Source organism: Columba livia, chromosome 2, assembly GCF_036013475.1.
Source record: "Columba livia isolate bColLiv1 breed racing homer chromosome 2, bColLiv1.pat.W.v2, whole genome shotgun sequence".
Lineage (NCBI taxonomy): Eukaryota > Metazoa > Chordata > Aves > Columbiformes > Columbidae > Columba > Columba livia.
Window position 1 is genome coordinate 4,708,794 of NC_088603.1, and position 62,008 is coordinate 4,770,801.

The 62,008-nt window shown below is 37.8% G+C and overlaps 1 protein-coding gene across 2 annotated transcripts; it reads right to left on the bottom strand.

The window, feature by feature from the left end:
- Positions 1 to 32,253: 32,253 nt before the first annotated feature.
- On the bottom strand, positions 32,254 to 55,088 carry GHRHR (growth hormone releasing hormone receptor). 2 transcript variants are annotated; one of them, XM_005510635.3, is made up of 13 exons: positions 54,860 to 55,088; positions 48,800 to 48,905; positions 48,116 to 48,223; positions 46,791 to 46,891; positions 43,524 to 43,621; positions 41,606 to 41,738; positions 40,554 to 40,707; positions 39,451 to 39,511; positions 39,276 to 39,345; positions 37,838 to 37,929; positions 36,949 to 37,078; positions 35,506 to 35,547; positions 32,254 to 33,223 (listed from the first exon to the last, which is right to left on the bottom strand). In XM_005510635.3, the coding sequence occupies exons 1-13, from the start codon at positions 54,914 to 54,916 to the stop codon at positions 33,101 to 33,103; spliced, it is 1,275 nt and encodes a 424-aa protein (XP_005510692.2). In that variant the 5' UTR covers positions 54,917 to 55,088; the 3' UTR covers positions 32,254 to 33,100. The 2 variants fall into 2 exon arrangements, with proteins under 2 accessions (XP_005510692.2, XP_021154250.2); XM_021298575.2 differs by having other exon boundaries at positions 32,867 to 33,276.
- Between the last annotated feature and the right edge of the window lie 6,920 nt (positions 55,089 to 62,008).

Here is a 62,008-nt window from a genome sequence, read left to right on the forward strand (position 1 = left end):
CATGTTTTTAACTTATATGCAGACTGGAATTCACTGTCACCTCCGTGTCCTCTTGTGTGTACTTGTGATTAATCGGTTACTTGTACTTAAAATTCTGCATTCTGTTTTATTTAGAAGTTATCCTTACTTGTTCTATTTTTTTTTTTACAATGATTGCTGCATTATGTTTTAATTCTATTTGACATGGTAGCAAATTTCAATTTTAATTAGATCCAGACAAATCTATTATTATAATCCAATTGCTATGTATGTGTACTCACCTATGTAAATACACACACACCCCCATGCATGAAGATTCAGAAGAACAGATCTATTTTATGTATCAACACACACAAAATCAATTTGTATATGTGCAAAGACATGTAGCCTGAACAACTAAACTAGAAATTTATTTTTCTATTTCTTTATGAATTTATTCAATTGAAAGCTTAAAAATTAAGCTGGTATAGAAGACATCAAATATAATGAGTTATGCCTAGCAACACGTCAATGTAAATTGTACTGTAAGCCCTGTCTTTTTGCTTACACCGCCAACTTGGAAAATACTTTTTGTTTTGATTCAAATGTCTGTTAATTTTGAAAATGACAAATGAGTAGGGAAACATTTGCACTGACATAGGGACATTCATTTCTTAGAACCCACTTCAACAAAAGCACTGAGTGGTCAAAATTATAAAAAATTGTATTCCATTTTCCCTGGGAGACATGTCTTAGACTGCCCGTTTCTTTTCATGCACTGCAACCTTTATTACTATAGTAACAACATACAGCTCTTGAATTTGCTTGATTGCAGCCTGAGAATCAGAGGAAAAAGCAGATTGGTGAAATTTTCAGAACGATATGAATCTTTCCACTTAAAAAAATGTCCAAGAAGGAACACTCAGTTCTCTGTTGTTGCTATACAAAAATGAAGCTGGTTTATTTTTCATCCTCAGCAACACCTAATGGAAGAGAAAAAACAAACTCAGATTTCTTTTAGCTTTTATTCATTCTAGTTTTGCCACTCTGAGTATGGCACTTTCCAAAAAAACTTAGTACTTCAATATTTCCTGATATATCAGATTTTCAGAGGAACTACTCCTTTCCCAGTATCTTTGCCTTTGATCCACTGTTCTTTATTTTATTTCCATTGAAAAATTATGAGCTCCAAAATTCAAGGTGCCATTTATATTTGTTTTCTCTTCAAACTCAACATATAAGGATCCAGAAATTTTCTCGCTATTACTAGGCAATGATTTGGGGTTAACAAAAGTGGATTTACCAAGTTTTTGCCACATACTTTGCTCTATTTTAACCTTATGCAGAATAAGTATCATTTGAATATTTATTCTTCTGTGCTTTCAAAAAGCTTCAAAGATCAAGCTTGTGCCAGCCAATTCGAACAGCCTGAATGCCTAGCACTTAATCTATATTTGCTGATGGGGTCAGCAATGGCAAATCTTTCATTTCAGATTTCTATTGCTGGAGAGAGTCCAGCGGAGGCTACAAAGATGCTGAGGGGTCTGGAGCATCTTTGTGATGAGGAGACTGAGAGAGCTGGGGCTGTTCAGCTGGAGAAGAGAAGCTGAGAGGGGATCTCATCAATGTTTATAAACATCTCAGGGTGGGTGTCAAAGAGGATGGACCAGACTCTGTTCAGTGGTGCCCAATGACAGGATGAGGGGCAACGGGCACAGACTGAAACACAGGAGGTTCCATCTGAATATGAGAAGAAACTTCTTTACTCTGAGGTGCCAGACCCTGGAGCAGGCTGTCCAGAGAGGTTGTGGAGTCTCCTTTTTTGGAGACATTCAAACCCACCTGGACACCTTCCTGTGTGATCTGCTCTGGTGAACCTGCATTAGCAGGTGGGTTGGACTGGATGATCTCCAGAGGTCCCTTCAACCCCAACCACTCTGTGACACTCAAATAAATGTCCTCCCTCTTTTTCTTTATATATATTTATTTGGAGAGCCTGTAGCATAACTGCGGAAGCAGCATAAACAGGTTCTTGTTTTAGCTGCTTGAAGGGACTGATGTGGTGACACGAAAGTGTTTTGGCAATCTGTGAACCCAGTTTATCTCTGCAAGGGGAATCCTAACCGTGCATGAGCTGGTTCTCATTAATACTGGTGGAAATTGCAGAGAAAGCAATTAAAATAAAGACAGAGAGGACTTTCTTCTAGTTGCTCTGTATACCAGGTTGCAGATGCTACACATTTTCAAACTGTCAAATGAATGTATTTTTTATTATTTCCAGCTTACACTTATTTTCAGGCAAAATTAACTTTTTACGTCTACAAAGTTCTTGGTTAAAATACAGCTACTTCCCCCCTCATTTTAAAGCACAGAGACCATTCTTGCCCTACTAAAGCACAAATTGACAAATCTCTTTTGGTAAATCTGTAGTATTCAGACTTCTTGAAAGCAATTTTATATGTTATTTTTCACTTGAATATAATGTGAGATACTGTTATTCTGGGAATGGAAAGCAGGAAATGGAATTATATTTTACTTGAGAAGAAAGCACTTTGATAGAAAAAGAAGTCGCTTGCCTAGAGGTGTTATTATGTCTGCTGAAACCAAAGTGCTATTCAGTTACCCATAAAGCAGCATAATATGCACACAACAAAAATTATAAAGCAGAAACTCTGTCACTTACTCTCTAGTGTAATTCATTCGCAGTATCCACCTCCTCCAAAGTCATTACACACTTGATAATAGAATGTTCAGAACCAAACACATGATATTTTTTTCCTGCTGCCTATTACGGCTGACATCAAAAGAGTTAGGAAAGCAGAAATCACATACAATTCCGGTGAACTAATATGAATGCACTGCATCTGTTCAATGATCAAAACAGTGCGTGGGATTGATGAGGCTTTATTTTTTTTTTCTTTCCTTCCCCCCTCCTTTTTAGTTTTCCTTCTCACACTTACAAGGATGATTTATTTTATGATTTCCATACTGATGGTCACGGTTTGTACTTTTTGACTGAACTCATAAGAGATAAAGTGAAAAACAAGGAGAGAAATAACAACGTTTACATGAAAGTGCAGAGGTCATATAACTTCATGCTGATCAATAAATAAACTGATACTCCACCACACAAAATGGCAACACCCTCCAGCAAACTCCTAGAGATGTAACGGCAGAGTGTCATGGAGAACAAGATCAGAGCTGCTAATGTATCAGATCCAGAAAAAACAGACTTCCTCACCATTTTCTCCAGTTTTTAAATTGCCTGGTGACAATGAACTGAGGAAGTTACTCAAAAACTGAGTTTCAATGGCCACCTGCTGTCTAATTTGAAGGGTTGGGTTGTGGTTTTAGGAAACAGAACAAGTTACATGTATATATATATCCCTTTGTCCCACTCTGAAATTGATACACAAGACACTCAGGATGAAACAGAATCTGTTACCACCCTGTGCTATATTATAAGATTGTAATATACTATGTGCTATACTATATGGCTATAGGATTCTACCATTTATATGGATAAGGCCACAAAGACCTAAGGATATAAGGAGAGGAGGTGAAATCAAGACTTTGTTTAGCAGTAGGGAAAATAAGATCTCCATCTTTAACCAAGTTTTAGTTTTGTTTCTTCAGGGGGGAGATTTTCTTTTTAAGAACACAAGACATGCTCATTACCAAAAAAACCTAAAAGAATACTGGTTTTCATGTGCAAAGACATGATGAAATTGTGAAGATTAAAGGATGCTCTGAGGTTTATGCTCCCCTTGATTTGTAACACAAGAGAAAAGGAATAGTTCAGGATATGATGCATGTGTCCTAATTTAACCCTTTAAAAGGCAGATGTCTAATTTTAAGAAAGTTGCTGCCTTTCACATCCACGGAAGGAAAGAAATACCTCCAGGGAACCATACAAAAAATCATGCAGATGTACAGTCTATGGAGAAACCTGCTGCCAATGATCAGAGAACAGAGGGTGATCAGCTGTCTCAGAGGCAGACATGTAGTTCCTTGGACTCTACATCTTTGACAGAGAGAACACACGGGGGAAGAAAGGAAGAAGCTCAATGTCTGTTCCATACCTCTTCCAAAAGAGTCACTTTCACCAGGATTTTATATACTGTCTTAAATTAATAGCAAAATGCCAGAGAGTTTTGTGCATGAAGGCACAACCTAAAGCTTAGTAAAGCTCATGAAAATGTTCCCATACATTAATTTTTTCTTCCAAAACCCTGGACATGCATTTTTTTTATTTTCTTTTGTACAATTACATCAAATATGAATGGATTAGGTGCAGAAACAAGTGTGAACCACTTGAAGTGCTGCTCTTCTATTTTTAATTAGTTTCACATAGGTAACTGTAAATTCCTTAGTAAATGGAATAATTTTATTGTAGAAACGAAAATAGAGAGAAAGAGTAAACATCTATACTATATTCTTTAGCTGAGAGGAAAGGAAAAGCACTTTTACTGTATGCAGAACAGCAAGTTAAAAATAAGCTGTATGCTAGCTATTACCCCTTCGTAGTTGCTTTGGATACCGAGGATCATTACTTTGTCCGTTAATGTAATGTTAGGAATGGAATTAAGATTTCATGAACATAGTTTAATACTCAGGGGAGGCTAATAAATATGCATAAGTTAGGAGCAGTGGTTTTAATAGCAAAATTAATTAGATTACCTAGAAGCATTTTAACGCATCTTTTAAAATCCAAGTGGTATTCAGTTACCCTTAAAGTAGTGTTGGCTGATAAAGACAAAATTATTTAACTATATATTACTTTGTTGTTTAACGCAATGAGAATGTGCTGCTGCTTCACTGTTTTACTGAAATGGTGACTGTTAACAAATCCTATTTTGCTCAGCTTTCTCTTCAAGGAGATATTTAAAATACTTGTATTCAACTAATTTTATGGGAGAGACAGACCATTAGCTGGACATCACTGCCTTTTTTTCTACTGAGGACCCAGAGCTACGCTAATTTATTTGAGGTGAAAATTTCAAATGTTCTAAAACAATTAAGTCTCTGAAACAAAACTGTATCCTAAAAAAGCACTGAAGGCTTCCTCTGCAGTGTCTAAACCTCCATGTTCAAGGAATTATCTATATAGTCTCTTACACAGTTTCCCATATGAATTTAATCTGAAAATTGTAAGATTCCTAAAGAACAGAGCAGAGAGTTTCTGGAATACTCAGTCTTGTTGAGAGAATCTGAAAATAGGATCTCAGAAAGTGTTCATGAATCTCCGGTGTAGAAACTCTCTTCTTGATCTCAAAAAAATATAGGTACCCAAATTCCCTATACATAACTTTTTCAATTTTGCTTCTTTGCACAGCAGATGTAAAACATCTGAGATAAGAGATCACGGAAATTTACTGTGAGATTCATGTTATCTACCCACATCATGTATCCAGTCCAAGCTTCCTCAGTAACTGCAAAGGGAAGGGGATCTCCAGAGGACGGCTTATCCCACACACTTTGGGGGTTCATAGAATACTAGAGTAACTTAGGTTAGAAAGGACCTTTAAGATCATCAAGTCCAACCACTAACCTAACACTGCCAAGTCCACCACTAAACTATGTCCCTAAGCACCACATCTATGGTTCTTTTAAACGCCTCCAGGGATGGTGACTCCACCACTGCCCTGGGCAGCCTGTTCCAATGTCCAACAGCCCTTTCTGGGAATAAATTTTTCCCAATATTCAACCTAAACTTCTTTTGGCGCAACTTGAGGCCATTTCCTCTCACCCTATTGCTTGTTACTTTGGAGAAGAGACCAACCCCCTCCATGCTCCAAGCTCCTTTCAGGCAGTTCAGAGATCAGAAGGTCTCCCCTCAGCTCCTGTTCTCCAGCTGAACCCCCCAGGTCCCTCAGCCGCTCCCATCACACTTGTGCTCCACTCCCTTCCCCAGCTCCATTCCTTTCTCTCAACTCGCTCCAGTACCTCAAGGTCTTTCTTACACTGAGGGGCACAAAACTGACCCCAGGATTCGAGATGCGGCCTCACCAGTGCCCAGTACAGGGGGATGATCACTGCCCTAAATGCCTCAGTTGTTCACACAAGTGTCTAATGCCATCTGAGATGCCCTAAAGGATCTTGCCTAGACTTTCAGAGACAACAGATTGCATATAGGTTGGTTGTTACATCTGCCAACTCCACATGGATGTTTTGGATATCCTGTGACAACTTATCCTGCAATAGGTATCTGGAGAGGGGCTCAGGCACCTGCCTCATGTATGGAGGGAGGTCCAGACTGCAACACCTTAACTTACGTGTCTGAGTCTGGAGCCTTTAAAGTCAGAGGACATGAATTTCATACCTAAAAATAGACACCACAGTTCCCGAAATTAGTGATCCATCCCCTTTTTGCAGGAAGATAGTTCCTTTCTGTCAGTAAAAGGTCTTAACATTTTAGAGCCTGTAAATTCAATCATAGCTTTTAAGACTAAAAGAAGAAAGATGAAATTGTGGACTGGGGGATTTCCTCTAAAACTCTATTACATTCAATAACATCTGAGGGAAAATAACTCAAATGAACAGCTGCTGAAAACAAATGGTCTGCATATTGTATTAATTTAATAAATAATGTGACTTTTTTAGCCACACAGCATCTTCCACTACAGTTTTTGTCTGTGAAGATTGCTTGAAACCAGACAGCTAAACATCTTCTATTCACTCAGAATCAAACAGCAAGGTGTCTTTTTTTAAAAACAGGCAAATGGATGTGGATGGACATGCTGGTGACAGACTGTGTGAAAAGGAGTAGGAATATAGCAAGGTCTTTAATTGAGCTCCATCACTCTTAAAATGAATAACATTTAATAGCTCTTTGGCAGTAGTACCTGGGCTATTTTAAAGAGCTGTCTGACAGTAACCATGAGGCTCTATTAATTCTCCTGACACCTGAAAGCATTGGACCATCACATGATGTCTTAATACTCATTACATTCTCTTCTAAACCACCTTTGATATGCTACAGGACTGTATAACAAAGAAGAAATAGACTTAGCTAATTTAATGTTCCTAATTTCAAACACAGATGTCTAAATTCTGTCCTCCTGATCCTTTATGAAGCTTTTTTTTCCTGACTGCAACATGAAGATGAGTAAGCATATGGTTTTGCCCTTTAGCTAAGAAGTGGTGGTTGACCATGCATAAGGTGCTTATCAGTTGTGGTGTGAAGTGACACAAGTAAGTTATTAAGGCTTCAGAGTCCCTTGCAGCTTTACCCTGAGAAGCAGCAGTCCCTTGCCAAGTGGTCTATACCAAAACCTGGTAGCAGCAAACAAATGATGATTCTATAACATACCAACAAGTTTGAACCAAAATGTTATGCAAATTCTTTGTGCAGATGTGAATGATAGCATCACATGCCAAAATATGGAGCAGAACTTGCTAGGAACTGGTGGCCAGAGCTGACGTGAAAATTGTATTTTATTTTTTTTTGTATTGTATTTGTATTTATTTTTTTAAATATCTTTTTGGCTTTCTCAGCAGTTAATAGAGAGAAAGAGAGGGTTATTGTTTTTTGTAAGCTATTTTAGATGTTTATTTGGCAAGGGATGAGTTGGTCGTACAATCCACTGACTAGATGAACTAAATCTCCACTGCCTACAGATAGTCATGGATATGGTCGTATATCGGTATCTATGCCACAAGCATCCACACTTTGTTATATAAAACCCACACTTCACAATTGAAAATTAGGCAGTCATCTGATTCCCAGTCAGGCGTTACAGCAGCAAGAAAACAGCAGACACATTAAGAGAAACCATTCCTAAAGTGATTGCACCTCCACCAGTCAACTGCCATGAGCAAATGTTTCTTTGAAGACATGCCCAGAACCACGTACATTTTGATGGCACCAAGCAGCTAAGTGTGTAATTCATATTTATGTGATGTCAGGATTTAAAAAACAGTGATTTCTCCAAAACCAGTTAAGTGACTGTGGTGGATGCACTCAACCCTCCTTAACCAAACCAGAAGCAGTTTGGTCTGGGCTCCAAAGGAGGCAAAGGCCTAATCTGTACCCTGGCCAAGAACTCCTTTTAGGAAACACAGAAAGGAGCAGAACAACACAGTGAACACCAATAGGCTGTTGGTGCAAGAAGTCTCGTGTAGACCTTTCCCACGAGCCACTTTATTCCATAAATATGACAGCCCAGGTGAACCTATTTTAAGTTCCCCCAATAGACAAGTGTGGCTGTATGGTAAGGATCTCTTAATAATCACAGATCAGCCGATGAGCCCAATTTAAGTTTGATATTAATCATTTAGCTTAAATAAGTATCTTTTAAATAGAATGAATCACTTAGAATTACAGGGTCATGTGATTTTTAGTGCACTGTCTGCTTCGCATTACTTAGTAGATAAATTTGCTGAAGTTTTGAACTACATGCTGTAAAGTTACCAAACTTGCATCTATTTGAGCAAAACAAGGTGGAAGCAAACTATCAATAATACCTACAAGATAAGGCCTTTTTTGTATCTTACTGGACATGAAAAGATCCACTTGAGCAAAATAACACATTCAAGGCTAGCATGAAGATGCTACAATCAGCATCTGTAGCTAAACAAGATGAGGGTCCATCTGAAGACAGTGAAACGATTCAATGAGAAGCAAGAAGACCCCAAACTCAGATATTACAATTGGACTGAATCATCGTGTGAGCGGTGGGTAAATAGTCCATAAAGGTATAATTACCTGGGGATTTCTATGCTCGGCTCAACACCTCTTTGAAGGCACCCAGCTTGAGCCAACTGCTGCTGCTGCTGTTGTACTCCTTCATATTATTTATTTCTACAAATTTTGATGCTTGTGATTTTGCTTCCTTCATACAGTAAGCCACAGAAGTGAACCTTGCCCTTGAACTCTGTTAAGTCACACTTTTCTTTCAGTGATCTGAACATTGCTCTGCGGCAAGCAGGACCCTAAATCACCCATCTGTGACAGAGACACACAGAAAGTTTCTGCACCAATTGCAGGTTCAGCAAATTGAAGCATTTTGGTTTTCTACTTTTTATGTAGTAACTTGTGGTCAAAGATTTTAAGTCTGTCTCTTGGCCAAGGAGAGCCAGACCCACATAAACCTGTTGTAACCATTATGCTGCAGTTTGTTGGGGTTATATAATCCTCCTGCCATTTTTTTTTTTTCTGTCATGCATGGTAATTTTCAGTTACTTGAGCTTGAGAAAGGAAAAGGATTTGCAGTTAACTGATGCATCCAGGAAACAGGGAGCTGCATTTTCACCATGCTCCAATGAGTGCATACATTACTTATATTAATTGGAGATGGGACTGAAGTCTAGCTCCCTTCCCTCCAGTAACTCACTAGCCTCTGGGGTTCAAAATTACATTTACTAATCTCTCTCAGTGGTCCAATTCATACTGAATTATTTCATGCAAAGTGGAGCAGTTTAGGGAGAGAGGGAAAACATCTGCTCCCCCTTACCAGACAAGTTCACAGCAGCCGATAGCCTTTCGGTGGGTCTACCCTGTGCACACACATAGGCTTAATCTCTGGAAGTACATCAATGTTTCTCACCATTGAGGAGGAGGTTTTGCTCCCAGGAAAAGGGTGACAGCACTTTCTTCATGGAAGAGAAGACTCCTCTGTATTTTGGGCTTTTTGTTTATTTGTTTTAAAGCAAGCAAGATACTAAGTTATTTAATTCCAGGCGTGTGTATAAAGGTGTGAATTCCCCTCAGCAGGTCCCCTCAGTTCAGAATAAAATACTCAGTCTTCCAGAGCTGCAGAATTCAAGACACAACCTCCTCTTTTATATTACTTATTGTCCAGCCTGCACAGTTCCCTATGGACAGAACTGGCTCTTTCAGCTTCTGCAGCTCTGTCTTGGATGCCTATGAATTCTGCTCTCAGCTTGGCACCTGAAGGTACGGTAACAAGTAGCACTGTGACACACTATCCCCCTTCACAAATGTGACCCAAAGTCACACATCAGAAGTGTGTAGTGGATGGCAAGGTTGAACTTGCCTCCTGAATCTTAATGTAATATCTTATTTACTGGATTATCCTTTCTCTGAAGATTTAAATTCTGAAAATCTTGGCAACCAGATGCTCTTCAGTCACATTTTAATGTCTCAGGGTTCAGTCATGCATATGTTGCCCAGGTCAGATTCTGATTTGTGAGATGATAGACAATTATTTTTCATTTTATCCTTCATGGGTAGGCATTCTGTAAAGTGAAATGTAACTAAACTCTACTGTTTGATGCACTGATGGTTTACTATTTTGACTTGAAAGATTATTTTCCTAAAACATTTTTCATATGCAATAAAACGGAAGTGTTTTTGTTTGTTTGTGGTTTGTTGTTGTTGTTGTTGCTGTTTAGTTGTTTGTTTGTTTTTAAAGCATAACATGCAAGGGAAGTGTCATTCTGGTTACTGAGGCTTGAAAGTGAAGAACAGTACCTGCTGCAAGGCTCAATAGAAAGTAGATTTTAATAGCAGTAGTGCTTTACTGGATCTCAATGGAAATACAGGTCACTAAGCTGGACTGTTTGGAATGCCTAAAAAAATAATTTATTTGCATTTCATGTTTTATTATATGTGGGAGAGTTTAGTCCTTGAAACGCAGGGGCACGATACACTGATTATCACTATAAATCTGCACGAACAAAGTAGCCCTGCATGGATCTTATCAAACTAACTGAATTACGTAGCTTACAACCTTAAGGTACCAAAATCCTAAATCAGAGGCAGGGGAAAGGGAGATACTGTTCTAAGGTATATAGTCTGATGTATTTCTGCTGAGCAGAAAATATGAATGGCAGAGGACAGCACTTGGTAGCTACTCAGAAAGCTTACAGAGAGGAATGTTTAGCTGCCATGGGTTTGCAGGCAGCTCTACCTACACGGTCAGATGGAGATCAACAAGGCTCTGATCATCTGCAGACCAGCGAGAGACCTGTAGAATTCGGCACAACAACCTAAAGGTGTTATTAAAGAGGTGGAGGTTAGTCAGTTCCTCTTCTAGTCACCTCATCAAAAAATTAAAGAGAGTTTTGAATTATTGTTGCTGTATTCTGGGAAAAGGCTATTTTTTTTCCCCTGTATGCTCTTCTTTTCTCCCTTCTCATTCTTTTGTCTCATGTCTCTCAAATAAGTGTTGTTTTGTCAAGACAGTTGATTCATGATTTGAGAGCGGAGCTCTTTAAGTACTCAGGGAGTTGGACTTACCTTCCAGATTTCTGGGGAGCATCTCAATTTGATATTTACAGAAAGCCCCTCTAAAATTGTCTCAGTCATGCTACTGCCAGGGAAAAATGGACGTACAGAAGGAGAGCCTGTTTACACCCAAATCCAGATACATGATTTACAATTGCTTAAGGATAGGAAGGATCCTAAGTTAGTCTCATTTGTGTACTCCCACTTAGTCCCATAATTTCATTCAATCACTTTTCTAAGAGGCCGAAGAGCAATTTGTGTCTTGAAATGGGCTCTTCTTTGAAGAGTCTCTCTTCAAAACTTGTGAGGAACCACTGCTGTGTTCAGAGGGTAATGGGATGAGGAAAGGTAATAGTTAACTCACGGTTTATTTGCCCTCATTATTAAAACTTAACTTTATGTGAATTTATCTTCGCCTTCCTACTGTTGGGCAATGTGTACTAATACCTCTCCAGATTCTCACATAGTCCTAAATCCTAAGAGGTGCAATTTCCATATCAAAAAATCTAAACAACAATGCAAAGCTGACTCAACAGAAATATCTGCAAGGAAGTATAAACATTTATTTTAGAATAAAAAACAGCCTTGGGATAAATTTGAAGGAGTTTTTAAATTGAGTTGCCCTCTCCTTACTCAATATGCAAAAAGCAGCAGTTGAATTCCTAATGTGCCCCAGTTCTTCAGAAAATGAAATCAGTCTTTGTCATTCCTAAAGCAAGCTAAATTCTTCCTATGTCACCATTATTCCCCCTCTATCTATCAGATCATCAGCAGGTGTTGGTGCCATTCCCTGTGTAAGCTGGGATCTCGCGCTCTTACGTGCTGCTCAAGAACTGCCAACACGAAGAGAATATTAAAGCCCTGCAGCTGCTGAACAAAAGGGATGCCAATGATTCAGTATCTATTTTTAAGAACAGCAAGCAGGTTCTCAGTTTCCTTTATGCAGTTGTCACACTAATAATAAGTAAAGTCTATGGGTCTTTACCTGTAGAAATGCAGAAAGAAATTTGCCAATGTGAATATATACATATATATATATTTAAAAACAAAAAAAAGTCAAGTTCTCAGATCTGATAAGGCAGAAATACATAAAACCATGTTGCAGTGATGCCACTGGGTACAGTGATCCATCCTAACAAGCCACCCTACACAGGAGAGTCCCTTGCAACCCTCACTCCTCCAGAGCTGTGCTATGATCATGACATGAAACTGCTGCTGAGATTCTAGTTTTATGCTTACAAACACTACTCAACAACTTATATATTAAATGATACAATGAGTGATATCATCATTGAATCTTCTTAAGTTACTTGAGTTATTACAGATTTCCCAGAATTTAATGTATATGTAGAAATTCAAAAGTGTTAATTGAAGTGAGAGTGAACCTTGACTAATTTAAAGTAAAAGCTTCCTGTCATGGAAGTTTTATAGTTACTTCTATTTATCTTACGATCTCCAGCTCTCAAATAATCATTAATTAGTGGGAGGAAACTTGCTGGAATTCTTTCTATCCAATGGATTAAATCCTTGAATAATTTCAAGGAACATCTATGCTCTTTTACAGATTAAGAGACTAGATCCTGACATGCTCGCTTAGACAGAAACAAACCCAAAACCAAAAAACAAACAAACCACAAATGCCCCTTTTCCAGAAGAAGCAGGAAATAAATGTTAAATAAAATTTATGTGTGCATTTCCTTATATCTCTTTTTCTACTGAAGTGAGAAACTGTTGGTGGATATTCAGTGTGGACTATCTCTGTGACCTCTCAGATATTTCACAAACTGCTTCACAGAGGAATCAGCTGAGGTTGGGTGGTAGTTAAATAATCTGGTCAGTGATTGACAACAATCCAGCTGCCAAAAGATTACGTGAATGCTATTTGTAGTGAGCCTTGTTTTAAAAAGCTAATCTTGGGCAAGTAGAGATCTGTGTCTTTCTTTCAAACAATTGGAAACGTTCTTGTTAAAAACATCTATGTTTGTTCATCCTTTCTTGTTAAGCATCCTATGCACTTTCTCTCTACTTACAAGTTATTCCTCCTTTGAGGTGAAACTTTTTTTTACTAAAACACATCAATTTGTCTAAACACACATATCTACATGTGTGCTAAGTATCCAAGGGTTCATCAAGGTCAATGAAGGTCTGATCAACACTGCAGACCCTAAAGAGCTGTTCCACTTACCAGATGGAGGATGGTACATTAGGATGTACCTTCTAGAAACCACCATAGGTTTGGTTTTCTGGTGATTCCTTAGGGCTACCAGTGAGCCACAACACAGATGACTCAGACATCCTGGGGCATCTCATCTGTGTTACCACAACTGAATCAAGCTGTCCATTGAAGGTATAATGGGCCTGCACACAGTGTACACATGTAGACAAGATGCTGGTTTTGTATATAGAGTTCAGAAATACAGCCTGTCTGCTTTCAGCTGGGAAAATATTTGCAGACCATTAGCCTCTTTGCAGTTGAAATGAACAATTTCCTTCTCAAACAGAACACCAAGAAAAGGTCACTCTGATTTTGAGATAATGGCTGCTTTTACCTACAAGAGGGATAGGATGTGAATACTGAAGGTCTTGGTTTGTGTATTCCAGACCATAACTTTTGTACATTATCCTGAAAATCTGTTACAGTTATGGCTACAAGATTTCTCTCCTCTAATGACAAGAAAGGAAGATGTGCCATGAAAAAATATTTGAGACAAATAAGATGCTTAGAGAACATCTATCCTACTGTCACTTTCTGGTTTACACTTTTCAGTGAGTTTCTTTATGGCAACTGCTCCTGAAATGCTAGACTTAGTAGTAGCATCTAATTCTCATCTGTACTTTGTCCTGCATCACATTTTTACTCTGGAGAAACAATCATACTGTCATGGATTTATGATTTATTATGTCTCTGTAATACAACAGGATGACTCTCTGGAGAACAGGGTTTGATTCTTGCCTCTGACATTGAACTGCAGCATATTTTGGGGTAAATCCCCTTTTGATTCTATATTGTTTGGTTGAAAAGCCTCTGTTGTGAAAGCAACCTAAAAATTAATTTAGGCAGGTGATAAGTTCCAAACATACTGAATTTGAACTGGAACTGTTCAATGTTGTTTATCCAAAACAATTCAGATATTGGTTAGGAGTTGAATTACTACACAGTTGATTCAGACTCAAGGGATCCCAAAACTCTAGAGTGATGATTCAAAATGTACATCTTCCCACTCTTACAAAGTGAGGACTCTCAAGGGTACCCGGAAGATATAATCACTTACCAGCAAGGAAAGAAGACTCAATTCTTGAAGAAGTTTCCTTAGACAGCTTCCTGGATATGAAGAGGGAAAGTCTCCACATGTGGACACACAGCTCCAAGAAAGACCAAGCCATGTCTCCAGCAACTCTATTTATAGCCTAGTTGAATCTGGGCTGTGGTCATTTATGTTAGTGATCCAGAAACTTCTCTCAACTGAGGTGTTTCATTGGTCAATGGCCTTGTCTGTCAACCAAGGGGTGTGTGCATGACCATGGTGGTCCATTAGCAGAGAAGTTTCTGAGCTTCTGGTTCTCTTAGGGGGTTGCGGGAGGGCAGGAAAGAATGTGCACCTGCCACAGTCTCATCAAATTTAATCTACTCTGTGTTTTGTACTCTTAGGTGAGATTTATTTATGCAAGATAGGCAGGTTACCTGTCAAAGCCTGAACTAGTCATCCTCAAATGCACTGGAGACAAATAAAAATGGCAATAGGATGATTTGTCTAAGATAAAAATCACCTCCTTACATGCCTATTTCTCTTCAGTGACTATAAAAAATGGCACACTAGCATAAACTGAGAGATGTAACATTTAAATATTTCCAGTTGGGTGAGGTGAATTGAATGCTTTGTAACTAGGACCTCAGGCAAAATTACTTGAAGTATGTTGTTTATTTAAGTGGCCTGCATGGAGAGCTCTTGTGATAAAATTAATTGTGATCAATTAACGTATCAACCTAAATTAATTGTGGTCGACTAACATATCAAACTAAATCATTCTGTAGAGCTTCAGGAAGCATAATAAATTGTTGATTGTATTTAGCAGTAAAACTGAGAAGAAATACTGATGTGACACTCTTGTTTTGTGTCAGCTTTATTTTCCATCATCTATGTAGTCAATTAAAAGAACAAAACCCCAGCATAATATAGACAAATTTTTATTAGGCTGCTGGGGGTTTTTTTGGGTGTGTTTGTTGTTGTTGTTGGTTTGGTTTGGTTTGTGTGTATGTGTGTCTCAGCTTTTCTTCTGTCTCTGGCATTTGGTATCATAATCTGTAGGATTTTCCAAATCTATTTGTTACATTTTGAGTCAGAAGCCCATATAAAACGAAAGAAAGAATACTCACTCCCTTGCAGTTACAATCCCCACATAATAGTCTCTAAAGATATAAAGTGTGTCTGCCAAAAGGAAAGTTATACATTCATGTTTGCATCTGCTGTAGCTAAAACAACAACAAAAAGGCTTAAATCTCAGCAAGAGATGTTTCAGGTAATTATAAAGGCATTACTTACAAAGTATTATATAGCAAGAAGTGTCTCCAGCCAAATTGCAATATTCTCATTTCTGGATTTTGTTAGCAGCAGATTGTATAAATATCTAAAATAATTTGCTAGGGAAGCAGGGCCTCCCTTCGAAAAAGAATATAGGCTACGCAATCTCTTGAGGCCTTTTCAGCTGTATTTTCAATGATCTTTTGGTTTTGTGCTTATCTGCAATGAAAAACTGGAGATCATGTCTATCAGGACACAAATTTCATTGAGGGAAAATTGAAGAAAATCAGGACATGGGCTGCACAGAGATATTCAAAACAGAGCCAGCTGAATTACGTATTATTACATATTATACATGACTCAAAATGCACAATAGTAATTTTGGAAGATCATTGCAACTTGAAATTTCATGTTTATATGAGCTACCAAACTCGTGTTACTATTCCCCCATTAGTTTCTTCAATTAATTAACAGCACAGAACAAACAAATTCATTCTTTTTAGATCACTTGGAAGGTGCTTGACAGAGAAATGCTTGATCTACAGGAGCAATACGTGCTATGGATAAACATAAATGCCCCCTTTCTTTCATTAATTATATATCACAGGGAAAAGCTTTGCTGGTGCTCCAGAATGTGAATAATCATTGAGTTTTTCTCTCTGCTCTTTGGCCACCCTGACCCTGAGGACCTATTCTACAAAAGTCATCTTGAAGATAACAGTTCAAACAGGGTTGGCAGAAGAGAGGGGTAGAGACATGATTTATGCAATATATTAACAGAAACAGTTGTTGGCAATGGTATTTATTAGTAACTGCATCTGTAATTAAGTTCTGATCACAATGAAAAATAAAGTGCTTCTCTTTAATATGTGAAATCTTCTGGAGATGGAAAGAGAGAGAGAACCTCTGCTATGCTGGGTTTCTGTTTTGCTTCTTTGATTCAGCTGACCCTGATTCAGCTCATCTGAATGCTAATTGCTTTTGTTTTCATTCAACTTTAACTCTACAGAAAGGAAATAATACCAGGATGACCCACCAAGGAAAGGAAACTGCTGGCACTCAACTAATTTGAACAGTTCTACATTGCTACCAGCTGAGAACATGTCTTACAAAGTGATGATTATTAGGCAATCGATAGATAGATATTGTTATCTAGAAGATATGAATAGGTAGAAAAATAGACAAGCAGGCAGATGAAAAGATCTGCTGCTCCTTGATTATTTCAGATGCCACGATTACAAGTCTAACAGACTGATTGATTGATTATCTTCCTCCTAGACACTTAATGGCTGTAATAATAGCTGGGCTCCATCTGCCAGTGGTTGCTCATGAAAAGTAATTAATCTGGTTCATACCCTTACCCAAGGGAAAATAAATTATGTATATATCTTCCTTTGACTGCCCTTCACAGTCAGAATTTCATGGCTTCTAAAGAACTCTCCAATCTAGATAGATAGTAAGGGTTTCTTTAGTAAGGGAAGTAGAAATTTAATCTCTATGAAAGCTCAGAAGCAAAGTGTCAATCAACTGAAGGTGAAAGCAATTAATACACTTGAAGTCATCTGTTCCTCTCTGCATTCATACTCTCTCGTACATAGAAGGAATCAGATTGTCTGTGTGTGCTACTCTTATACATTGCAAACTGGACATAATGATGACCAATAACTTTTGGAAAATAAACCTTCTTGTTTTGGAGAGACAGATGAAGCTGCGTTCATCTCATCTGAAGGCTAAGAGTCTTTTGTCCTGAAGTAGTCAGCCAGTTGGACTAGATGATCTTTTCAGGTTACTTCCAACTGAAAATATTCTACTTTATTGTGGTTTTCAAGCTAAATTTGCAGGCAGTCAGTGGAGACACACAGACACTTCCAAATATCAATTCAGTCTCCCTTAAGGTGTGACTAACGTAGGTCGGTTGAATTAGAGGTGTAAAATTCTGTATTTCATTTCACTGGATTTCATTTTATCTACTATAGAGATGTTCTACACCAAAAGCTTAGGTTTGATTTCTAACTTCTTAATAGCTGATAGAAGGTAAAATAACTTCACTTGCTTACTTGTTTAGTTTGGACTAATTTATTTTCATCACTCACTGTGTCTTTTATCTTTTCTAAGGTTTCCTGCATATACTCCTCCTGTCCCCATTTCCCACAGCCGCCCCTGAACCAATGGCTAAAAGTTACAATGCAATCTAACTTTAGGATTTTAAGCTTGCCCACAGCAATTAGCCATGTAGGTTTAATTGTCACGTAGTCAGATTTATACATCAAAATCTGTTACGCGCCTTTGAAAATAACTCTCCCTCCGCCCATGCAGTGATATACATGAAGGCTATCAGGCTTTCAGGCCTTCTGTCATCAAGAGGAATAAACACTTCAGTGATGCTCTATGGGGCCATGAATTTTTATTAATTCTTCCACAATTTGCATCTATAACTAAACAACTTGCCTTCATTGTCTGAGCACTGCCATCGGTGTTTGGGTTTATGTTCATCTCCCTTTACAAAGCTTCATCTTCTTTGCCTAAATTTTGAAAGAAAAATGTCATGAAGGAAGATGCTGCTTCTTCAGCTTCTGCTGTTATCATTGTTTAAGTCTTTGTTTTTCCTGACACTTTGGAATTCTTGAAGTCTTCCTGCTTTCATTTCCATTCCCTTGAGAAGACTCTACAGTGAGAAACCACAATGAAGTCTTGCCTGTGGCTTCTAACCTTCAGACAGGCATTAAAAATAAAGTCATGTTTTTTCTTAGCTAAAACAACAGAACACATGCTGCTGTGGTAGCAACAATGTAATTGGATAAATACTATGATAATTTTCATGGATCCCATTCAGCTTGGTTGAGAGAACTTTGCCTTGGAAAAATTTAGCATGGTTGGAGGTTGAAAACATCTACTTTGTCATACAGCAATGGTCAGAAGTCCCAGTCAGTAATCTCAGTCTCTCTCAGGGTACTGTCTTCTAAAATATCCAGGACACCATGTAAAACCTAACACCTAAATTAGTGAACAATAATGATAATTATACCTAAGCTTCAAGCTGAAGTCAGTATGATCCACAGAGTTATCACACAATCCAGCAGCTCAAGAAATCCTTCATCTTACACCAAATTCTTACCCCACTAGACCTCTAGTAGATGATTCAGAAGGACACAGGTGTCCTGTAGGACCTCAGTCATCTCTGCCACCTTGAGTAAACCAGAGCATCTCAGATGACACAAGAGGGCTGTGTACGGACAGCCCTTAATATTGAATCACGTCCTTAATATTAATAGTCTCACTTTTAGTGGTGGGACCCTGTTTCCCTGAAAATAAGACAGGGTCTTATATTAATTTTTGCTCCAAAACTTATTACTTTTTATATTTATAGCTACCTGGACACTATTTAAATTGACTTAAATGAACTGTTAAATGAACTGTTAAATGAACTGTAACTAGGGCTTATTTTTGGAGTAGGGCTTATATTTCAAGTGTCCTCAAAAATCCTGAAAAATCGTGCTAGAGCTTATATTCAGGGTAAGTCTTATTTTTGGTAAAACAGGGGATTTAGCTTTAAATACAGGCACTTAAATATAAGCATTAGTTGTAAGGCTTAGTTGTAAGTTGTAAGCCTTAGTTGTAAGGCTTGAGTCAGCTGGTTGTACAAGTGAAGAATTTTTTAGATCTGTTTTAAGATGTCAGTTTTCTGACCTGGATCCCATCTGTCAGTGCCATACAACTGTTTTGGAAACCCTAAAGTAACTCATAATGTGAATGTCTCATTTAAATTTCATCATAATAGACAACTACAGACAACTGAATAACATCTTAAGAAACTATCTAATTATCTCCCCCTATGAGATATGCCTCCACTTGCCCTTCTTGTCAGAAAGCCATAGATTTAATGCAACTCCTACGTTGTATTTTTCTGCCTCATGTAGGTGTAAAAGATATTTCAGGACTCCTCAGACAGCTGTAGGCATTTGTGAACAATTAAATCTAGTTGCTTATGCTTGTTTTTTACAAGGTTAGGTTTAGCAGATACCAGCATCTCTTGGTGATATCTAACACCTACACTCTTTCGTGAAGACAGATATAAGTGCTAATGACAAAATACTTTTATTTATTAATTAGTAAGAATAAAATTCTCTGCAGCTCTATAATGCAGAGAGAATTTGTCTCCTGTAACATAATACTGAAAGGCTGCTCCCTCAGTCTGACACAGGTGTCTTGTTGGCTACCTTCATGAGTTTAAAGAGAAAGACACATCATCAGAGGACAGTTTATCTCATTTCAGGATACTGCACTGCTCTCTGAAAGGTGCTGGCTTCCCCCCATCATATATCCAGGCAACCTTCTTTGTGTTGTGGAGATTTAAAACTGTGGTGTTAAAGTTAAGTCCTACTCAAAGTATTTGAATGGCATATGGTAATTACTCGACTATGGGTCAATATAGCTCGTATTTGAAATATATAGGAAAGCTAGCAGGAGAAAAGCTTGCCCTAAGGAAGATTCAGTGTGGAGCGTAACAGAAACCACAGAGCAGCAAATCTGACATTTTTTCATGTCTTATTCTGAAATTGAACTCCTAAAGAAATAATAAAGCAGATTATAAAGTTTTGTCTGCCTGTCATTTTGTTTCTTTGTTTGTTTGATGTAAAATTTAATTTTATTAACACTGTCCAAACGGAGTTGTCTAGAAGAGCAGCAAGGAAAAATTAGTTCTACAGACCATATTCCAGATCTATTTGATATTTTTAGTTTTCTGTCTGGAAAAAAAAAAATGAGAGCATGCAGCAGCAGGGTTCTCTTCTTCAAAGCCCTAACATCTGAGGAGTGATGGGAAAAACCTCAATATTTTACCTGTTCAAAGTGTCCAGGGGTGTCTCCTGGACCTCCTACAGAGGACTGTGAAGTTGGTAGCACAGCAAACAAGAGGGACAATTGAAAAGGATTTGACACATTTCAGTGAGTTCGCTTTGTTTCACCAGCTACAGAGAGGCTGCTCTGTCTAATGTGTAGGATCTGTCTCTTCTGCTTTTCTTTTGTGGGAAGCTCCACTTACCATCTTTCCACTGAGGTGTTGAGTTTTTTTTTCCCTTCTGTATCTGCAATGTCCCACAGAGCACCGCTGCTCTTCATTCTGTTTCTTCTTTAACTTTCCTTCTCACTCTTAGTATCCTACACACTTTATTTCTTTAGAAAGCAAGGTGATATTTAAAAATATTTGACCCACTTTCAGCTGAAATTCAGTTAAAAACCAAAACAAAACAATGTGCTTATATGCAGAAGAGACAGAATTCAACTTTGTTTCTTGAATTGGGTTTCAAATGCTGTAATTTAGACACTTAGATACCTAAAAATTTGACATAGAACCATTTTAAAGCCACTGGTGAGGGATATAATGTCTGTAGTAGAGATCTCCTCATGTCTTATATGTTTTGCTCAGGAAAAAGTAACCAGCTCTGGAGGTGTCTGTATAACCTGTTGTCTACACAGGAAGCCTGTGACACACATCTTGGTTTGGATCAGAAGAAACTCAACCATATGGAACAATATTTCTGATCCAAGACATTTTTTTTTAATAATTATTATTAAAGATTATCAAAGTTTAGCATTTGCAGTTTATTTTTGCCAAAATATTGATGAGAGAATCAGAAAAAGGAACGCATCGGTCAGGAGGCCTTGGATGATAACTTTTAAAATGTGTACGCCTACAAAAGGAAGAGTAGGATGTGTTTTGAAGCTACCTTATCGGGCTGACTTTTATTAGCAAGAGGGCAAGTTGCACTCTGCTTCTTAGGTTTGATCTCATTTATATTTCATACATCATCTCAAGGCTCAAACCTGAACCTTGGAGCTTAATTTGTGTGGTTTCTGATGCACTTGTATTGAAACTGTGAAAGAATTTTCCTTCAGATTTGGATTTTTCCTTGAGGTTTTGGTGACTTATATCTTGAACAGGATTTAACTTGCTATAAGCACCCCTCACCAGCACTAACCATTTCCCTTAGGCTGAGCCTAGCCCATGCACCTCCCCTGCCCAAATCCCTCTTGCTCCAGCTGAGCATTTACAGAAAAAGAGCTCATGACTGCTCACGGTGTTTGGTTATTTGGGCTGCCCTATTGCACATACCCCTTGCAATAGGCTCTCACAATTTTTATTTTTGCCTGACAGATACCGATTCCTGTGATTCCTTCACTTACAAAGTAAACACAGACGGGCCACAAAGGCCAAGTGCTCCCCTGCTGCCTTTTTCTCTGCATGTTTGCCCCCTGTGAAACCACCTACTTGGTGTTTGTCCAGTTTTGCTGATAAAACCCTTGCTTTTCTCATCAAAAAAAGCTTTTCAGCACTCCAAATCCCAAACGCCTGTTAGAGGGGACACATTTCTTATAAGAATCTTTTGTCAGGCTATATTGCAATGTTGCCTGTATCACCTCTTGCTGATGCCACAAACTGGCACAGACTCTGGTTACAATCTCTTTATCAGGATATTTCCAGTGGTTACACTTCTTGGAGCTATTTTATAAGTGTCCAGGTAAACAGAGATGCACGAGAACAGTAATTTGGAGGAGGTGGAGCTGTATGAATATACAGGAAAAAAGAACCCTCTATATTGGAGAAAAGCAGCACAAGTACTGAGCAAGACAGTTCTGGAAAAAGTTTCTGTGTGCGTGTGTCCATCTGTGTGTGTTCTGGAATATTTTTACATACTGCTAAGAAACAAAAAAAATGAAGCCCCATTTGTTTTTTTTCAGTTGAGGAAAAGGAAATTAACATTTTCTCCCTGAAATTACACTGTAGATAAATGTTTTCAAACAGTTTCAATAGTTTAAGAATAGCCTGCCTTCATGAATTGTCATTATGTCATGAGCAAGATGAAGCAAATGTCTATTCTAACAGCTTGTAGGAGCCCTAAGGAAAACGCAAAAGTAAAACATTCAAAATTATTTAATGTAATTAAATTGTATCGAAATGGTCAGATCTGATATTTGAGTCCGACTTTCACTTTTTCAGGTAGCTCAAACATTTCAGTGTGAGCCTGATAATCCTTCAAAACCAATAATCTATGCAAAACATCTTATTTTCATTGAGGAAGGATTTTTGACACACATAGTGACCTCCAAAACCAATCAAGAAATCATTAAAAGAATGTTCCAGCCAGCTCTAATGGAAGCATCCTTCCTTTTTCTTTCTGTAACTTTCATATTTCATTGTTCAAATATGTAGCTATAAAGAAAGACAAGTTGAGTACTAATAGAAACGTAGTACATGACCAAATGCTGAGCAGTCACCTGTGAAGTGAAAGAGCAGAAAAATTAGAGGAATTTCACTTCCTTTTGTCTCAGTGCGTCATTATATGACTCACCAAATGTTCCTCTCCATCACATATCAGAAGTCGAGGTACCAATGTTCTGGCAGTTTCCTTGCTGGGTACAGAGGTAACCACTTCCTGCTAAAAGCACTGAATTGTTTTCAAACAGCTGATAAATGCAAGTGCCAAAAGGAAAGCAAGGGAAAAACAGAAAAAGAAACAAAAAAGAGAGAGAGAAACAAAAGGAACCCAACATTTTAAATGTGAGCTGCGAATTAATCAAATTAAATTTTATTATCACTGTGTCTCTCTGAGGAAAGAAAATTACTGGTGTTCCAATAGTTTGTACTTTATTAAAAGCCAATCTATTCTTTTTCCATAGCTTTTAAAGCAAGACAGACCAAGATTAAAACCCAACAGGTATTTAAAAGCTACTTTCCTTTTGTTACTGATCTTCTGAAAGGGCACTCAGAAAAACAGATGCATTAAAAGCTGAGGGATGAGGACAGACAGCACTTGCACCTGGTTGCTGCAGTGCGTTTTCCTCTTAATATCCATTGCAAATGCCAGAAACTGCAAAGCAAATGGCAGATGCCAGCAAATTAGGTAAACACCTGCTTAAATACCGAAAAAGCGTTGGGGTTTTCCCATCCTAGTATCTGATACAGATCAGGTAAATCACATCTCAAAATGATCTATTCTTCACTTTTGACAAGAAAGAGTGAGGCTCGGAACTGACTTTACAACCCTTGAGGTTGTAAGGAAGATATGTATTCTACCTATTTATTTACAATGCCGGACACACGGGGAATCATTTCACCTAATACGTGTGTATTATACAGTAGTTGTGAGCTTGGTTAAATACAATAAAGTGTTACATATTCATGAAAGTTTTAGAAACGCCGATACACATTCATTACCTGTCCCCAAGAAGGCGGCTCTTATTGCAATGAGTTCCAGACCGTTTCCATAGTCTCCACCTCTGGCTCCTCCTGGTTGCAGCTGCGCAGTGATTGTGACCCCGGGTCCTCTTCTCTGTACACGGTCACCTTTGGTCCAGTGTGATGAGTTGGCTGGTTCTCAGACTGCTGAGTTGGTTAAAACTGATATATCTTCTGTCCTGTGCCCAAGTTTCTGTTATCTAGTTCACCCAAGGACGCACCCAAGGATTATTATCTTTGCAAGGCCTCAGTGAAGTCCTGTTTCTCATACAATAAGTTACACAGAGCTAAGCAAGGCTAGGTAATAGTGATGCAGGTTAAAGGGTTAGCTCTGTAAGTGTCAAGTGTTATTTCTTTAATTGTTAATTAGTTAATTGTCAGTTCCCTGTATCAAGAGAGCCTGGGTTTCCTGGCTTGAATTTAGGCACCTGCCTTTTAGATGATAAAATAGTGTCAGATGAATCCTATCTCTTTGCACCTGACCAGATGATCCCCCCGGGACTTCATTTCTAACGGTAAACCCTTTCTTTCTTTATAGCAGTTTCCCATTGCAAAGACCATTAGACTCACATTTCCTATGGAAAAAAAGATATTCAGCAGGAAAAAAAAGAAGATGGTCAACAAAAGAGAACCCCCTGATACATTTAGTGGGTTGATATTTTGATTTTTAATGGTTGGTAGTTGTCTGTATTTCCTGCTGAAAGATGCCAGAGCAAATTTTACGTTAAAAAAGATACAAAAAAACATGATTTGGACTAATATAATCCCTGTTCCAAAAAGAGACTGAAGTATGTGTGATGTGCACAGTATTAACCATGTGAGTAGGTCAAGCTGGTTTCCACAACTGGTGTGAACTGTTTTCCAAGGATACAAAAACTCCTCAGAAACGTTACTGAAACTTGAAAACCAGAAGAAAAAAATCATTTCTTAATAAAACTTTGACATTTCCAAAATATTCCATATAGCCCTGGTTAGGAAATGAATAGTAGGCTAATGTTTCTAACACCTTTATTGTCACAGCTGTTTATTTATCAGAAGGCAAGTGAAAAAATTATTATATTTTTTTTTAATCAACTCTATGATTAAATATCCACATACTAGAATTGGAATCCATCTGCATTTCACATCTAGCCTTTTTACAAAAACTGAGCCTCACAGAGGTCACTGCAAGCTCTCCAAAATCCATTAAAATATATTAAAACACTATAAATGCACTACTAAAACAAAGACAGGGAACTACCAAGATTCTGTCACAAAAAGAAGCACTACATGATTTACAGAGCTGACTTCACAAATGCATTTACTGCTGTCACAACCGAGGGACTGAGCCACCACGGGGACCCTTGTGAATGAGCTTCCCATATCTGTGAGTAGCCAAGCAGCTGTGGCACTAATGATAGGTCACTTTTTAATACTTGTGTTTTCTTGGAATCTCAGATGGGTTTTAAAGCTTGAATTGAGCTCTGTAGAACCACAGCAATGCTGCTGCCCGTACTGGAGGTGGAGGCTTTGGTGCCAAATCCACGCTTGCTGCTTGATGGGGTAAAGCCTCAGAGAACCCTTCTTCTGGCACGAGTTGTTTTCGCTCAAATGCGAGCTCTGAGGCACCAATTAATACATGCAGATGATTCAGCCTTTGCTTTGTCAACTTTGCCATCTGCCTGCTTCTTCGTCATCTGTTCGAATGGGAGGGGATACACCACAGAAGTCCATCTCCTCCCAGACGCTCCCACCAGCAACGCAAGGAGACTTGGCAGCCCCCAGAGGAACTCCAACAAATTCCCTTCATGTTTGGAGATAGAAAGTTATTATGACCATGACTGGTTTCCAGTGTAACTGTAAAAGTGAAGGGACATACATTCTACTTAGCTGTCAGTCAACAGTGGCCTTGCAAACAGCTTGCAGGTTGCTCTCCAGTCATGGCTGGTGGCCCAGGAGCCTGCATACCATGCTCAGGGATGAGTATGAGCTTCCACAATAACTGAAATAACAAGTGATAGGACCAAATAGCAAGTCCTAAGTAGTAAGTGATAGGACAAGAGGAAATGGCCTCAAGTTGCACCAGGGGAGGTTTAGATTGGATATTAGGAAAAAATTCTTCACGGAAGGGGTTGTCAGGTATTGGAACAGGCTGCCCAGGGCAGTGATGGAGTCACCATCCCTGGAGGGCTTTAAAAGACATGTAGATGAGGTTCTTAGGGACATGGTTTAGTGACAGTATTCGGTTAATGGTTGGACTCGATGATCTCGAGGGTCTATTCCAACCAAAATGATTCTATGATTCTATGAATCCACACTTGCAGTCTCACAACCTGTACAAGGCTTGACAGGCTGGCCTCAAAGGTGCTTTGGGCTTCCTTTCCTAAGGGACATCCAGTGTAAACACATGGCATAACCCTGTGGAGAGCCCTCCAGATGCCTTTGCCATCATTTCAGTAGTCCCGAGCAAGCAGAAGAGGAAAGAAAGACATAAAAGCCTGCTGTCTGATGGATAGTGGCGTCCATTGGTGCTGCACTGATTGCGGAGAGTCTCACTGGAAAAACGGTGAAATAATTCATCCATCGATTAGAACAACTTAATTGCTATTTGTCAAGGGAATCCGTCAAAAGTGTAATTCGGGTCCAGCAGGATGAGATTTGTGAAGGTCCCGGCTGCCATCTAGTGGAGTCATGACGTGTATACAGACTAAAATCAATATGTAAATAGTATATATGGGAATAACAGAGAAATAATCTATAATCTGTACACAAAGCATTTGAGAAAAAGTCATAAAAATATTAAATAGCCCAAACACCAGCGAAACTGAGGAGAGAAACATATTGTGTCCACAGGAAACAGGAGGGGATAAAGGAACATTGGTATTGTCACACCCACTCTTTCTGAAACAGTTTTTGTCCTCTCTCTCACCTCTATGGTGAAACTCAGAAGAGGTTTAATTCCCAACTAAAGGCAAGTTGGGAATCTTTTCAGAGTAATCATTTGGTATTTCACAACTCTACTCTTATTTTGCTGGAAAAGGTGGCAGATATTTTCACGGGGAGTTCACTTGACAACTTTCTGACCAGCGCTATTTGTTCACGCTCCTAGCAGCTCAGAACATACATCAGGTCTAAGCTTCTACCTCATCTCTGATGGTGGCAAAAACACTTAGGGAAGAGCGTGAGCATAAGGCAGGGATGTACTCTGCTCTTCTGAGAACTTCCCGCTTGTGTCTGTGGTGTTTTCCACCTTTTCCATTCATTTGTCCAACCTTGTCTTGAACCCACACAAAATTTGCATGTGTGACAAGGATTTGCAAAACAGTGTCATGCAGGGGATGAGGGAACTTTTCAAGGGAAAACCCTCTCACCTCCATGCTGACACTGCTCACTTTGCTTTAATGTGCTGTTGTTTCCCTTATGAAATTTAATATTGTTTCTGTAGACTCTACTGAATACAAAAGCACATTTAACACAATGTAAGCAGAATATCATGTGGTGTGTTTTTTTTCCCATCAAGCTGATTTGGGCTCAATGTTCTCTTTTCCAGATTATTATTATCTGTCCAGTAAGGAGACTGAGAAAACCGTTAACCTGCTAATGCACTCGGTCTGAATTAGGTGAGGATTTTTCTCTAGTTTCTAAAATCACTTCAAATCATCAGAAATGAATGCTATTATTAAAAAAGCTGTTTCTACAATTTTCTGTGTGCTGGTTTCAGCATTCATGAAGACATAGTCAATTGGATCAAGGAACTGGTCTGGCTGGAAACCAAACTGAGTTATTAAAATAAAGCTTGTGCTTGGGCAGGGCAGGGGAGGCTGTACCTCACCCCCCTGTCATTTCCCAACCTTGGCTTAGCTACAACAGCTTGAGGTGAATCCTTTTCTTAATTTCATGGTATGGTTATAGCTGTTTGTTCTGATTATGGAGAATCCAGGTTAGTAATTTCTGCTTCATCCATTGTTATTGGACAATGGAAAAAGGCCCGTTTCAGGGTGCTTCTTCTCACCTCCCTAACACAGCTCTATCAAATTTCAAGTTGAAATTCGACCAAATGAGTATTTTCTGTCTGTGATATAACAGGTAGCTGTTATAAGAAAGAAACTATTTTTCTAATATTTTAAACATGCAAAAAGCAGTGAGAGATCAATCTGACCCGAGTTGAATTTAGGCAAAGGAAATGGATATCTATAGCCCTCCCATTTGTAAAGGTATTAACCCAAGGAAAGAACTATTTGAGCTAAATTTGGAGCAAAGAGTGTCACCGTCACCTAGAGAGCTCTGCACATGACCGACTATGGTACAGATAAAACAATCTGTCAAGTTAAGTGATCATAACAGGACAATTAAAGAAACACAGATTTATTATAGATATTTTTGTGTATACTGCAATATTAAGGATTTACTGTATGTGTCCCTGTTGCTTTAAGAAAGGTATTTATTTTCCAGTTTGATACAGCAGTTTTGTTCAATCACATACAAAATGACAGGAAAACCCTACCGCTATATAAAATTACATATAATCTATTCACTTTATTTTCTCATATTGTAAAATATTAATATATTTTAAAAATTGATAGCATTTAACCAAAATATAGTGGAAATAAACATTTCCAGTCATTTAATACTATGACATAGAATATGAATACAATGCATTTTTAGTTGCTACTAAACAACACTGATGTTCTGCAAGTATAAACATAATGAAATATTCATACAAACTGCAATTCTGTTTTTAAACTCTTTAGTTATAAGATTTTCGTAGTATATTATAAAACCATTTTCGCTAACCAAAAACCTCACCATTATTCTGATCTCTTTTGTGGTAGGCAAGATCAGATTGAAAGCTTTATTCTTTCTGGATTTTTGCAAGACATTCACCTTAAGGATACCTTATTAATATCTTAATTTGATAATATGACAGCACAATTCAAGCTAGACAGTGATCGTGTACACATAATTCTCTCTTTTGCAATCAAAGGTGACGTGGATCCTGTGTGTCTGATCTCGGTTTTGATTTCCAGACCTCTGCCTGATCATCAGGGAACAACATCACTATAATTAAAAGATGTTTCATGCTCATTCCCCATATTTTATAGACAGATAGGGACATCTCCCTTTTCCCACAGACACACACAGGCAACAGAAAAGGTCTGGGATCCTAATATATGGAAGGTTCGCATGTACAGATTGGTTTAGATAATACATTTTGCTGGTAGAGTTTTTATTAGAATAATCAGTGTAAAGCTCACTAAACACTTTGCGCTACTTTCAGTAGTTTTATGTTTTCTCTTCCCTATAGTGTTCTACAATAGGTCCAATATCCTTATCTCTGTAGAGGACCTTTATATCCTTGGCCGAGGTACCGAGTCTTTGCTGTATTATCTAAGAAATCACAATTCAGATAAAGAAAAAACACTGAAAAGCTGCCATTTCATCACTCAAATCTGAAATTATTCCATGCTGTAAAAACAATAACAGCAACCTTGCCTTGATATTAGATAAAGACAGAAGAACCACAGGTGTTCACTGCAATATGATGCATCATTTAATTTTGTTAATATAAAATATATGGTGTTAGTAGGAGAGACTTTGCCATTGCTATTGATTTCCATTGAAGTTATTAACAGATATACTGTGTGGGGAAGCAATATAAGGTACTAAGCTTAACAGAAAAACAACAACAAAAATCCCAAAGCAAACAAAAAACACAAACCAAACAAACAAAACCAAAGAATAAACACCCATAAACAAAGAAAACAAACAAAACCCCCCAAAACAAACAAACAAAACCCAAACCAACCAAAGAAACAAAAACACAAAACATAAAAACAAATCAAAACCTAAAAACCCCAACATTGTAAAAGAGCAACTCTCTGTCTGAGAAAATAATTAAAAAGGGAGGACAAAACTGATAGACAAGAGAAAAGCTGAACAGAAAACGCCACCTGACTGTGTAACACGGAAGAAATTAATCAAATACTCTACAGTGAGATATTTCCGTTCAAAAATAGAGGGAAATGGGGTGTCCAGTGATGCCATGCTATCAGAAATGTTACTTATTTTTAAGGGTCTGGCAGGTATCTTTGAGGGTCGAAGGAGAAAGTTCAATCAGTGTCATACAACTGGTTGTGAAGCAACATAAAAGCCAAGTCCAAGTGACTTAGATTACATGTAAACTGGCAGAAACCTGGCAGTTGTGCCTAAAACTGATATTTTTTTAATTATTCTTTATTTCCCCGCTGCAACCTGTGGTGGGACCAGCTCATCCATCACACCTGAAGTTCTCTTTTCATTCTGTCTTTACTGACTGAGGTGTAAACCCTGTAGCAATTTGCACACCCTGGGAATGATGCTTTACCTTCAGGTCAATTTTCCATTGCTCTGGCCCTTCTCCAAGTGAAAGTCAATCATACTTAGCATAATTTATTCTTCAAAGGTTAAGGAGTTTCTGCTACTCCCACTTTTCATACCTGTTTTATCAAACTTTGCACGTAACAGACGGGAACTTCCAGAAAAATAATCTTGTGTAATAAGTGTGGACATGTTCCTAAGCTAGAGTTAAGCTCGGTAAAAAAGATCTAAATTCACTGCAATTCCTCTCCTGAAAAGTTGAAAATGTCTTAAGTTTTTAAATTCTGCTTAACACTTTATAATCAAGATTGAATTTGCTAAAAATGTAATGTAACCTTAATATCCATACCATGTCTACTCATAAGTGATGATAATATTCTAATTAAATAATTGGAATTGTGTCTTTAATTATTGCTGCTTCTTTTTTTCTATTTTCAGCTTTTCCACAGGAAAGCATTCCCACTATAGTAGCTTTTTATTTTGGAAATGAATGAAATGCTCTTTGAAGATTCCTACCTCTGATCCTGTTAGAAAAAGACAAAGACACAGTTTTTGATAGCTCTATTTAGATGGGAATGGATACCACAGATAATTTAGTGCAGCTAGATATTATCGCTGTTACTTAATGTACGATGCCAATGAACATTATTTGGACAGACTGAATATTCTTTATTCAGAGGGATTTAGGGCACATCCCTTAATTCAGGCTCCTACAAAAAGCAGAGCCCTGAGACATCCCTGTATTCCTGTGTCTCCGTATCTATTACTAACATGTCCGTTTAATGTCACAGTCATCATAGTAATGCTATTTCAGACTTGTAGGACTTAATTGCAAGAAAATCCAATTGATACAGCCAAAGTTTACAAGAGTCTTAATATGACATGTTATATCACTGATTGGGATGTGGAGATAAGAAAATGCCACCACGTATTCAGAAATAAGATGAGCCAGACAATGACTGATCTTTTCAGCAGAAGAAAGAATTTCATTTATTTTTTCACTCTTCTTTTATATTCCAGTTATGGAACATGATGCCACTTCACAACTGTACAATAACAGAAATGCAGAAGTTGTAGGAAATTTTTTGTTTGAGTTTGTATGGGCAGAGATGGGTAAAATTTAGAGTTCTTAGCCTGAACCCCCTTTTTGGCTGACAGAGACCATGATCTTTTTGAAGCTGAAAATCTTCCTTCTCTAGGAAGGAAAACTCATTCAACTGCCTTGACACCCATGCTTACAGATTATGCCACTTTTTCACATTAGCTGGATGTTATATAACACCAAAAGCCATGCAAATTAATCTCTCTGTTAGTCTTTTGCTTTCAGCAGATGACCAGCCATTCAATACATGCTTCCATCTGACTTGCCTTGAATCCTTCTCCATAAGGGAAGGAAAGCAATGCAAGCAATGTCTTGGATCCCACTTTGTAATATGTGTTCCAAGGAGTCACTGCAGATATGGAAATAAACACTTTCCTCCCACTGCTCCCTCAGCCTCTTCTCTTACCCTCAGATCTGAATTCAGCTATTGCTGCATTTTTCAAAGTGTGGAGGAAAAGCAATGAGAAAAATGCATTTGTTTGGGTTAGTTTGGATTTTTTTCTGGGTTTTTTGTTTGTTTGGTTTTTTTTTTTTTTCAATGGACAGAGGAATACATCTCCTTCAAAGTCAGCTTTTACATAAAAACTAGATGGCATAATATTCCACTTCCTCAATGTAGCTGTAATTACCTGGATACAACAAAGGAAAAATGAAGGCAGATCCACTTTTCTCTATCATAATTTCTGTTGTTTAAGTGGACTTGACAGCTCACTGGAATGTCCAGAAGAGCAGGGTGAAAATGCATTGGTATGAGAGTCCTCAGTGTTCAGTACTGTTTAGATTTCTTCACTCCTTTCCAAGCCCTGATGTTCCCATCAAAAAGCTTTATCAATCCATTCATCTACAGGTTAAAACAACCACTACGGAAAAAAAGGCAAACCAAAGCAACCAACCAAACAGAAAAATCAACTCAAATACAAACACCAGGAGTGCAAGTTTATTTTCAAGCTTCTGAATGGTCTACAACACTGGAGAGCAAAAACAGTCACACTTAAGAAAATATCCAGCAGTATTCCTAGCAGTGTCCTAATCTTTTTGTGCAGAAGCTTGCTTTTCAATTTACTTGCAAAGAGCAGTTTTTCCTCAATGATTGTCTTACGGAGGCTTGCCCTTCCCAACACCTCCACTTTCTGCTTCTTTGCTACCAATTTTCTAACCTGTAGCTACTAGAATAGCACCAGAACGTAAGAGAGTATTGAGTTTTCTGTTGAACTTTGAATCTTTCTGCCTCTAACAAGACAATATAAAAAGACAGTATAAGAGGACTTTTTATTTATGGTGTTGCAGTTTAACAAGACATTTGTTTTCTTATTTGTCTACTGAATCAAAACAAGGAACAAGGCTTGAACAAGTTGGATGGATTCCATTTCCCATTGCGTGAGGATTGAATACCAGTTTCCAGAGGTGTTACTGAAGGGTACTACTGGTGTCCACTCCCTAGACACATTATGCTATCAGTAAAAGTCCACAGGAAGTGAACCAAGAAGAGATTTCTGTGTTTTATGTGATGCACAGTATATTGATTAGAGGGTTATTGTGTGTTTAGAAGGCCAGTCAGTGTTTAATCTGTCACTGAAATGCTTTGTCCTGCAGAAGATGTCCAGTGGGCAGAACTGCTGTAGAAGTGGATCCTCTTCTAATTTGGTCAGTACGAACTACAGTCATTATGTTTGGTGGGTTTTTTTGCTTTGTTTGTTGTTTGTGTTTTCTCCTAATCAGGTTGTTATATGTAATTACTCCAGATCCTGAAGCCATCTTTAGCACACAGATGTGGTCATTTTTACTCCAGAACTAGATGGCATGGTCCATCTTGTCCTCTTCCACACTGGCATAAGTCCATATCTCTTTCCGTGCCACCTCCGTCCGATTTCCGTTTGCACCTCAAAAGGAAAGGAAAATGTAATTTTGTGGTCAAATACTGCTTGGGAGTACACTGGTGAGAAAAAGGAAAGACAGAAATAGTCACTAGAGAACTGTAATATTTAGACATCTCAGTTCAAGTTAGTTCCTCTGGGCTCCATTTGTAGCTGATGGAGAAAAGTAGGATCCTCCAGAGAACATTTAGTCTGGCCTGTCACTCAGAGCTGGCTTCTCCTATTGAAAAGAGTAAATGAACCCCACTCTTTCTTTCAAGAAAAAAGGACATGCTTCCTGTGGGCCTGCGTAAGTGTTCCTATTTAATGACTGTGGATGCAACAATCAGAGTTTATTATTAGAGCTGTAACACAGTTCTATAAAAGAAAAAAGTCCCACTTCCATTTTTAACCTGATTTCAATTTCTACCTGGTGACCCTCCATCTGCCTTCCTCTGCTGAACTGAGAAGCGTATTAGCACTAAGTAACTTTCTCCCATCAAAGCAGTGACACTTTGAGACCTTTATTAATAACCAAGTCATCTCAGTCTTCTAAGAAATAAAAGAACTTGCAGTCTCTAACTCTAACACTGTAAAACATTTTGTCCATTGCTAGAATATTTTCTCAGCATTTTTTTTGTCTTCTCACTGTTTTTTTAAATGTTCATTTGAAAATTTGTTCCAGCAGTGGTCTCACCAACGTTGCCTACACAATTAAACTCATTCTTTCCACACTGTTTTCTTTTCCTCAGCTGCTAAGAAATGTAGTCTTATTTCCATCTGTTTCTCGAATGATATAATCTGCAGTAAGTTTCTTAATCAACGCTCACCAATTTGTGGTTGAGAAATAATACTACTTTGTTAATTAAGAAAGTGAGGTGAAAGTCATTAGCGTTCAGGACACGCTTTCTGTGGTTTACCACTATGTATGCCATGCATTGGCATGTTCACAGAAACACACAACAGGTCCAGACCAGCCACTAAACTCTGCTTTCATATCTGGTTCTTATTAGAAATGTGCCTTTCCTGTAATTTAAGAGGAAGGAAATTTCTAAATTGAAGTGCTGTGTGTCTGGAATGACAAGCTGAATGTAAAGCTATGGTCTACAATCAGAAGAGATTAGGATTATTAATAGACTAATGAACAGGAGTGTCAACTCAACACACACATCATTAGAACAGTCAAAAATTCATAGCCATAAACTCAACCAAAAGGCTAAGAAATGTTGACATATTTGAAGACATTTGCACTTCATTTGTTCTTAATTTCTGACAAAATTAAGTAAGTGTGGACTGTGGCACAGATGTAGTCAATTAAATACTGTTTGAAAGCTTAAATAGCCTTGGACTTTAAACTTTGAAAAGAGAGATTTAGTCAATGAAGACCAGGGAAGCTAGAGCAGGTCAGTTATCTCTAACGCAGATAACTGTACTTGGTCATTTGAATATCTCACTGACTGTGATGATTAGGGACAGGATTCACCTCCTAAACACACCTTTGACACTCTAGGGAATGCCCTGTGAGGTGGTTTATATGAATCAAGAGACTCTTCCTTTTTAGGAGCTGCAGGTAGAAACCAGTAGAATATTAGTTTAGTCTGAAACCAAATCCCAGCCATACTTGAAAACAGCAATCTCAGCTACCCTGTACTCAGAAAGAAGAGTGAAATTCCAGGGTTTCAATCCATTCTAAAATATGAAGGATAAACTTTTATGTTGCCTATATGATTCATTTAAGATGTATTCTTATCACAACATCTAGACTACAAAAATGGACTTGGATACTAGCCTAAGTGGAATGATTCGTGTTCCACCAACAGTAAAATTCTGATTTACATACCCTAAATGAAAAAATAGATTTAACAACCTGAGGAAATATTGGGAAGCTTCATGACCATATTAACTATACTAAAAAATAATATTCTAGTATTGGGCAATCAGCACACATTTCAGTTCCTTCCAATTTAATAACAGACCTTTCGTACATGGAAATCTATTTGCATCACTGCAGCATCTTGTAATTTCAGTTCTGGAACTTGAATATGTTTTCCAAACCACACTGTAGCACAGTAATGTGCAGAAAGGATAAAAAAATGTTTGATAGAATAGCAAGGTAGTAAAAGTGCATTTCTCCACTAGATGGCTTCATTCCCATTAAGATAATTTAGGTGAAATTCAACTTCATTGATTTCCATGTTTCTTGACAACCCAAAGAAACTAAGATTTTATTATCTGCTTGCATGAAACTGATTATTATCTCCGTATATCTGCTAGTGAAAGCAATGCTGTAAAGGATATAGGTCCCTTACCTCTTGGTTCAGGAAACAGTATAGAACTGCTACAATAAACCCCTGGATAAAAAAGAAGAAAGAAATAAAAAGAGAAAAGTTGAGTGTTAGTACAGTTTGAAAAGCCACTTGTATTATCTGACTTCATGATGGTACTGTGTATGCAAAGTAATAAGTACCATTATAAGTTGAAGCATTGTTATAAATTGAAAAATTCCTTATGTATCTCTGATAAAGCTGAACAGCCAGACAATCAACTATTTAGTGGCATTTCACCAAAGTAAATTCAGTAAGGTGAGTTGAATTCACAAGAGCAGATGATATGGCAAATGAAGTTCTCTCATACTGTGCTTACAAAAGTATGGTCCATTCTACAGCCAAACATCTGTGAGCTAATTATTCACATAGTATAAATCAGTAAGGAAACAGACTTCATAAGCGGATCCAGGTATGTAGCTCATACGGCTTTCCAGTCACCTTCTGTGTCTTTGCAGTACACCAGGTGAGATCAAATTCTGGCCTATTGAATACTTTTGTTGAGATTCTGAACTGAGATAAACCCAGGAAAATCCTAGGAGGTCAATGGATCTATATGATCAGATACAAGCTAAACACTTCATGCTTTTATTCAGTTTGTTTATTCCTTACATTGTAAATTAACTCGATGAAAGGCCAGCTCCAGGTACAAAGGGTCAGGATTAGGGTGTACAGGGTATATCAGACAGGACTGACATAATGGGTTGAATCCTCAAGAGGACTAAACCAGCACAACTGCTGGATTTTCAGTGATGCTCGCTGAGAAATGATGCCATACAACCATTCAGAGGGAAATATGCTCCCTTATAAAGTTTGGTAGGATTTCTGACAGCGGCTTCTTGTAGATTCTGAGATGCAGCAGAGGGAGAGGGAGGAAAGCAAAGGGCAGCTGAGTGTTGCCTTTCTCATAACTCATGTAGCAAAAACACCTGGAGGGTAAGTCATAGCAGCCCCAGTAGATGTTCTAGTTAGCATGTGATATGTACATCAGTCGCTATTCTGTGGTTATATGCTTGCCTAGCAATTTACTCTTTGCCAAAGAATTGAAAGGGGGCTGGACCTACAGCTTCAATTGCCCCTGGGTAATTTAAGGTCAGCCTAAATCAGATTGATCTTGTCAGTGAAGGTATGTAGCTTACCACTGGTAGCAAAGAAGATTTTCCATGCTTGACTTTGACCCACCACCCAATTTACGCATGCATCTGAAATACTTGGCCTTGTATTGGCAAAATCTGCAAATATGACAGTCTAACCTACATCAGATCAGATGTCGATCACATCAAACAACAAAACTCAGCAAAGAACCATGAACTCTGTGAGGAGACACTATCTTCAGGATCAAATTATATTTTTTGTACAATACTAGTTGTTGTGTGGGAAGTAGATTAAATTAGAAAATCTTCTAAGAAGGAACCGAAGCCATTTTACCTGAAAAGATCCAATACAGAGCTCCAAGTAAAGACGAACCCCCAGGCTAGTATATTCCGGAAGAAAGTTGAAGACAATATAATGGGTTCCAAATAATGGAATTAGAAGCAGAGTTGACCTTGAGAGGCGTCTAGCATGGGATATTAGCAGAAGTAAGATAATATTATTTTCTTGAGTGTAGACTAATGCATGCAATATGAAACAGTAATGAACTTAAGTTAAAAAAAGTATCTAAATATCTACACGTGAAGCTCATATCTCTTCTGAATTACAGTGCTGGGCAGAAAGCATAATAAGAAACCAGCTGGAAATAGATTTCTGATGCTTGTTGCCTTACTTGCAATACCATGTTCCTGGCAATATCATGTTCATGTCTTTTTTAATGGTATTTTGACATTCTGTCTTCCTGATTGAGACTGGAGTTCAGAAAAACACAAGGAAGTAGAATATGTTTTGCCCCATGGGAGCAATTGAAAATTTGACATTTATTTGTAAGTAAATTCAGAGGAGGTAATATGCAGGCTTCCTTTATGGATCACATACAGAAAAATACATCTATAGAGTAATTTATCCTACCCTAAATCAGAGATATAATGTAGATTCAATTAACAGTTTCCTAGTCTCTCCATTGATCGTAATTGGAAGCTAGACATCTGAACTGATCTGAATACATCATGTTCAGGTGGTCACTGCTAGGTGAGAAAAGTCTCATCCTTTGTCTCATTTCCTTGGGAATGGGATAAAGTTGGGAATTTCTAAAATTTAATACCAACCAAACTGAGCCTGCCTGTGACACCAGATATGTGCTTCCTCTTTTAAAAAAGATGAGACAAGTTTTTTATGAATAAAATTAGTGATTTGTTGTTGTTGTTGTTAATGCATACACTACCTGTACTGAGAAGAGTTGTTGAAGTTGATTTGTCTAGGGTCTAGTTTTTTCAGCAAAATTCTGATGATGTTGATAAATAGGATAAAATTGACCTGTTCACAGTATTTTTTAGGGGGGAAAAAAAGAAAGGTTTACATTCACATGTAGAATTTTGCAATGAAAATCTGTTGTGTTTTTTTTTTGGGGGGTGGGGGTTACTTCAGCTATTATATAATTTGTGCAGTTTTTATGAGATCAATGTAAGATTATTAATGTCATTCCTGTTGGCAGCATTCAAAAATCTCAGTAGGTTGCATTCCTTCCTAAAGAAGTAGCTCAAGAATTGAGAATTTGACTTTCTTAAGTAAACTATTTCATCAATAGCTTGTGTGATTCTTTTGGGGGTTTGTAGCTCATATAATTTTGATTTCTTTTGAAATGGTTATTGCACTAAATTCTGCCTAATATCTTTAGAAATCATTAGTAGAATTCATCTGATGAAATATAAGTATCTAACTTGCAAATCAAATTTTCTACAATTGCAGTTCAGCACAGCTTTACCCAAGTCTGTGAACCTCAGTTTTACACAGAGAGTTTCTTCCTACATATTTTTGTGTGTTTGTACACACCAGCTCTTCTTTAGGTGAGGCTGAATGCTTAAATTTGCCTAAGAATTCCCATGTTTTACCAGAAAGTCTAGTCTCATTTAATCCATCAGTGATCCCTTAAGTACATTCCAGCAGAAAATCATCACTGCAATCCCCTGAATCTCTTGACTTGAGATGTGGATGACAGATGAGCACTAGTAGGAGGAAAAAAAATTGAGATAGAAGGAAATGTAATGTTTTATTGAAACATGGCAAACTATGACCAGAACTGACTTTTCATTCACATTGTTTGCATATATATGCCTTATTTGTATGCATTTGTCCTCCAATTAAAATGAGCTTTTAATATGGCCTTAAGGTCATCTATTAGTTGCTTTCTCAAACACTGTTTGGCTTTAATGGCATAGGGGAGTAATAACACATGATGATAATTTAAAGCTTATCAGTTTATTCAATAAATGTCAGGCTCAAGAGCTGTTATAATTATCATCACCTATGGACAGAAACCTATTGCCCTTGAAATTTTGTATTAAAATTCACGGCTGATTCTGGACACTTAGGCTAAAGCTTTGGATTTTAGCATCATAAGGATGGTTTAGCCACTCACCTTCTATTAATTTCAGACAAACTGACAATTCTGTGAAAGTTTTCATTTGTTTAAAGGATATTTTCTTTGGGGAGGGGTAGTTCTCTACCTCTTTTTAGTTTGCATTGGACATAGGGAAGCTTACAGTAGAAATTGTACCACTGCTCTTCCTTACTTCAAACAACATTTCAGCCAACAGTGACCAGATTTTAAGTTAAAATAATTTTTTTTTCCAATTAATGTTGTCAAAGTCAGAAGTACCTACCCCAACAGAAATTATAATAGGTCCTTTGATTAGCCACCAGTAAGGAGAGCCTTGATTAATATCCCAGCATCTGAGAAAATAACAGTGTGCTTAGAAAAGTAGGTGTATGTAATCACTGCAATCGATTTAAAAATAGAACCAAGAATACAGAATAATGGAGGAAACAATGACTTACGCTGTGTCTTCAAAGTAGAATTTCGCTAATATCCATATAAGCGTGAAAAGTGTAGGAAAACCTGTCAGAGAATTAAGCAAAAATTGTGGTTGTCTAGTTTGATCAATTAATCCAAATCTTGTCCACTGAAACTCTGCTGTGATGATACATATCACTCATTTTCAGAACTGGAATTACCCTTTGTGGTCTGTTCATGTAATAGGAATTGCTTTAAACTCACAGTACAAACCTCAAAATAAATCTGCTGATACCTATGATGGAATGAAACAAGTTGTGACACTGCCTGTTTTGTGATTATACATCAATGTGAAGACATAGAAGCTGCTTTGTGCATGATATATTAATAGTTCTGCCATGGAAGCCTGAACTTGTGACCTCTTACTAACATGAGCACAATTCACCTGTGTGATCTCACCTAAAATTAGCACCTGCATGCAGATAACATGTTAAACCCCAGGTTTATGTAATAAGGGTGCTTCTTGCATGACAAAATATTTGGGATTAGAATTTACCAAATCTTATAATAGTAACATTAAAACTTTACAAACACAGGATGTGATTCAGTCTAACTTAAACCTCCCTAAAAAGGCACATGAAGTCTCCTTAAAGCACAAAAACTGATTCGGCTTGCTTAGTTGTCAGGCCTACCTTAACCTTTGGTGGCATGGATCACCTCCCTGAAATACCCAAAGATTCACTTGTGCAAGTGCATTCACCTGCCATGCAGGAGTTCTTTGCTTTTTCCTTTATACAGAAACTTTATGAAGTGCATCTAACTTTGATGTTTGTGATAGCTCATTAGAGGTATTAGTGTTTTCAATGGGGAGAGGAAGGTTAAGTGGATTGGATCTCTCTCTTTAGGTTCCCAAATACACTTGATTTTCTACATGTTTCATAGGGACTTGAATGCCGTACTTTAAAAAAAACCCAACCTAACAAACTTGTCTGCTCCTCACTAATATGCATGTAAAAATAAAATCAAAGCAATGCACAAGTTAGGCATTTCAATTAGGCAGATTAGATTCCACATCCAGTATTTCTAATGGAGTGGATAAAACCTGATATCTTGCCTTTCATTAATTTCATGCAGAAGTCTTACTTACCCCAGCCAAAGAGAACAAGCCACCAAAAATATCTTCTTCCATGCGAAAGAGATGAGAGTAGTAGACAGTTTAGGTAAAGAGCCTCTACTAGCAGCCACATGAAATTGGTCATCATGAAGTAGTGGCAGAAAACAACTGAGATCTTGCATTCAGTCTAGGGAACAGGAAAGTCATAGTTTAGGCATTACTTGTGGATACATGTGTTTGATTTACAGATGTAGTATGTATCTGTAATTCTGGCTGAGATCCACAAAGAACAAGATCTCACAATTGCATGCATGTTTAAAGGGAGAGTTTCAAATGTAATATGGCTTTCTTTATAGTAAGTCTTTAACCATCATCATACCTTGGAATCTCTCTAATGTATTTTACTTTATATCTCTATGCTGGAAACACAGCTTGGTCTCCCAAGCATGTGATTTACCTCACAAATGTACTATCTTCTGTGTACCTTATATGAGTAAAGTCAAATGCTCCATAGCCCTTTGATAAAACTTCCAGGACCCACTTTCCCACTTAAGCTCAGTTTTAAATTTTTATGTGACCATCACCAATGCAAAAGAACCATAAACCTCTGTTTGAAAGCCATTGCCATGTTGCTAAAATTTGTGGCTGGATCAAAGTGAAGTTGATTGCCTAATACCTTGCATGTCATGTGGTTTACAAATCAGAGCTTCCAGTCAAAACAAGAAATCCAACATTTCCAGAATAAACATATTCTAAAAGCTGTGTTATGACGTACTCAGAGATCATCAACTTTAGTCTTCAGATCATAGAAGCATAACAGTGTAATACTATATTTTTCTATGGCAAAGTCTATGTCTGATCTAGAATACTAGATCATGAATTGATGCATTAAGAACGTAGAAGGGCACGAGGTACACACTTATGGAGGTAACATGTACTTAATAAAAGAATTGTATAGTTTTCATTACTATGTTAGGAGGGAAAAAAAAAGTTAATAGTAAAAAAGAGACATGAAAAGTGAAACCATCTATAGATGGTATGCAAAAACATCAAGTACCACCATATCCTGCTTTTCATGTGCTTACTGTAGAGAAGCTGCAATGATCAATGTCTTCCTCTTGGAAAAGTACAGCATCCTTAATGAAAATAGCGATAGCTTTTAAGATGAAAGTAAAAAAGAGCTGTACATGGATATAATTTCTGGGACAGCGAAGCCTCCTGGAAGAAAAGAAGAGAGGTCCTTCTGAGGTTATTAACTGACTTGTACTGGCAGTAATTAAAATATGCAATAAGCCCTTGCTTTATTTCAGGTATGTCCAGGTACTAATAGAAAGAACACTTGCATGCACTGAGCTTTTCCTGCAGGAAGGCAGAGATAAAAACCTTCCTCAGGTAAAGCAATTCACCCACAGTTTACATCCTAATTTTGTTCCTTGTTAGGTGGTGCCCTGGTGATATTTCTGGTCTGCCAAATTTCAGGAATCTTAGTTTTAGTTTCTGTTCTAAGCCAGGCTTTTGGTTGGTATTATTTTTGGCTCGAAGGAAACCTGCATTTGAGGAATTATATTTACTGATACAATTCTGACTATGGCTAAACCATGACCAGGAACAAGCATGTAGAGATATCCTGGACTAATTAGACAGTTTTCTCAATGAACAGGGTAACAATTCTTAGGAAGATTTTCTATACCTGGTGCTGTGACTGAGTTAAATTGCATTAAACCCCTGTATAAACAGCATTATCCAGATTTAGAGAATTCTTCCTTAGTTTACCAAAGTTTTTCTTATGAATTAAATGAATTCGGATACGAGCTTAAAACAACTGGGCACATCTACTTTAAATTCTCAGTTAATTCAGGTTAATTTTTGACTTTTGGAGGAGTTACACTGCTTCTACTTTATGTTTTCATTTGGAGCTGAAGATCTTAGCTAATAATAAAAGAGTTCCATTAAAAGCTGAATTCCACCCAGATCAAATAATCTCAGGGTCACCTAATCTTAAAGCTTACCTAAAGTGTGCAGAATTTTATTACTGAAACTCACATGCCAACGTCATTGTTAACTACAACTTTTTCCTCCCTATTGCTAAGTCTCGTTATGTCCATTATGTCCATTGTTTCTCTTTCCCCTTATTTGGGCTGGTTTCTTTTCCTGAGGTCAGAGTGGATGTCAATAAACATATCTGTTGACTTCCAGACATGAACTAAGAACCAACAGAGGTCAAGACGCTTTCCCCAGAGAAACCTGATTCTTACAGAGTAATACTCTATTCTAGAAAAATACTATTATTCTATACTATTCTATACTATTCTATATTAAATATACTCTATTCTTTTTCATCTTACAGAAATACAATAAATAAACAAAGATTAATAAAATAAATCCTACAGAGCAGCAAACTTAAAACCTACATTATATGAGAAATTAAACAATCAGTTTTACTCTGGATACTCTAAATTATACCTGAAAATGCTTAATAGCTGGATAGTTTAGTAGGAAAGAAATTTCACCAAATGTAGCTAAATTCAGAGCCTAAGTTTCAAAGCATGTCTTCAGTTGTAAATATTTCAATAGTAATATAGGCAGTGCCATAGGAACATTGATTCAGAATCTAGTTCTTTTTTTAATAGTCTTCTTATTAATATAAAATTAACTGAAGCCTTAAAAGGCAAGCATACATAGGTTATAAAAGCTTATCTTCATTACAGCTAGGGCAAGTAAATATATCTATTGGTTATTTGGCATCAAAGTGAGTTGCTGAGTTTTGCCAATAGACATCTGGAGTTTATTTCTCAATTCTGATTTTTCTTATGCCTGGCTCTCTCTGATCACTTTTGATTGCCAGCCTCAATTTAATATTATTAAACCAATATGCCAAGAAATTTTATTTTTATTCTTCTGAATTCCTATCTATATTGTTTTGTTGTATCTGAAGTTGTCTTGTACAGTCTAAGATACTATGATCTGTTAAAAAAATAAAGGTCAGATGATAAATTTACATACCTGAATGCAATAAGGACTGTGACAGCAATAATGAGTGAGGTGATGGATACACTGTACCCTACAGTGTAGATGATCTTTATAGTAGAAAAGTAGGATTGCTATAAAAGAAGATAATTATTTCTCACATAACCTGCAGCCAAATGACAGCTGTTTTACTGATTCTGTTAGTTTTGCTTTGTTTAGTGATTCCAGTCTCTTCACATCTCTGCCTTTTTTCCCCCTTTTAATCCCACAGCAAAATTAATCTGAAATCACTCATATTTCTTTTGTGAAGTCCCATTTTATAGCTACGTGGATACAGCCTAGTCTGATAAGGAAACATGGATTGATCAGGATGGTTTCAAACTCATTCATAAAACCATAAAAAAAACCCAAAAAATAGCTAGTCTTCCACTAAGGCGTTGCAAAAACTCTTATGCATTTTTATAGGAACTGCATTTTACACCATGTTTTCTCCACAACAGTAGCAGGACAATCCTGCTGGCAGCCGGTTGCATGATGAATACAGAATTCTGTCAGCCTTTCCTTATGTTTCTCCCCTCCACTCTGCTTCCTTGCTTACAATTTTATTATCTATTCTTCCTTTCCATTTTTATTGTGTTGTGTTTGTTTTAGTTGGTGGAGTTTTTTTTTCTTTTTCCCCCCTCTCTTTTTTTCTTGCGGCCAAACTCAACTGTTACTCAGTCATAATGTCAATCAAAATCCATTTCAATTTAGCTGGTGCCTCTATCAGACATGATCTGTGAGTGAGGATGACTTCAACTATCACACATGGAAGCAGAAAATAGAATGAATAAGCTCCAGGCTGCAAATCTTTCCCTTCAATCTAACATGGTCTATCTCTTGGGTCCCATTTCAATGTTTTTATATCCTAAAATCTATGCAGCTATGCAGTGTGTTGACACAGTTCTAAGTAGGGAAGGGCAGATACTTTTTTTGAGCCTTAAGTGTAATTAAAGGCATTATAGGGTAGACATTGGGTAGGATTCATCTGCATTTTTTTTTAGGTGCCTAATTATGAGCAGATGGGTCTATGGTAAAACAAGCAGTGTGAGAGGGTGGCCACAGGACTCTACTGTTTCATTGTTAACACAGTTGTGTTTCTTCTTATTCTGTTCCTTTTTCTAGTTAATGAAGGGAAATAAGCACCCCTAGAAGACAACTTGACTCGTGGTAAGATGAGACCTTATCACTTTCTATCAGCAAGAAAAGAGATCTACCACTATACCTGCCTTAACAAGAGCAGGTCCATAGGTCCGGTTTAATAGAGCAAAACCTTTGGTGCTGAGGATCCTACATCCACGTTGTGTGCATTTCTTTCTAGCCACAGTCTAATCCCATGGGCTGAAATTTTATTATTGGTTAAAGCACACTAGGTGCACCCTGCATTTGTCTTCCGGATTAGTTTTATCTATAGGAAGCTGGATCATCCTTTGTGAGAACGTGCCTCAGTGTAAATGCAGTAAGTGGGGATAACCAAGAGATTTCCTTGAAAAACTCACACCTGATCCTGACCAAAGCACTAATATAAATCCACCATGTACAAATTAACTTGGATTTACACTTTTTTCTTCTCTCTTTTTTTTTTTTTTTTTGAGATTAGTGAAGTCAAATGATACGTAAACCATCCATATTGACCTTTTCTGTCGTGGATGAACTCTAAATTGTATATGACAAGGGTGTCACACTCATTTTCACTAGGGGCCACATCAGCCTACTGTCTCCTACGTTTATACAGTCCTAAAATCACATTTGGCCCTTTGAAGGCAACCTCGAGGCTGATGTGGCCCCTGGTGAAAATAAGTTTGACACCCCTGATATATAATTACCCACGTACCTGATCATGCACAATTCCAGCCAGAGCTCAGAGGAGTCCCTCAGAACTACAAAGATAGCCAGCAAGTCTGGAAGCCACCACTCCATAAGAAACCCATCAAAGCTGTGCTAGGCTGACCTTAGCAACCTCCACTTCTGAATCAGAGATGAAAAACACAGGCAATAATAAGAACCTTAAGTGGATGAACCTACAACTGAATAGCTTACCTTGAGATAAAATGTGGGTTGCTACTAAAATCCATAGAGTCATTTAAGATTGTTTTTTTTTTATACCAGAAATGTAAGGAAGCAATAAAAGAAGGAAAGAAAGAGTTGCAGTTCAGTGTTTATTTATTAAGAGCAGCAGGCACTGTGGCTTAGAGAACGGAAAGGAAGTTTGAGTTAAACAGTGTGATAATAGATAATAGTCAGTACAAAAAGTAGAGGGAAGAAAAGAGAAATCTCCCCATGATGATATAAATTAAATTCTCTCCAGCAAGATTAATAGATGTCATCAATTACAGTATAAATGTTATTTTTGTTCTCTCTATAGTAGACGAAAAAGTATGCTATCCACCTGACCTGTACAAATAAAGAAAAAAGTGCAGTGTTTAACCTGTACAGGGGAAGTATAGAGATCTAGAGTTAGACAAGACAGCTAATTTTTAATCACTTAACGTGATTTCTACCTTCTTTCTATCAGTTTCACTTAGTGGAGTTTTCTTCAGATTCAGGATTGTGATATTTTTCATGAAAGTATGCTATAGTATTTTAGCTTACTTCTTTTGTCTGGAGCAAGAGTTACAGGAAGCTAAACACACCTATACAATATGTTTGTACCTTTATTAAGTAGAGATCAAGCACTATATTTTCCCTGTACATATAACCTCTAAATATCGCCAATTGTGCAAAACTAGCTTAAAAAATATGTCAAATTCTGATCTGTATTACAGAGATGTAGCTTTTGAAACATTTTTTCTTTTTATTTCTTGGTTCAATAATATATTTTCTGCTTGACAGGACGACAAACCAGAAATCCCTCTTGTCCCTCTTGTCCTTAGATATCGCTGAGTTTGCAATGCATGCTCTACTGATGCTGTGATGCCACAAAATCATCTTGCTGACTGATATTATTGAAATGTCTTAATTAATATTTTATGAATATTTTGCAATATATATCTAGCTGTTACATCTGTGAGCAATTTGAACAGAACTGCATGATTGTGTGGAATTTGCAGCTGGCTTTATTTTTGTTATACTCTTATACCTGAATAAAAAAACATCCTTAGTAAGACTCCAAATAAGTGGCTAGAGTAATATTTGAATTGCATTCCATACTTGGTAAGAAATGTTAGCTTCAGATGATTTTCCCTCCCCAGTGGTCTTCAGGAATAGAAAGGAATCCTACAACGTCAGTACACAATTCACATATATTTATTTAATTAAACTTACTTCTTCAAGCGGAATCTCATCTTCTACTGGACAAGCAATATGGTAGGGAGGGAATGAGTCAGACCAGCCTTTCTTTGTGCAGTTCCTTTTTACTATTCCAGCTGAAACAGGAACAATTATTTTTTTTTTTTCTGATGAAGAGCTGTGTAACACAGAAAATAAAAATCCCAGGAGATCTCTTCCTGGTCTGAAGGTTATACCAGGAGGAGAGGATAATCTCCATTAGCATCTCACAGAGTTGATAGGACATTTTACAGGTGTACATTCAGGTAATCGGTTACAAAATTTTTCACTTTATCAAGAGACAAACAGTGGGAAGAAGGGAGAGAACCGAGGTGACTGAGGTAGAGGTGGAAAGGACTAAGGAAGCAATAGTATCAGGGAAAAGAAAGCCCATTGAAGAAGATTGGAAAGCACTGCTCCATCAGACTTCTGCCTCATTCAACACTCACCCCTCTAATGCATCCCTTCTTGCTCCCACCTTTCTTGGAGCTTACTATTTCTTTGCAGATCAGAGACTGGAATAAGTAGTTTTTTCTATGAGGATAGTACGTTTTCATAAAAAAAAGATTTGAGTCAGATGAAGGATAAGTAAGAGAATCCCGGGGCAGGAAATGAATCTGCAGAGATGAAACGGATTTTCCTTATCCCTCGTTTATAACTAGCATGTGTTGGGTGAGGCAGAGGTTGGGCTTTGCAGTTTCTTTTTCTTGTTGAAGTGCCAAATCTAGGTCTTTCCTGGAAGATCGTTTCCTCTTTATAGGCTTGCAGTTTTTTTCCTAGCCATATTCACCCAGAAAGTAAGCAGTCACGAAGGCATTATTTAGCAGTGTTGAATTTGACCCAATACATATGCTTCTTCAATGACAAAATTCTGCTTTGTATGTCCAACCTTGGCCTTACGGAACAATCACATTATTCATTCTGCCACCTTTTATTTCATCTCACACTAATCAGAGCATAGATCTTATAAACCCCCATGCTTAAGTTCTGACCTAGACAAGTCCCATACAAGCTCTGTGGAAAACTCACACAATAAGCTAATCCCAAAGCCTACAGAAAACAATGGAAATACTCTACTGATTTCAGTGTTCTTTGGCTCAGGTACTAATCACAGACTATGGGATTATATCCAGTTATGGATGATGTTTAAAATATGTGAAGAACTGCTAAGCCCCCTCAGATCCTTCTGAAATCTTTGCAGTAATACTCTGATCCAAATAGAGCAGAAGCTTAAAGTGTTCTGTCTTCACCCCCCATTTTTAGAAATGTTCTTGCATGGCATACAACACAACGTGAAGAGAACACCCATGATAGTACATCACCTGGCTTCTTCATGAAGTGAGAAAGGATGTTTGGGCATGGTAAGGCAAGGGTCTCTCCAGCATCTGCCTCTGGCCAGCACAGTAATTTGTCCCAAGTTCTCTTGCAACCTCAGACAGAAAGTGAAATACATTTTTAAGTGTAGTTATATTTGAGCAACATAAAAAATAATAAAAAGCCTTTAAAACTTTGACCATCTACCCTTTACATATCTTATAAAAATAGTTGAGTGACAATTTTCATTCTACAGTGAGAAATAAACACCTCCACAGGACTATTTAATCCACTTTATTCAGACGTCCTGTGTTAGACTGGGGTGGGTTTTCAGACCTAACACAGTAAATGAAAATGTATTGTGAAACAGGAAGAACAGTGATGCTGGAGGAAAGACCAGATTACAGTACTTGTCAAGGGGTTGCTCTGGTTTTAAAGACCAACACACCCTTACACAGTAACCATGATGTCATGAATAGGACAAGGACACAAGTATTCATTCAGATAGATAGATCGTCCATATTTAAATGTGAAAAAAATATTGAAAAAATAATTGAATGTGAGTAGATGGAAAAAGAGCTGACCAGAGAATAGGGATGTGGAACAAAAAGTAAAACAGTCATGCACACACATTGGCAGAATGGGGGGTCCTGACTTTGTTAGGGTGTTGCTTCTTTGTCAGAAATGCTTACCTGGTTGTGTTGCATTTCCACGCTCTTCTGAGTCCTCCAGACATTCGGCTTCTTTTTCCTTCAGCTCTGTCATAAAGTCACATTCTGGGTGGACAGTCCCAGCAACCTACATGGGCAAGAGTTTCAGCAGATTAGTAAGAAGGTGATGGGTAGAATCTCAGGAGACACTAAGTCTAGACCCACTTTTCAACTAACAAGGCCGTGTTAAGGACACAGAACATGACCTTAGGGTTTAGTAGTCTCTTCACAAATTGTGATGCTTTTGGCAGAGGAACCTAGTTGAGCACTATCACAGGCAGTTGAGCTGTACCACTTTATATCAAAATAAATCCTTAGGCAGTAGAGCTCTCAGAGGTAAGTTTGTAAGATTTCTCTGGCTATGTTCATAATGAAAGACTCCTTTACTAGGACCAGGACTTGAATGCAACACTCATTTACACCCTGAATTTAGCCCCTGCTAAATCTGGGCCCAGGGAGACAGAGTGCACTTGGATGAGCTCCTTTTCTTTAGAGTGAAGGTCCCAGCGCTATAGGGCATGCTGCAGATCACGCCTACTTCTCAGCATAAACATACCCCTGGCATCCTCCAAATAAACAACATCTTGAAACCACACACAATTACTGCAAAATTGTCTTTTGAATGAGCTCTTCACTCCAGAAGGAATTAATTTGTTCTCTCCCTTCTGCCATCTGCCTTTCTTTACACAGGATGGGAGGCAAAATTCCTTTCTTTGGAAAAAAAAACCCAAACCTCTCTACCAAAGCATTTGTTGGTTTGGTATACTGGTGTAGAGAAAAAAATTGGCACCTAATGTTTTAAGAGCAGGAGCCTTTTGTTTGCTTTAGTCCTTATTTAGACTTGTGCTTACACAGACACCACAAGAGAATTAGAAGAGATCCAGGGTGCCTGGACCACCAAAGCACAAAGTCTGAAGCAGGCTGCTACACACCATGCCTGCTGTGGGTGTACACCCGGTGCAGAAGTATGTACATCTATTTTTCATGAAGAACGCAATATGTGCCTTATCCAACCATACCCATTGTCCCCAGTCCCACAAATCCAGTTGTCATCAGAGACACTCTCTTCTTAGCTCCACACCCTGGCCACTGGTGCCAGTGTGCTCTGTATGTGTGAATATGGATATAAAGACATAGATATACACAACAGAAAATGAACTCAGGATGAGATTTGCATGGTGAACAGGTGGCTGGCATATGGTTAAGCTTTATTCCATTCAGGGAAGATTAATATTCAGGTAATCTGGAAAATAAATAGCTGGTTTTCAGTTCATTCAGAGGACAGATCATATTGGTTTCAATAAGCCAGTATTTCCCTTCCATGCTAATGTCTCATGTTGGTCTGCAAAGCATTTGAACTGCATATTGGCCAACAAATTGAAAGTCTCAGGCTGCTGGAGAACACTGAATTCATTGCACAGTCGTTGCTTTTCTGGGGTTTGAACCCTGGCAGTTGACAATGCCATTTATCCACAAGTATGCCCTTCGAGGACATAGTCTGCTTCCCATTTACTTCACTTCTAGGAGGATGTGGTTTTCCTGCCAAATTGCCGAACAGCAGTGCCATGGATCAGTTTAAGGCATCAATGAAAAGCAGGTCCCCATACTCAAGGCTGAATGAAGTTTGGTCTATGTGAGATGAAGGTAACCATGAATGGATGGAGCAGAGGCCAGCCATTGCCTTAGCCCCAGGAGGTAGAGATCTGATGCATAGGATGCCTCCGAGACATCAGCCCCAATCAGTAAAATGGGTGGTCTAGTGAGCCCCTCAACTCCACTAAGATATGCAATGGTAAGCAGGATGACAGAAAATTGGCATCTACCATGAACATCTTTGCTCACTTGGTGTCTCTTCTCATACCCACATATATTCTTTTGTCTTATACTCACCCTGGCCAATGAAACTCGTCTATGCTGAAAAGCTCACTACCCATCATATTTGGCAGCTCTTGCAAAAAGTATCTTTATTAGTCAGTAGAAAAAAACAGTCAACCCATTGACTGTAAAACTATTTTACAACATTCTCTTGGTTTGGTGAACTGTGCCCAGAAAAACCTCAGTAGGCAGGAAATGTACCCATTTCTGCAGTACTAAATTATTTCTCCTGGCAGAAAAATGGCTAGATTTGCCTGTGAAAACTCTCGTTGCTCATTGAAATGTTCATGGCAAGAAAAAAAAAAAGGTTGTTTGGCTTATTCAGCAGTTCAGGAAAACTTTTCTTTTTTTCTTTCTAAGTCTCCCGACTCGTGAGAACACTTTACCGCATGTATCTGAAATAAAAAGGTGAGGCTGATCAAGTACCATGTATTTAAATTATTACCTCTTCCTTCAAGAAGACCTGACCTAAGAGTCGCTCTCGTGGTTTATATTCCAGTCAGCACTAACCACTACTTGAATAAACACTGAGTGCAAGATCTGCTATGGCAGAAACTCAGGTAAAATAAACTCAAAAGATTTATTCCACTCCTAGGCTGTATTCTAGATATATTCATCCCCACAGAGCATTTGACTACATCTAGCAGACCTTCATACTTTCCAAACAGCTCTGAATACTTTTCTCAAACAAGATGTAGAATCAGCTTCCAAACTACCCTGAAAACATCTATAGCCTTACTTGTTTAATCCCATTTTTTACTTGCTTCCTTTCTGCCCACTTCTGGAAGCATCAAATAATGGGATAGAGCTATGAGTCATTCTTTAAAGTACGAATTAATGTCTGCGTGCATGATTCAGCTTCCTTTGCTGTCTACATCTTACAGCAACATCATTATCTGATCTAGACATCTTCGTTTCCTTTCATGAGGATAACAGAACGAAGCTAGCATTTTTGTGCATAGATCAGTTTAATTATTTAATACATTTACTTTTAGATGGAATGAACTATGGTTTAGATTCAATTCACTAGGATTCCCCTGACTATTAAATCCATGGTTACTTTCTAAATTGGGTCTTCAGCACTGAGTTAGATGAAAACCACTTTCTTCAGCTGACATTATGCAGGCTTGTGCACAGATCATTACAGCAGTGCTATTTTACTTGTTAGCTCAGCTGATAATAAGTGTTTGTGGTTTGTAGGATCTCTAAAGAAATGAAGTTCCATAAAATCTTTTAGTTTGCCAATTTGGTAATTCAGTTGTATTAGGATCCTTCCTACAGCAACTCCCCCTGTAGCTCACAGGCGAGAGAATCACAGAATGATTGAGTCTAGTAGGAACCTTTGGGGATCGTCTAATGAAATTTCCCTGCTCAACACAGGGTCAAGCAGGGCAGGTTGCTCAGGGCTACATCCAGTTGGGTTTTGGATATCAACAAGGACAGGAACTCCACAACCTCTCTGGGCAACTTCTGGTATTGGGCTGCCCTCACAGTAAAAAGTGTTTTCTTGTGTTTAAATGGAATTTTCTGTATTTCAGTTTGTACCCATTGCCTCTTGTCTTTTCATTACACACCACTGTTAGAGGACCATCCAAACTGACAAGGAGTTGAGCTGTCCTCAGGAGAGATGCCTCTCCCAGTGTACTAGAGGGAAAGTCCTGGATAGCTGCCATCTTGCTTAAGCATCTTCAACAAAATGTTTAATATTGTGATGAATGAATGTGGGCCCCTCCACTGCAGTCAGCCTTATTGTGTTGGGTAGATGAGTCAAACCAGATACCCAAACTTGGCTTGTTTCTTTTTCTGAATTCTGGTGATTAGTAGAAGAAACCTGAAGCAGAGGTTCTAGCACTTCTCATGGTCACTTACATCCATGAAGACGTAGAGTAGCACTTCCCTAAGAGTCACTTTACTTACAGTAGGTGAAGTCTGCAGGCATATTTGTTATACAGACTTTGCTCAGTAGCTAAAACCATTTCACAGAGCTGAGCAGAACATACCGTCTCCTGTTAGAACTGTGCTGTCACCAGCTGAATTGCTCACCCTTTTAGGAGTCTATTGGTTAAAATGTTCATGTTCAGTGCAGCAAACCCAGATTCAATTCCCTGCTAAAGCTGAGAAATTTCAAGCTTTTGTTTCCCATATTTTGAGGGAACCAGTATCCCAATGATGGTTGATTAGGAAGAAGGTTCCAATCATGTAGATGTTGGGATGGGCTCTGGCTGGCAAGATCCTGCCCTGACACTCAGATTATTGCTTGTAGAAAAAACATAGCTTAGAAAAAATATAACTGCTTTTCTTGTGTTCATATTTGCACCCCATTCAGAGTTAACACAAGGAAACAGGTATTTCCCCAATATTCTTCTTAGAAGGGCAAAAATGATAGGAATTGTGCAATAGGAGCCAAAATAGAAAATCTTTTTGAGAAAACCATGGCTAATATTTCAGACTGTCCTGCAGAACAACTGCATATGAAAATCTTCTTGCCGGTGAGGAAAACTAAACTACAAATAAAATAAACATTGCTATGTTCCAAATAGAATATGCAATTGCAGTTGCTATATCCATCAGTCAATTTATTAAATGGATCTGCAGGTTAGCACAACCACCGAAAATCAAGGAAATCTTTATCCTTGTCAGTGGGCCGTGTTAATGTGATGTAAATAAATAAAATTAAAACAAGCAAACAAACAAAAAACAAAAAGAAAAAAACCCTCATCTTCCAGATCAGGCTCCAAAGAGGAACATGAAATGCACATACAAGAGAGTAAAATTCTCTTTTTAAATTATTCTCAATGCTGATCGAATGTTGCTTTACCTCTGTTTTCTCTCATGTACATCACAAGGGATCAATATTTGCATTCTTTTCACATTACAGGAGGCACCATACAAGCAATGATGGTAAAAAACCTCAGTTTATGGAAGCTGAGAGTCAGCCTCTTAAGCATTTAAAACCTCTCCAAAAGTTGAGTTCAGCTCTTCTAGGGAAAGCATGCTGACAGGTTACACCAACAATGAAAATAGATGGCTGTTTTTCCACCATTTTCTAATAAGAGTTGTTTACCTATCCTCTATTATAATAGAATACATAGTACATGAGGAGATTTTTATTATACATTATACACAGAAACTTGTTTTTGATCACTGCGTAGTTGTATTATAACCAATGCAAATTTATAGAAGAAAGTGCTATTTTTCTTGGGTAAATTGAACATGTTCTTACAGAGACTTTCAGTGATATTTTAAGTATTAGCACTGGATCTTGATATTCTACTTATGAGCAATCATGCTTATCTGCTCTCACTACAGGGAAGTGGAGGTTGTCACACATACAGTGCAAAGGAAACCATAGCTTCACATCAGCATAAAGTCTTTTCAGTCATTTCACAGTGTTTTATTTCTCTTGACCCACAAAAACGAAGCTGCTGTGCCACCCATTAAATGCTGCATCAGAGAAGAGATTCACAGGGAAGAGGAAAGGATAGAGCAGAAGTATCACAAAAAGAAGATGCTGAAAATGTAATTACTCTCAAAAGCAAACCCCCCCACTTTTCACAGACCTCTCCTGATATCTGTGTGATCCTGAAAGCTGGTTTACTAATCATAGTCCAAAGGAAAATACCAGCAAAAGCTCTAGGCTTTTTAATGTATTTGTATACTTCTAATTCTGCCATAAGCATCCTCTCTGGTTTGACTCATTTGTTACATGTAGCATTTCAGCTGTTCACATATTAAATAACATTAATGCTACCAACAAGGCAAATAAAATTCTAACTAAACACACTGTGTAATCTGAAATTTAAGAAAACTCTATCAAAACTCGGCTGATTTGATGTAACAGCTCTCCTCCAGTTTCTTCTTTGCCAACATCTTTTAAAACTTACACACAAAAAAGGGAAGGTTCTGCCAATTATGTTGTTTCTCCATAGTAAGTGTGTGGTAAGAAAGCAGTAAAAGGCATTGTTATATAGATCCTAAAGTGTGTATCTCTTCTGCTGCTGTTCACACTTTTCATACAGTCTTGCCTTGTTTAACTAGAATCCAAAGTAAATACAGAGAAGAGACCCATGCGAAAAGTAGAGCTGTATCTGACCATCTGCTTCAAGAAGAAAATAGACAGTTATTGAAAAACAATGAAGTAAAAGCTTTTTCCATGCAATTACTTACAAGCACTGCCAGACTCAGGATGTACAGAGCACAGTGTTGTAAAGCTCTAGAATTCATGTTCCAAAGCGAGAGTCAGACTTCACCTCTTTAGCCCTTCTTAGCATCTTTTATCTGCTTTTTGACTTCCCTTTCTCCTGGCAGTTGCTGATTTGAAGCATTTATGTTTTTGCACAGAAATGACGTAAGAATACAGTGAAGTGGGAAATAAATATTAACAACTCTCTAAGCTGTATTTAACCTGCTTTGCACCTTTTGGACTTTGCAGAATGCTCAAAGACTGAACTGGGTGAATTGAGTGATTGATCCCAAGATTATGGGAATCCTGGCAAGACCCCTGTTCCTTTCTTTGCAATACAAAAAGATTTTGGGAGGAATAGGCAGCTCTAAATGTTGCTAATCCTGTATTAAGACAACATGGCTGGTGTAAAAGAAAACCTCTCCTAATGTTAATGTAAATTTATTCTAACCAAACACATTACGTGGTGTGGCTTCAGCGTATCTGCATGTGAATGTGTTTGTATGGAGTATAAGGAGCATGGTACTATACTTTAAAATACAGGGATCAAAAACTGCTCATAGGCATGTGAACATAAATTCTGCTGGGTATCTGTTAGACGTTGATTTGAAGGCAAAATTCACAAGGAACTCTTGTCTCTTTGCTTTAGACTTGTGAAAGTTCAGTGTCTGAATCTGAACTAGTCAACTTCTTCAGTAAAAATATAGAAATATGTACACTCAGCTCATTCCTCAGCTTCCTAACATTTAAGACAGGCCAAATGAGTCCCGCTCCAGAAATACCCAGTCTCAGAGCTAAATGTCTAATGTCTAGATGTTGTAAGGTCAGCTATACCCCAACCGTGCTGTGCATATTATGAAAGCTTGTCTGTCAATGTATACTGTCTTGAAGGACTTCCTATTCCATATCAACATTAACCAAAGGTTAACATTGCAAAATCAGAGACAAAAGATATAAAAATACCTTTAAAATATTGTTATTCACTCTTCTACTCACCTATTATGCCATTCCTCAAAATCAGTTCTTAACCCCAGCTCCCATCTTCCCACAATAGTCCACCCTACAACTCTGTTTTCACCTCTGCCACTGTTTTTTGTCCATCTTCCCTGCTCATCTTTTTTGCAGTTATATCAAATGTCCCTTTATTGCTTGTCTACACATGTTGGGTATGGGCATGCTAAGACCTTGGAAAGGAGCCTCCCAGATCCTGAAGTCACCACAGCTATAAGGAACTAAAGTTGTACTCCTGCAGGTCTCAACTACATTTTGAAACATCTGTGGGGATGAAACCTGCAAGGGAACTGAGTATGTGCAATGCCAGAAGGGGTCTTTGGCGAGCTGAAGTTGGCAAGCTTTCCTTTCAGTGTATACATAAGGATTTATTTCATTTTTCCCCAAAGACTTTACCTTGCCTAAATTAGGCAAGATTTCGCAGGGCTGTCTAAAACAAAACAAAACAACCTAAACCAAACAAACCAAACAAACCAAAACAAATTAGGGCTGTATTTCCTGCCAGTTTTCAACAACCAGTTCCATATCTAGTGTGAAGGTCTAGACTTCATAAACGAACACTTCTAAGTGAATTTATCATGGGTAAATTCTCATCTTTTTCCTAATCTTATTTCAGAAGCTACAGAATCTCAGGAACTGGTAGGTTTCCCTGCAGAGGTATAGCATGGAAAAATTTCAGCTCATAGTTTTAAATTTACTTTTTCAGCTGCTAAAGTTATCAAGGAAGCTGGTAAGAGAACTTAAACCTACATAGGCTTAATTCACTATACTACATGCCTTCAAAATAATGTCTGGAAACAGTATTCAGTTTTTACCAGTGATTTCTAGATTATCTCATATTACTATTTGAGGAGGTAGACAACATGAGTATTCGCACTACTCAAAGTGCTTTCAGTAGTAAGACTACAACAGGGAGTTTTAACTGTCTTACAAATATTTAATATTGTTATATTCCTTGAAAATCTTATAAAACCATAGTGACTGCTGCTGTCATCACAAGCTCCTGCCAGCAGAGGCACTCAGACATATTCCTTCTTTCCTTCCCAAAGAGATTACAGATTAAAGAAAAATCTGTGGCTGAGCATCTTTCATGTTTCCTGTAATATATTATTGCTATTGAGGTTAATAGTTTTTATGGAATCCCACAAATGGCCTACAAATCATGTACTTTTCAGCCGTTTCAACTGCTGTTTGAAAAAGAATCGTGAACAGTCCTGTTTCAAAAGTGCAACACTTCATGTTTCATAGGGATGCACTTTTTTTGGTCTGTGGATTAGAAAAATATGTTGCCTATGAGTAAGCTTTTGGTGTACATATTAGAATTTTCCATTTCAGCCACCCTATCTGAACCATTATATGTGTTTATTCAGTGTTGTTGAAGTCATGCCTATAAAAAAACACAGAAGGCATCACTTACCACTTTTTAACATACCAAAGCATGCAGGGAGCCCTATGTAAGACGTTTGAAGAGCCTGTCATTTTTCAGGGAGAGTAAGCATTGGTATAGAGGGGTCTCATGCTGAAATCCATCATGTATGAACTCTGATGACCACGGGTCATTTTGGAAAACCTGTGTCTTCTGTATTTTTGGCCTTATTCTGCCAATCTGCAGCACAGACATTCCATTAAAATGAGTTCCTTCCTACTGTCGCTGTTCTGTGCAAATTCCCAGCTGTTTGTGGTTAAGGAGAACATGTCTAAAAGAAAATAATGTGCTTATGGGTCTTTTTATTTTTTTTTTTCCTTAAAACTCCCTATTTTTTCATTTAAATCAAAAAGTTTCCTCAGTAACTTATAGAACTTTGAGCTTCTTAATTTTGCCATAAAAGCACATCCGAAGAACCAGTAATTCCAGAGGCCCAAAGTTATCACTTCCTACCAGCTCTGTCCAAGTTTTTCAGTCTCAAACACCACCACCCCTGCAAGTCCACTCCCACACTTCTCTGAGCAGAGGAAAGCATTTGATGGATCAGTAATTACTACATCTTCTCTCCACTCATCACCTCCATGATCAACACACTCCATATTGCATGTGGCTCCTCTGCCAAGTTGTTTTTCATGGTGGCAGCTTGATTTTAGGGCTGCAAAGGGTTGAATATGCAGAGGAGGAAATGTACTTCTCCCCACGGGTTCTACAAAGGTGAAAGTCTGACATTTTCACAGCTATCTCAAGGATTCTCTTGCTGCTTTTGCAGAGCGGTTTTAGCTTGTGCTACCAACTCACTTAGCTCGTAAGACAGTGGCTGATTTCACAACAGCTTGTTGCCTCCTCCCAGCCTCAACAGCCCGGTTTCTGTACTCCCTACACATACAGAAGCAACCTCAAACTTATCTAAAACTCTTGTTTTTTTGGTGTTTTTTTCTGCCACTTTTTCTCTCTCTGCAAGATCCCCCTAGTAGCTACAAGGACATTTACACAGATAACAATCTTATGCAGTTGGAACATGACTATTTATTCTCTGTTATTTAAACCATTTTTGAAAATGTCTATGGAAACCTGCATTTTTTTGGACCCAATTATTCTGATTTGGTTGCTGGACGTTATGATAAACTGAATAAGAACAAAAAAAAAAGAACCCAAAAAAGTAAAAAAGCAAAGCTAGGTGGCCACACTGAACAGAGTGGTTGGATTTCCTCAGGCAACAAGAGTAAGGGTGTAATTATTTTGGACTACCTTTGACCTCTCTTAATAGCCCTGAGAACTCAGTGCTCATATACGAATGATTTGCCTTAGGCAAGACTCAGGTTCATCTGTCCTTTTGCCTTAACCACCATACTGCTGCAGTTATTTACAAACAGATGAGTATAAATTGTCCTCACTACCAACATTCATGTCTGGATACTGACTTCTAGACCACCAGGTGCTGAGTAGTGCTGGTTGGGCTAAATTTTACCCATGGTATGGAACATTAACCAGCACAATATAGTCAAAAATTTATGAACATTTCCACAGCAATTAATAATATCTAGTTGTCTCCTGATGATGCAAAGTTGGAGGAAACCTAAAATAAATGAATATTTCACAGTCTTACTATTTACCTAAAAAAGACAATAGCAAAAACTTATTTTATTGACATAAAAAACCCCCAGGGATCTTCCAAAGTTAAAAGTAAACAATTCAGGTTAAATAGTTAAGGCTTCTGAGATGACATTGCTACAGCTTCATATTTCCCAAGAATCACACCCAGAAAAAAGCATTGAATTAAACATTGAAAAAAGTTGGCATTATTTCTTAAACTTGTTAATCCAATCAGCAGTATCAAAAGTGAAAATGGACTCAGAATTATTTCTATGGTCTATCAAGGTCAAACCCATGGACACACATTGTCATGATGGAGTTTGTTATACTGAGGGCAAATCTGCAGTGGAATAATGGGGAATTTCAGACTCTGCTGTTGTCTCCCAGAGGTTCTTATTGCCATGACGATTCTTTAAAACTATCAAAATTTAGAGGAAAGGTGTAGGAGGGGAGGAGGGAGGAAGGCTGGGTCTATGTCATTTAACCACAGCTCCAAGAATAGGCAATTTTGTTGTGCAGACGTGACAGAAAAATGTTTAGTTTTTGAAGCAAAAAGGAATGTTCGAAACAGGGCAACTTTATACAATCCAGAGCTTCAGAAACTTTTATAAATGGGGCCTTGAATTATCATTTAAGTACTGAAAATCAAAAATATGCAGTCATAATTATGCAGTGGAATTAATTTTTCTTTACAACACAGTGTAAATTGGTGATCATTTTGCTCTCAACGTTTATGAAATGAACAGATGGGTTTTAATTAAGGCTGTTTAAACATAGCGCAAAATGTAGAACATTAACTCTTGATCACATTACATTAATTTAAATCTGTTTGAGGACTTGTATACTAGAGGTTTGCACCAGTGTGCTTGATGGATTTTGTTTCCACTGGGATACATTTTCTAGCTTGGCAGCAAGGCTATGGCACAGTTACTTGACCGCAGTGCAAGCTTCAGCACTTCTTTCCCTTCCCTCTTCAACTTTCTTTGGGCTACTTACTCCCCGCCAGAGCTATTTGTGGGCATAGTGGGGAACTGGCTCAGGAACCTGATCCAGACTAGAAATAAACATATTTTATTGTTTTTCCCCCAGGGAGAATCAGTTCTCCTGTTCACCTCACGAAGTCTCGTAAATGCCAAAGGAGAAGGCAGCCCCTGGTAGGGGAGCCAGGGCTGGTTTTAGAAGAGGGCAGGCGCCGCTGAAACAAACCTGAAACCATGTCTTGCGGCTACCAAGAGAGAATCAGGTGATGTTTTCGGACTCGCGTCTTGTCATTTGAGTGCTGTATTTAAAACTGCTCCTAAGGGGGAAAATAAATCAAGAAAAAAAAAAAACAAATGCACACAGAAATAGGAAAATATGAACTCAGGTGCATGATCTGGATGAATAATTGAAATAGATTGCTGAGCTCTTTTTATGGCAGCCTGTTACTGCAAAACTATAGGTTGAAGTGGATTCTCATGTATGCTTATTGTCTTCATCTTTGCTATGGTCAAAGGCTTAATCAGTGATATTTGACCTGATTTCCTTATTTACCTCTAAAAATATTTCCCTTTCATGTGCTTGTTACAAAAATTTCAGGCTGCAATTCAATGGTAGGGGTGTTAACATACATATAATAACATAACATTTAATAAAATTTATATATCAAATATTTCTACCAGCACCCAGATCTGGACAAAGGTTTCTATATTTTTTAATAGAGCCAACAGAAATTTTGGAGGATGGTGGTTTTTCTATTTCAGAGAAAATGCAAAATGGGAAAAAATAATAAGAACAATAAACAGAAAACCAGACCAAACCAAAAACCAAACGAAAACTAAGCTGAAGATAAAATGAAAACAATTAAACAAACAATCAAAACCACAAAAAAAACCCACCAAACCCTGAACATAAAAATAAAGCAAAACTTCAGGCTTCATGTTTTCTTGTAACGATAAGTAAGAAAAGTTAGCTCATCATTCAGCTTCAATAGAATTCCTTTGGATTTTGAGGTGGGAACACCATTCTCCTCTGAAACTCTTTTGAATGATCACTTGATCAACTTGTCCATTGATTAACAATTGTCTATCATTCACCATTGGTTGTTCATCATAACACAAAACCTGCAAAAAATTAATTTTAATAATATTTTTTAAGGAAATAGGTCAATAAAATGTTCTTTGAAGTATCTCCATGTATCTTATGAGTTCTGCAGAAGACAATTCTTGAATTCCTGGTCTGGTCCATGAGATGTCTTGTGTCTTGAATTGTTTACTGGTTTCTCTTGATTTCTGTTAATTGGGCTTGACATCAACAGATGAATGCAAAAAACACTCATTTCCAAAGCTAGTTGTCATGTGGAATCAATATAAAAGGCTCTGAAATTTTTCAGTTCAGGAAATTTAATTTCCTTTTTCAGCAAAAGGTTGTCTCAGCCAAACAGAGCATTTATTTCTAACATAAAATATATCGATTACTTTTCCCATCTGTACAGAAACATGGTTACTGTGTGGTCCAAAATAGCTCTTTTGTTTCTCATTTAATTAGTTGCTCATTAAGACCTTGCAAGATCTAAAAATGGTCCTTACATTCGTTATCTCTCATTATCTGCTGGTCATTTTCCACCAGTGTCTTACATCAGAGAAGGAAAGTAACTTCTTTCTACATTAATAGGATATAGTGTAACAGAAAAAGCTTCAAAAAAGCAATACTGGGCTGAAAAAACTCAAGCGTACGATCTGTGAAGCTGCTGTTTACAGAGCAGATGTCCAGAAAAGCATCTGAGGGTCAAGGAACTAACAAGGTGAGTAAATGATGTCAGTGATGTTAGAGTATTGCAAAAAGGCAAAATTATTTGGTGTATAAATGAAACTTTTATTTATTTCCTACATGAAGCAAATTGCTGGCCCAATTTGACCAGTCCGATTTGAACTGTTTATCAAGAAAGATTTGGATCTGCTGGAAATAAACGAGAGGGTTTGAGGAGAGGCCAGGAAGCTGCAGCATAAGGAGAAAGGTCAGAAGGAAAGCAATGGTTTTGCCAGAAGAGAAAATGAAGCGGATACATGACACATCTTGTATTATAAAAAGACTTTTGGAAAGGAGACAGGAATAATTTTGCCCA

Excerpts from the sequence above, each read along its gene's own strand:
- GHRHR (XM_021298575.2), bottom strand. The coding sequence starts at position 54,916 with ATGAATTCTAGAGCTTTACAACACTGTGCTCTGTACATCCTGAGTCTG. Across the intron at positions 46,892-48,115 it reads TCACTTCATGAAGAAGCCAG|CTGGAATAGTAAAAAGGAAC; the intron begins GTGATGTACTAT and ends TTCCTGTTTCAG. Across the intron at positions 37,930-39,275 it reads CTATTATAATTTCTGTTGGG|GTCAATTTTATCCTATTTAT; the intron begins GTAGGTACTTCT and ends TACTGTGAACAG.